We start from the raw sequence: 72,089 nt of genomic DNA on the forward strand, positions 1-72,089 counted from the left end.
GCTGTAATTATCGAAACCTGCTGATAGCCATAGGACTGAAATTGGAACAATTATTATTCTGAATTACTGAGTCAAAATCATAATTCCTATTATGGCATGTGTCTCAACAGAAGGAAGCCAAATACTTTTCAGGGATTGATACATAGACACAAGAAGAAAAGAACAGTTCTTTGTGAAATTATAAACCCTGTTTTGCCAGGGTTCACCTTGCCTATTCTGTGGAGAGTGGCAACCTCAAGAGGGAAGCCAGTCAATGTAGGAAGAGCAGGGAGATGGAGAAAAGGATAAAAAGCTCCTAGCACCCTGTTGTGGTTTTGATATGATATGTTTCCTAAAAAGATTATGTGTGTGACAATGGAAGAAAGTTTAGAGGCGAAATGATTGTGTTAAGAGAGTCTAACTTAAACAGTGTATTAATCCACTGATGGGGATTCACTGTAAGAAGGGAGGGTATGGCTGGGGGAGGTAGGTCTTTGGGGGCATGCCATTGATGTTTATATTTTGTCTGAGGCAAAGCAAGGTCTCTCTCTCTTTGCCTCCATGGTGCCATGTTCCCAGGTACTTGCCTTCACCACACCATTCCTCCATTATATTCTGTCTTACTCAAGCCCTGAGGAATGGAGTCAGCCATCTACAGACTGAGACCTCTGAAACCATGAGCCCCCAAATAAACTTTTCCTCCTTTAATTGTTCTTGTCATATCTTTCTGCCATAGCAAAAAAAAAAAAAAAAAAAAACTGACTAAAACAAAGCCACACTGGAGCTCTTTGTTCTAAAAGTACTGAAGGCAGTACTTCCTACTTAGTTGAAACAAGAGATTCTCTTGAAAGTTTCTCTAAGTTTAGGCCAAGTGTCACTTATCCCCATCAGAATCTTGCTTGGTGCAGTGCTGAACCACCAGTGAGGGGATGACAAGTTCAACAGCAGCTCAATACTGATCATGGCACCCAGCTCCTGTCACTGCTTTTATTTTTATTCTTGCATTATTAATATTCAACAATAAGAATATAGGTGCTAACTTGTTTAACATTGCCAATTTCATGTCACTTGGAATGCCTTGAATATGATGCAGTAAAAAATAAAGGAAATGAACTAAATGCCAGTAAGGTAGAATCTCTCCTGTTAAACAATCTATAAGGTGAGTACAAGAGCTAGAGTTATATTTATATTTAGTCTTCCTGATGTTTGCTAAGTAGACTAGATATTTTGGTTAGGCTTTAGGTTTTAGACAAAGAAAATACAAGCTTTCAAGAAATGAAGACATGACCAATAAGACTGCCATCAGCCATGCAAGTTATTATGTTAAATCCAATTCTTCCTCTTTTTTTGGCACTATTTTCGACACACCACGTAATTTCAATGAGGCCACAGTGTGGGTGAAAGCTCCTTGGCATGAAATAAACAAAACAACTGGTGATGGAAGAAACGTTTCCCTAGTGGTTGTGTCACTAGCTTAATAGCTAAATGAAGGTGGAACAATTTCCAATGACAGAAAAACATGTATGTAAAGCTCCTCATTGGCAGGTTGGAGCTCTTTGGAATGCTGTTTTGACTTAAAGAAAGCTGAGCTTCAGGTGCTTTGCGCATAGTGTGAATGTTAAATTTTGAACTCTCTACTTACTGGTGTATGATCATGCACTAGGTTGTTTAAGGAACATTTAAATACAAGCTGAAAAAAGAGCCTTCTCCTTGCTATTATACAATTAAACTACTCAGTCCCGGTATTGTAATTACAATGCAATTTGATACCAAGTGTGGAAAGATCAACTTTGGTGGGTGGGGGCTGGGGAGCTGTCAGGGGACTGGCTCCTTTGGCAGTGATTAACAGTTTGGTAATGAGGGTCTGTTGTGTGGGGGTGAGAATCCAAACACTATGTCAAATGGTTAACTGCTCTTTTAGTGACCCCAAAGTACATAGCAGCCCTAGAAGTGAGAGGGAGAGAAAGAGAGAACATAATAAAAGATTTGAAAACCCTTTTCTTTATCTAAAGATAAAAAAGGTAGTTCTCTATTGTGATTTGCCCACCAGTCCTCCACATCCTATCCCTCCAAAACAAAATTCTTGTACTATTAACCATCTGAGAGTAAGAACAAAATCTCTAAAAATCAAAACAAAAAAAGTGAAAAATCTTTGAGCATAGGTTCAGGAGTCGTTGAATCTGTTAACAAAAAAAATTTTAAGCTGAAAAATTGCAACTTGAGAAATAGATTTTCCTTGTTTAAATATAGTTTAAAAAATAGTTTCACAGCAGATTCAATCACCATGTGCATGTTTTCATTTATTAGTCAGTTTTATTCCTTAAAGAACAGCATTTTCTTTGGGGAGGGTGGGGGAGGCGAGGTAGAAAAAGAGACAAACTCCTTGTGAAAAACTAAAGGGAAAAAAAAATTCCGTGTAGCAGTGTGTTTATTTTATTGGCTGGAGACCAACCTGTTATGTCTTAGAAACTGTATACATACTGACTGTTTTGTTTTTGTTTTTGTTTTAAGCTGCACATCCAGAGCAGTGTCATTCATATGAGGCAGAAATGCGTGTGATTGAATAGTATGACTATGAGAAAAAGTCACTGAATCTTGGTTTCCAGTAATAATATTATAATAATACTTTCATCTTACAGTTATTGTAAAGATTAAAGGAGATAATGTATACATAATATCTGATGCATAAGAAATCACTAATATTCATCAGGATCATTTTAGTCTCCACTTTTCTCTATTCACCTTACTATAGCCTTATGATTATTATCTATTTGGTCAATTTTAAGGCAAAATATACACTTGTCAAAAGGCATTATCTATCAATATGATATTTGTAGTTTATTTATGATAACATTTTGATGTATTTTTAAGTTTTAAGAATGAACACAAAATAATTTCAGCCTCAACAACAACAAAATGTTTAGTCCCTAAGCTTTATTAAAACATCTGAATGTAAATTTTAACTTAACCTAAAATACTCATGATTAATCTATAAGACTCACACATGGATCCCTAAACCCCACAAAATGGCCAAAGTGGATTTTGGCTAAAATCACATGGACAATTGCCTTGGTAGTACAAAGCCAAAACAAAGAACTGGCTGAGCCAAAAGAATCCCAAGTCCATAAACTTGGAACTATTGAATTCGGAGGAATTAAGTGGACATGTCAAATATCAGCATAGGCTCTCAGCCTGTTCTGGGGATGGGATGGGGTGGAGTGGGGGGAGGGGTGTTCTTCCCCAATCAGGCTTCTGCTTTTCATGTTTTACAAAAAAAGATGAAAGGTGTCAAGGAATTAAGGCAAGACTGTGCATACTCAAACACTGGCTTCTTTTCCTCTTGCGAAAATTCTTCACCAAATTAACTAGCTCCTGTGGAGAAATACTTTACATTAAAAAAAAGTTTAAATTTCTTTATGTAACATACAGAGGTGTTTTTTTCTTCAATCTCTAACCAAATACTATGAATAACAGGTCTATACATCCTCTTGGTCAGTGCATAAAATTCAGGAAATCTATAATGAGAAAGAACTGCATTTTTGTTTTCACTATTCTTTAGCTAAAATTTAGTGTTTTCTTGAATTATAAATATGATATATCACAGATATTTTACAGCATATTCTGATTGTTATAAGTATCTTAAAATATCACTATGGTCATCACTATTATGAAGTTATCATGGCAGTTATTATAATACTAGTCTTATCCTGGACAAAAATAAGGATGAGGGCAGCAGCAATAAAATTTGCATCTGCTTCAACTCATGAAATATGCGTATGTTTAGTGGATGCATCAGGCTGGTATAACAAGGGAGTTTCAGTTCCTTCCCCAACACATTGCATAATCTAAGCAAGATTTATGTTGTTCTCCACATGACAAAATAAAGATCATGAGGATAGCAGCTGTTTCTTCCTCTACATCCTTAGCAGCACTTTGAACAGCCTTAACTCAAGTTTTATATATTGAGTAATGGCCATAATTTCCCTGGACACACCTGAAAATTAGCTGTTTATTTAATCCCCCACTTTTTGTTTATTGGCTTGTTTTGCTTGCAGGGCCCTTTAGTTTTCCAGTCAAAATTTGTAAAAGGATTGCAGAAACATAGGCTATTATGTCATTCATCAGTAGTCTTCCTGACACAGCAGGATCAATGAGAAACTTTGTATTAGGTTAGTTTTGTCAGGGGAATAAAATTGGGAAAGTGAGATTATCTTCAGAAAAATATATAATGAACATAGTGTTAACCCCTAAAAATCAAGGTGGTCACCTCTAACATTGAAAGAAAAAGTGTGTTCTCTCCATCCTTCACTAACTACTGAGTTAATATATTCTAACGTTAGTTAGGAAAATGTTATATTTTATGTTAATCTTGTAGTGCCAACAAATGTATTTTTTAATTCAACTTCTAACTCAAATGAATTCAAATGCCCAATATCTATCATATTGCAGATAATGTGCTTTTGGAACTTCAGCCTTAGAAATAAACATCATTTTCCACAGAGGAATTCTTAGTTGAGCTTGTGTTCTGGTAGGAGAGCTGGGTGCTGTGGAATAAAGAGAACAGAGACTCTCAACACTGACTTTATTTCCAAATAAGTGGCACATCACTGAACCACTCATTGGTAGTGAAGGGCTGATTCCACAGAGGCCTATTAAACCCTCAAGACTGTTATTTCCATGTTATGCAAAATAGAGACACTAAAAAGTCTTTGTTAGAAAGTTCCATTCCCACAAAGTATTTTTTATTTTTTTAAAAAAAGATCAAAATCAAATAAGATGGAAATCTATTTCTCAATTGTAAGTAGAATATTTATTCTTACTTAGTGTTATATGACCTTTTTTTACGTCTTGGTGTGTGTGTGTGGGGGGGGATATTTTCCCTGTGGAGGAGAGCTTTTCTTCATAAAGGGCTGTGGTCAAACCGACGCTTTTGCTGATCCTTCTTCCAAGACACTTTTAGTCACAGGAACCTTTGTGATTGATCCCGGAAGCATTGTCATTTTCTCTATTAAATGTGGAAAGGAAAATGTGGTGGAAAACATGATAGAATTTGTGTTTCTATTTCAACTCACCTAATAATGTAACCTTGTATAAACAATTTTTCACTATTTGTTCCCAGTCAGTTCTCTATAAAATGGATACATATTACCAGTTTGCTAGTTCTGGGAATAAAAGAGATAAACTAAAAACCACTATTTGTTTCAGCACATTTATGTCATTAAAGTATTATGATGCTGCCTTTTAGAGAATAATTTGTCTGAGTTCCCAATTAGGAAGATATTGAGTGCCACAAATCAGATTTTTGGTACTATTTAGCAAGTTAAGAAACCAAAGAAATGTCACAGCTTTTTGCTTGTGCTCAACATATTTTGGGAGGATATCACATCCATGAAAAACAGACTTAGTTATGATGAAAACTACTCATAAGGTGCAGTGTGCTGGACTGAATTTTTAAAAGCAGCAATTTTATGATGTCTTGAAAAAATCAAGTATCATCATAGAAATAGAGTATTGTGGAATATCATGAGCTTTTAATAACTTCCTATTGCTATAAAGTCAGGCAACAATTCATTTATTCTCCCATTCACAAAAGCTTGCCATGGGCTTTAAGCACTGGGATACAGAGATGAAAAGATAGACTAAAATCTTGTCTTTCATCCACCATACATTATAGTAGGACAATTAGTGACAAGCATTAATTTATAAATATTCAATATAATGGCAGGTAGTGAGAAGTGCAGTGAAAAAGATAAATCATCCTGGGCCAGAGAGGTGGGCATGGATGGATGGATGGCGGGGAAATTTGGAATAGAAAGGAAGAGGAGGAGAATACTTGAGTAGAGGGGGGAACAAAATGAGGGAAGGTACCATGGGGAAATCAGTAAATTAGGGAATGTAAGTGCCAGTAAGAGACATGAGAACATGCAAAGGCTCTGTGGCCCATTCAAAGAGGAGGGGGATGGATCTAGAGAAAGAGCAGGCAGAGCAAATAGAGCTGGTGAGAGACAGGTCTGAGGAAAAGAAGGGTCATATGGTCATTGAGAGCCATCTTAGGGTGTTTGTGTCTATTCTCAAGGCAATACCAATGAAAAACCAATGGAAGGTTTTAAAGGGAAGTTAACATTATCTGATTCATATTTTAATAAGAACATTCTAGCTGCAGGGTTTGAAATGTAGCCTCCTTCTATAGTTTCTATTTTCAAAATGAAGTTATAGATTTGTAATTTATACTGTTTTTAGAAAGCGATGTAATGTTACCAGCAGCATTTTTTTTTACTTTATCAATATCAATTATTAAAATATTTTATAATTATAATGAAAACCTAGGGCATGCCAATGGATTGAGACCTTTTTTTATCATCCATCCCTGTTATCTGTTCTTTTCATTTCTTTTGAGTTACATGCTACTTTTATAAAAGAGCATGACAGTATATTACTCCTCTATTTTGCAAATTATAGTAAAATTATGGTAGTGTCTACCAGTATTATGAAAGATGGAGTTGAAAACAGCTTTATTGCAAAAATTCCAAACTTTGCCTGGCTTAAATACTATTGGAAATATAATTATATAGTTTGAAAAGGAATGAAGGTAGGATATCAAATAGTATGATTAGCTGAGAGATGGTTAGCTTATCTAATCTCTTCTGACTACCTAATATATGCCAGGCAGGGTGCTAAATTTTGAAGGTTTAAATCAATTAAGATCTGTCCTTTGCATTAAGGATTTACTGGTCTAACAAAAAAAAAAAATTACAGTTGGACAAACTGAATTTTGATCCTAGAAAGTGGGACAAGTATATGTTTCATAAAAATAGGTGAAAAATAATAAAGTTATCTTCCTATTCAGGTCCTGAGTAACTTAATCTTGCCCAACAGAACAAAGCAGAGAGAGGTTCCAGTCTTGCCAAGTAGCAGAAAGCAATGATGAGGATGTCAAAGATGTGTCAGAAGAGCTCTCTGGTTTTCAATACAGGACAATGGTGTAATCAGTGTTATAGTATAGTATCATAGAAACACAATTTTTAGACACAGACTTATAGACTTACAAGGTGACATACAACTTTCCCTCCATGAAGCAATTGTATTTTTACATATTAGGGTCTTTAACCCTTGTGTAAGGTGGAGATACTAAATTCCTTGCAGGCTGTTATAAAGCACAAAGAAGTTAGTGCAGTTCAGATGCCTAACACAGTACTTACCTTAGCTGAACAATAAAAATAAACTTCCTTCTGTGGCACAAAATTAGTCAACAGTAGATAGCTCTGTAGATGTCCCCAAGGTTTCAATACTGCAGTGAGTATTATATTTCAGTTATATAATTTACCTACCTCATAAAGTTGTTGGGAGGATTAATAAAATCATATTTGTAAGTTGCTTCCAATTGATAGGTCAAGGACACCGGTGAGTGCAAATTCATAAGTCAAGGGGATAAATTAGTGCAAAGTCCCCTTAGGAAGTTTTGTCACCTGCAACTTCTACTATATCCCCTCAGAAACATTGCCAGAGAGAAGAGATGCCTTTAAGGAAAGCGAATCTCATGGTGGCTTCCTTCTGCAACCACTGGAAGAAAAATGCAGTGTTTCAATGAGAAATATTACCACATTTCTTGTTCTTGAGGGCTTTCCAGAAGAAACACCACAAAAATGCTTTTTCAAAAGGGTATTCAGACTAAAGTTCTTACAGATTGAATATATATCAACAGAGCTCATATGGTAGTATATTGTTGTTCTTGTTCTGAAAAGTATGAAGTGGAAATTCAAGGAATTTTTTTATTTGGTAGAGATAGAGGGTGATCAGCCAACTCACATGAAAAGTAAATTCTTCTGAATAATTCTGAGCAATATAGACTCTCATTTACCCACTTGCAAGTGAGAAAAAAGTCACTCAAAAGATTCAATAAAGTAATACCAATTTAATAAAGAGAATATAATCATAAATTTTCCCAAAGGAAATCTCTACTTTTAAAATGCAGATGGTGGTGACTAACTTTTTTTTAAAAGAGAGAGAGAGAGAATTTTTTAATATTTATTTTTCAGTTTTTGGTGGACACAACATCTTTATTTTATTTTATGTGGTGCTGAGGAGTGAACCCAGCGTCCCGCGCATGCCAGGCGAGCGCGTTACCGCTTGATCCACATCCCCAGCCTAGTGGTGATTAACTTTATACCTTCCCTCTAGAAGGCCTCTTTCCAATAAAGAATGGCCTTAGTGCCTTGGTAATTTCACAAGAAATTAAATATCGCCCATTCATCTTTCTATGAATAGAAAAATAATTAATTTGAACATAGATAACAAGAAACTGTTGAATTAACAAGGATTATATTGAGTAGTGGTATTCTACAATAATGGACTCCATCAGTTTGGTTGATTACCCCCACTTTGCTTGTTAATGAGAACTACCAATAGACAGAAGGGTGAGAGTAAGTGAAAGAATATTGCCTCTAAACACTAGAATTCACACCCTAGCACTACTCTTTAACTGTCATATGCAGTAGTGGCATACTTTTCTAACATTGGCGTCTCAGCATAAAAATGGAGAAAACAATACTACCCACTATGGTTTGACTGTGAATAGTGCCACCTAAAGTTTGATATGTAAAGGTTTGGTTTCCAGAGTGGTGGTGTTGGGGAGTGATAAGGGGTAGGACTTAGTGGGAGGTACTTTAGTCACTGAGCCTGTGCCTTTGAGGGGATTATGGGACCCTAGGCTATGCTTCCTGACTGGAGATGTGATCACTCCTTTGAACATGTGCTCCTGCCATGATGTGCCACCCTTACAAGATATTCAACCTTAGGGAGCTGTCCAATCTTGGATTTGAACTTGAGAGCCAAACTAAACCTGTTCACTTTACGCATAGCTTATGTCAGTCATTTCATTATAGTGATTTGAGCTAATACACCACCCTTCCATTTGTTAGAAGGCATAGTACAAAGTTAATTTCATAGACAGTGCTCAAAAGCTGGTAGTAATCTGCTAGGTTTTTTTTATTATAGTTGTAGATGGACAGCATGCTTTTATTTTATTTGTTTAATTTTTTATGTGGTGCTAAGAATCAAAACCAGTGTCTCACACATGCTAAGCAAGAGCTCTGTCACTGAGCTATGTAGCCCCAGCCCAATGCTGCTGCTTTAGATGATAAAATAATATGGTTATTCAGGAGCTTACAGTCAATATAAGGACACAAAACAAACCCAAAATCAGATTTTAAAAATTGAAAATTATGTAACAGAACATATTGTAAAGTACTAAGTAAATTTCATGGCTAGGATCTAGCTTGTTAATTTTGTGATTAGTAAGAATTAAATTTTACAAACTCAAATTCTCACTATGCTCATTTTTTATACTGTTTGGGATGCCAACAGATAATATTTATTAAATTTATGATAAAATCTGGGTATTAATTTTGTATTGATTAGCTAGATTTTGTTTTTTGTTATCTTCATTGCTTTTTCTATAATTTCTTAATTGCAACATAATAATAATGATAACATATGAAATTATGCTAACTTCATTAAAAAATTGGTGTTTGAGATTTTAATTCCAGCCACTAACTTTGACATGACTGACTTGAGTACTCATGAAAGTAAAGGACTGGGTTAAATTTCTCTTCTATGGGATTTATCAATGAGACGTAAACATCAAGTAAACAGATCATGTCCATTCTCCTACAAAGGGAGAACATGAAACATGAAAGGTGCTCATCCTTGAACTGCTTTCTTCAAGTGAGATGACTATGTGTGTTTGTGTGTGTGTGTGTGTGTGTGTGTGTTCACTTGAGTAACAGGTTGCTCCTCGAAAGGCTTTCAGCATCTATAGTCAATTAAAATGGCAAAACATAAGCTTTCATTTCATTCTACATTTATGTTAACTACAAATTCCTCTAATCAAAATCTCTCTTTTCTGACCCCAGCCTTGTTAGTGCTGCCACCTACAGGAAGATACAGTGGCAAATGGAGGAGGCATTTAGGTGCTACCCTATAACTAAAGTACCTCCTTCCTTCCACTTTTGCACTGATCTCTGTCGAAGCCACTCAGAACACACACAAATAGGTGCACACATGTGTACACAAGCACACACCCTCTTCGGAGTTTTCCCACCAGCTGTTTCATGTCCTGATAGTTTACAGTGACTTAACTCTACTACAAGCATCCTAAGTTGTAATTGTCTATTTTCTTCTTTTCCTAGTCTTTGCCTTTGTGAAAGTAAACACTGATAGCCCACTGTATGTCCTATGTCTGGGTTGTATTTTTACATCTACTTTTACTCAGACTGAAATGTCAAGCTTGGGACTTCTAATAATATAGCATAAAGGAGAAGGTGGAGTGACATAGTGAATAAAGCATTAACTTTTTGCCAGAAAGATATGGGTTTCAATCTGGCCTATCGTTCTCTACTAAAATGAATAATCTTAGTCCTGTCCCTAGGGGATGGTGGTCTATGCCAGAAAAACCTCAGTATAGAATTCCGCACAGTAGGCAGCTCTGCTAAAATGAGAGCTGGAACTGTATTTGCAAAGAGGATTAAATACTTTCCCACTTAGAAAGGGATAGCGAAGTGAGAAAATTTCTTGCTAAAGGTTCAGTTCATTGGAAACATCCACACCTAAATTTTTTATATCTATTCCAGAGAAGCAATGGTGCCTGTTTTCAAAGCCAAGTTAAAAATGTCTGTTTGTGTTTTTACTTCATCTGATCTGGCTACACCTCTGGGAAAGAAGATCAATTTCCCACTAAATCTTAGGTCAATATCATCATCAAGAATGTTTAATTTCCCCAACTGTGACAAAGGATGGTCTAGGGTAGTGAATGTGTCAATTTAAGAGCTTGTTCAGTCAAATTGGTTGAAGCTTCCTGGAGAGCTCTATTGAGAAAAAGAGAGAGAAGGTTGAGAAAAAGTCACAAATCCCCAGGAAATTGTGCTGTGCCCTGACAACAATAATTACATTATTATAATAATGGTATCAGAGGAGAGATACACAGAATTATATATATATTATTATTTTCCATGTTTAGTCTAGATGTTATTAAAAAAAAGTAGCCTAGGAAGAGTTCTTTTAAAAATATTTCTCCCACTAGAGAAAAGTCTATAGGAAATATAGAAATATGGAAAATGGTGACATAAACTTAAATACATAACACATTTTCATCATTTATAGACAAGAATACAACTGTTCATGGCTGGGTGTTGATTGAAAACAATTGTGGGTTTTATCCATCTAGATGAGTTGGGGAAACTTGTAAGTAGGGGAGTGTTGAGCAAGGGCACAGAAACACATTTCTATTTTAAGTCTTATTATAAACAAATTTTCTAGCTCTCTCACATGGATCATTTATTCACTTTGGAAGATCTTATAGGATTATAGTCTGGGATCAGTTTATACTCTACAAGAATACCTGTCTGAGGTGATAAGTTTTAGAGTTTCCATGCCACTTTGGTCCTGACATCTTGTGGCTTTTGATACAACCTACCTGGTACTGAACTTTAGACTGGCGTTTATTTAGCCCTTTGATACTTCTGAACCTTCTGTTCTGAACTTCTCATTGGTTTTCTCATCTCATCTTGGTCTTGGTGAAGTGAGAGATATTCCAAACTTGGGGCAGCCAGGTGGTGCTCATACTTGAGTTTCATGTCAGAATCTTTATCCTGTCTCTTTGGAGAGTCATGCTCTCCCCCCCCCCCCAATAGTGTCAGTACAGCAAGTGACACATCAGGAAGCAAGTCTCTTCAGAAAGAAATAGAGGCAAAAAAGCAGGAAAAGATACAGGGTAAGTCAGATTAGCAGATTGCCTTGGAGAATGTGGGGAGGACACACTAGAGGGAAGATCTCAGGGGAAATGTTCTGTGTGGTCCCATAAAACATTCAAGTGGTTGTTTAAGAAAGGACTTTGTTCAGGTCTACTGTGGGAAACAGAATTTTTTAAATCATTTTTTCTCAAGGAACTTGGAAGCTTGGTGCATTAATAAACTGTCAAAGGAAATACTTGAGGACATAGTGGCATAGTGTCAAGGTACAGTGAGGTAAGGGGAAAGAAAGTGTGATCTGGGAATGAAGATTGAAACATGGTCACATTTGTTAAAGCACCATGCTAATTCTTTGCTGCAATTCCTTGGGGGTCTGGTGACCCTTAATACCACCCACTCCTGAGTCTCCAGACGATTATTTTAGTGGCAATTAAACCAGGGGTGTGTGTGTGTGTGTGTGTGTGTGTGTGTGTGTGTGTGTGTGTGTGTTTTAATAAAGTAGGCTTATGTGAAATTGTTTCAGGGGAAAATACCATCCCCAGAGCAACGTGGATTTCATTCCCAGGCCCCTTCTTTTCTCTCCCTAAAAAAAAAATAAAATAAAAGACTTTGACTCAAAGATTTAGTTTGAGAATGCCTGGTTTAATCCCTGCTGGTAGGACCTCACACTTGTAGAAATTAATTGGGTCAATCAAGATGCCAGGACATAGCAGAACAAAGCAAGGATAGCTTTAGTTAAATCCTAAGTGGGAAGGTGCTTCTTAAATTCACTGTTTCTTGCTTCCACATAAAAGTACCAGTATCTTACTCATTTCTCTAACCATTAATTTCTGAAGATTCAGAGACAATGATATATTTTCCTAAAACATATAAACATTGTATGTACATGTTGATGGATGAAATAACCAGCAAATAGGAGATGCTCCTGAAAGAGTTCTAAAGAGTTCTAAGGAGACTAATTTGTTTTCTTTTTAAAAAAAGAAAAAAGAAAACAGAAATAGAGCAAAAAAAAAGCATCTATCAATTCAAATGTCTCATAATTGAAGGATGCATTGTAGATAGTTTTTGTAACAAATCAACTTCTAAGAAATCCTCTACTTATGTTGTTATTGTAGATTGGCATTTAGGTTTGAAACGTCTTTTAAAAATGATATGAAAAAAGTTATGGACACGATTATCTCCTAACAACTCACAGATCTCAACAGACTTATTATCTTCAACCAGCGGAACAGAGAGTGCAAAAAATTACACTAATTACAGAAAAAAAAATCTTCAAAGTTGTTTACACATATTTTCAGCTAATCTAAAACTTCCTAGGATGAGATACAGAAAAAATGCTTGGAATAAAATCTGAGGCCATCCACAGTGTGACAGAGAAGAAAGTTCAAAAATTAGTGTATTATTGTTCATCAAATTTCATGGTCCCCAGATCAACAACAGAGCAACCTCCAGATCACTGGAAATCAAGAGAGTCTTGAAGACTCACTTGATACTTGCCTCCTGTCACACACATGTCAGAATTTAAATACCTTAACACTTTACTCTCCAAGAAAGAAATGCAATACCACGGATTAAGTCCCATTCTTTTCAAAGAGAATGAACTGGCAGAGAGGATAAAGTCCTGCAAGAGTTCTTTAAAATAAAGAAGGACCATGTAGTGTTAATTTGAAATCACAGTAGAACCATTTTTTACTAAATCCTATAGTTTACAAATGTCATCTAATGTAATAAGTTAGACACTTCTGCCATCCTGGAGATCAACCACATCAAGGTAAAATCTTTGCAAAAACCAAAGAGATTATACAGTAGGCAGCTGGTTAGAATTTTAATTGTGGCTAAACAGGAAGTTTGGCTAAGGGGTGGCAGGGGAGCCTCTAAATCCCAGTAAATTCCTATCTTATTGCTAAGACCAAAGCAGAGTAAAGCCAAAATTAATTTAAAGATTTCAAAATATTTTTTTTTCTTCATAGTACCACAGAAAAGAAACTGTTTGCAACCAACTGGATCAGTGAAAATTGATATAATTGTTACTTTGGATGGGAATAGTTGAGCTTCCTTTTACACTCCTAGTGAATTAGTGCTGTGAAGACCATTGGATATTTAGGCCATTGGCTAAATCAGCTTTTGGTAAAATCAATAACCCAATTAATTGTTTTAAACTTCTGCTATTTTCTATTGAGATTGCTTGGCCTAAATGCAGGGAAAGGGCAATATGATCCCCAGTGGAGTTTTCAAAGAGACATGGCACCTATACTGTCTTATGAACTAGAACAGGTTTTGAGTTTTTTGGTTTTTGTTTTTTTAAAATCACCATGATATACATTAGATTCCCAGAACGTATTCACCTAATAAACAAGTTAGTAGCCCTTACCAACATCTCCCCATTTCCCCATTCTGATCCCCTAGCAACCACTATGCTACTCTGTGTTTTTGAGTTCAACTTCTTTAGAGTCCACATACTGTTGAGATCATTTGTATTTGTCCCTCTGTGTCTGGTTTACCTCTTCATAAAATCTAACTTTATTTGCTTCGGATATATATCCACAAGTGGAATTGCTGGATAATAGTATAATTCTATTTTTAATTTAAAAAAACCTCTATACTATTTTCCATGATTGTACTAATTTACATTGCCTCTTTTATCCATTCCTTTGCCAACATATGTTACCCAAATTCTATTCTTTTAATCCTAGTGAACTTAATAAATATAAAATGATATTTTATAAAGATTTGATTTGCATTTTCTTGATGAGTAGTGATGTTGAGTACCTTTTTATATACCTGATGGCCATTTTTATGCTTTATTTGGACAAGTGTTTCTTCAGGTACTCTGTGTATTTTTAAATCAGGTCACTTTTTTATTGTTATGTGAGTTCCTTATATATTTTGGATATTACTCCCTATCAGGTATATGGTTTGCAAATGTATTATTTCATTCCATGAGTTGTTTTTCATGTTGTTGATTGCTTACCTTGTTAAGCATAAGCCTTTTCATTTAACATAGTTCCTCTTGTGTATTTTTCCTTTTTTTTTTGCCATTATTGGATTCCTCTTATTTCTGTCCACATCAAAGTTAATATCATGTCCCATATTTTACTACTGACTTTTTTACTTTTACCATCTACAATTTCTCTGCCCTTACTGTCTTCTATGCTTTTCTGTATTGACTTTCTATTATGTAATTTCTGCAATGGATTTGCCATGCCTACTTTCTGACCAAGTAACCTCAATGACCCTGGCCAGGAATTTAGCCAACCTCTTAGAATTCTTGGGTCCATAGAATGGCCTTTAGAAGCAAAACTGCTCAAGTTATTGGCCCTCGATTTCATGCCTCTCAATTTCAGGAGTGGACACTGAAATCACTAAATTGATTATAATGTTTTCAGAAGTTTCCTCTTAAAACAGTTATGTTAGATTTTTCTGTCCTAGAAATTTTTGCATTCCTAACATAGGCATGTTACAGAGCAAAGAGGAAACATCCTAACACAGCCAGCCTATTTACTCATTGTTGGAACTCATTATAAAGACAGCCCAAATTCGAAAACAACACTCATAACAATAAGAAAACATTCTTAGTCATTTATAATGGGAGAAATTGGGATATATTATTGGTTTATACTTTTATTGAATACACAAATACAATGGGAACTTGCTTAAGAAATTTTAATGCACATCTTACGGTAGCTGAAGATTGTTTAATCATCTAAAAAGAGAAAAGTCCAGACCAATAAATGTTAAGCTTATGGTGCATATATTTATTATATAGTTAAGCTTTTCATGCAAAGTTTCAATAGTCTTATCATAAAATTACTCCTTTTATAAAATAACTATTAAATGGAAAAGAAATAACCATAATTTTTAAAAAAATCTATTGTTTGTCTACTAACTAAAATGTAGCTTTATATGAAGCAACTATAGTTTGCATTTTCCATGATTAGTTTCTGACTCTTTCTGATGAGTAATTAATCCCTCAATATAATTTCTCACTTTAGTTTCAGAGATTCCTGTAACTATAAATCACCTTCCTCTTTAAAACTATAAAAGATTAAAAAACAATCCTTTGAATTTGCTGGTAAATTAGAATAGAATAAGTATGTTCTTATCTGCTTGCATGTTCTGAATGTATTTTAATCCACTTGCATTTCTACTTTTTCAGATAATATTATCTTTTCATACTATGACCACTATCACCTATCTCTGCCATTTCAGAACACATCCCAACATAGTCCATCTTTTTTCTACATCCAATAATACCCATTATTACCAGTATTTCTTAAAGATTTGTTGGAATGACTTCTAGTGGCTTAACCAATCAAACACAAATCCTTAACACAATCAAAAAGCCTGCAACCTGCCTCATTACATCTGTCCAGTCTCATCATGAGCCTTTCTTTCCTTATTCCTTTCATACCAGATTCTCATGTCTTTTTTTCAGTTCATTTTTATCACATATTGTCCTGTTTATTTCCCTTAATTCTGTTCTCCTTCTTTGTTCTTCATAATATCCCTCTTATTCTTCTTTTTTTTTATTTTTTATTTTTTATTTATTTTTTATTGATTGTTCAAAACATTACAGAGCTCAAGACATATCATCTTTCATACATTCGACTCAATTGGGTTTTGAACTCCCCAAATACATAATACAGACTTCCCTCTTATTCTTCTAAGAACAGAGTTAGATAGGATGCATTCAGGGTGGTATGGCCATAAATTCTTATTCTTGATTATTTTCCACTAGTAATAAGTCAGACTCATCTGATATATAAATTATTTTCTTTAGGCAGTATGCTAATTAAAATTATTCTAATAACATCTAGGTTCCTCTTCTGTAATATATGCTCCATAAGGGCAGAGACCATGTTGGTCCTGTACCGTTGTCTATACTCCTTGAGCATAGTGGCTCATACATAGTAAGGAATCCTCAAATATTTGTTTAATATAGAAATAACTAATGGAAGAATTGAAATTCATCATCTTTCTTTTAATAGAGCTATGCTTTCCCGCAGAGTTTTTATCTTTTTATTTTGAAGTGAAGTGAGGAATGCATGCATCCATTTTGAAATGCAGCAGTGTTTCTGAAAAACTAAGTCCTAGTGTATGAGAACTGGCCATTAAAGGCACAATTTGCTGTGGGAACAAAGAAACAGATTACAAGACTACACAAAATGCAATTTAATAGGACTGAAAGAAGCACGTCTTAGGTGACAACAAGGCAGGAGGAACCCTAAACCTGAAGGCAGAAAGTAGGGTTAATGTGCTAAGCTAGACAGAGATGGGTCATGACCTACCAGAATGTATCTAGCCTTTCTTGAAAACTATTCATATGTCCAACATAGGTTATAAACTGTCCAACTATCAGGGGCTGACACTATAGGCTTGACGAATTACCTTAACGATTTTGCCCTATAATGCCTAGGATAGGTGTCACATCACCTGATGGGCAAAATAGTGGTGACAAACAAAATGACTAGAGTTATATCAAGCAGAATCCCTTCTGGTGATGACAGATGCTTGTAGAAAATAGAACAGAGAATAGCAAGCCTGTAGCTCCAGCCTTCTTGAACTATTAAGTCCTAGAGAGAAATACACATTTAGATTATAAGACTAAAAAAGGGTTTTGACTCCAGATTTTAGTGAAAACTTTCAAAAGCCAGGTGTAAGCAAGGAAAACTCCCATTAGCAAGATTAAATTAGTCTGGATGGCTTAGCAGTAAGGCAGACCAAAAGTCTTGATTTCTGTTCCTACACCAATGCCTTTAAACTTTATATTATCATTCCAGTAATAGAAAAAAAGAAAAAGAAAGAAAGAAACAATAAAGTGTCCTCAGGCATCAAGAAGAAAGCAGATGAGCAAAATATTCCAAGCAGTGCAAGATTCTGAGAGCATTTGCCATAAAGCCTAGCTGTGGAACCAATACAGCTGATTGAGAACTGAACTTTGAAAGAAAGCTCTATTCTAGTGTATAGATGAGACCTCAGGAAACTTTAAAGAATAAAGATCTAACTAATTTTTGTTTTTCATGGGTTTTTTCTAAAAGTATATGTGATTGCTTTGGAATCATTCATAAAAACAAAAGAACAAAAATATTTGTAGTGGGCTGGGGATATAGCTCAGTCGGTAGAGTGCTTGCCTTGCATACACAAGGCCCTGGGCCTGGGTTCAATCCCCAGCACCACCAAAAAAAAAAAAAAAATGTTTATAGTATTTAAAAATTCTATGAAACTCTATATTTTTCCATAGAATTTTTGTAGAATTTTCAAACTTCCACTAAGTGGACAGAGTTTTATATGAGTGGGATTGTGAATATGTTTGCTGGCTCAATTAAATGGCTATCTGTGATGACTTGGCAGCAGGGTTTTGAGTTAAGGACTCTCTTAATTTGTTCCCATCATCTGATGACTATTTACTGATTTTCTTTCATGTCCTAAACAATGCTGAAGGTACTGTTCATGCCAGTTGTACCTAAAACAGTGTCCTTCTTTGATAGCCTCATATAACTATACAACCTACCTTCAGTGATGAAAACAGAAAATAGATAATCATATATCAATCATATATATATATATGTATACACACACACACACACAGTATGGACATAGATTTCTGTATATACCCAAAAGTAATGAGTATGAAGCAAAAATAAAGGCATGAAAAAAGTTGGGTAAAACAGTATGTTGTGAAATTTTAGTGAAGATATTAAGAAGATGATATGGAGCAAACACATGAATAAAGTGAGGGAGGAAACCAGCTGAAAATCTGTGTGAAAACATTCCAGATAGAGGGAACCACAAATACAAAGGGACGGAGGCAAGGACATACAAGACATGTTGAGTGAACTGCAAGAAGGCCAGTATAGTTCAAGTGTGGTAAGGGTGTGTACAGATAAAAGGTTGAAAAGAGAGTCAGAGGTCAGATTTTAAGCCAACTTGTAGGTCTACCAATTATATCTGAATGTGTTAGGAAGTCATGGAGTGGTTTATAGCAGGAAAGTAACATGATTGGAACTATATTTTAGGAGTTTTTCCTGGCTCCATGGAGGAGAGTAGGAAGAGCAATCTGTTTTGAAGTTATTACAAAAAGTAATCAAGACTATCCCCTAGGTTTTTGGCTTAAACACCTGGTGAATAATGGAACTTTTTAGAAACTTTGGAAAATTTGACATTAGTTAGAGTAAAAATCCAAGGGCTCTATTTTGAAAGTGCATGTATTTGAGAGCCAAGAAGACACACAAAGTAGATAGTTGATTATATAAGATATGGGTTTGGGAAGAAGCCAAAATAGAAGATCTAGATTTAGGAACCAGCAGCATTTAGATGTATTTAAAACCACATGTCTGGATGTGATCACCTAGAGAGTCACTGTAAAGAAAACTCAGTTATTTGAGGAGTGAACCATGGATACGCTAACATCAAGCCCACAACATCTATAAACAAATGCCCAGAGGTTAAGAGAAAAAAAATGTCAAAAGCAGACAGAAAGACCATGTGGATTCACTGTGTCAAATATTATTAAGAATTCAATGAAAAAAAAAGATTGAAAATTAAGCATTAGATTTGGTAACTTGAAGGTTAGTGACCTCGACAAGATCGATTTCAGTATAGTGGTGGAAATAAAAAACAGAAGACAGAAGATGTACTCAAGAGAAAATGAGAGGTGAGGGAGGGTGACCAGAAAGTACAAATAGATCTATAGAGGAGCTTTACTATAAAGAACTGTTTTATTATCCAGGTTGGAAATATGAGAGCAGGTTTGTATGGAAGGAAATGAGAGGAAAAGACAGAGAGCTCTCAGGATTGGGGGCTCAATGAACTGGGGACATAGTCTCACCAAGCACTGCTGAGACACACAGTTTGGGATAGGTGTTGTGCCATGCCCCATACCCACCAAGCACACTTTTTACACCAGATTTACTAAGTTTTTAGTGGCACAAGGGTATGTTCTGAGTACCTGCCTCAGCAGCACCATTTCTCTTTGACCTCTATCCTTGGGGCTCCTCTGGAGCTTCTGTGTAGCTTGCTGTACCCCTCAACTAAAAGCTTAAGGCCATTAAAATCCCATGACACAAACCTTGACCTTGGGGAACAGAAGTGATGAATAAATATTCCCTCTTCCACTCCAAAGGCAATTTTGGGGTGCCTTGTATAAGGCTCTTCAGAAGAGAAAATCAGGACTCCAGGGGCAGTCAGCTTATGAACAGGCCACAGATTTTTCTTTCTTTCCTTCCCTCTTTCACTTTCCTCAGTTCCCTATTCCTATTCTTTAGGTAATTTGCCAAAATAAGCCTGTTTTAGATTTTGTTTACTAGGGAACTCCAAGTAAGTCACCTGCCATCAGAAAGATACACACTAAATTGCTTTCTCCATAAAGGACAGTCAGTGGCTTGGGCTAAACCTTTCACCATCTTTTTCTTGGTTATGCTTCTAACCAACCATATGGCACCGGGGAAAGTTGGCCACGTTTGGGGATATAGATTCCAGCTACAAGATACAAATATCTTCTCTGAAGAATGCTGACAGATCCTTCTAGGGACTAGTCATTTACCCTCTTTACTAAACCACATACTTCAACAAAGCAAGTCAATCAAGCCAGGAAATGAAAGAAAATTTCTAAGAATTAAAATTAGAAGAAAAGCCCCAATGACTTTATATTTAGTTGTTTTTTTTTTAAACTAACATGATAAATAACTGTATAAACTCCAAGCAAAGAGAGAAATCTGTTGTAGGATGCCTGAATTCTTTCAGCTCCCTCCCCAGAGCCTATCTCTCCCTCTCCATGGGATGGCCTTCTGCTGTTCTTGGCCTTCCCCTCTCAACCAGCTCCAGGGAGCAGGTCACCAGAGAGTGGGAGAAGTGCTTGTTGGCTAACCACCTTTTCAGGTGGTTGGCCTCCAACCTGGACTATTGGGAAGGGCTCCTAGGAATGATTTTCCTGATTATTTTCCCAAGCAGCTGTTCCCTTCCCTCTACCCATCTGGGGGGAGTTGAGAGGAAGCAGTCAGAACAAAGAGGAGCACCACAGAACACTGTCAGGTGGAGAATCAGCAGATCCTACTGCCAAGCAAGGATAATTCCTCTCTAGGGCTCAACAGACTCCTTCCCTCCCTTGGATCTGCCTACTAAGGGCCAAACTGTCTCCTTGGCCAGCCGGCTTGCTTCATGATTCTTGGAAACGCATCTGTATCTTTCATAAAACATTATAGGGAACATCCAGAACATTCATAACATGTTCATAAGTATAAATCTTTAAATGAAATGATTTTTCCCCTTGGATGAAATGAACTTGTTGAAAAAAAGAAGCATTTGGCATTCCTCAAACAGCTTTGGATCACGTGCTGTTTAAGTAACTGTCAGTTCTCTGCTGGGTTCATTGACACTTGGTTCTCTAATGGTGCTTATAGTGAATAATGCTGTCTGCACAGAAAGGGTAAAGAAAACAGTCATACGAAATTCACACTGTGGTCTGGTGGATGGTGAGAACGAATATGTCTGATATGCTTATTAAATTTGAAGCCTAAATTCTCTATGTGCAATCAACAAGAAGTCAAAATAATTATTATATCCAAATGCTGTGTGTACAGGTTCAGTCTATTTTCATAAAAGAAAAAAAAATCAACAGATGGCTAGAAAGAGTAGTTGAAGACATCAAAAACAGCTGAATAAACTTTCAATAGTCGGGGGGAGGGGAAAGAGAAAGAAAGAAAAAAGCTCACATTTTAACATTCTAGCTCATTATATACTTACATATATTGGGGACTCATTGACATGTTAAAAATGTATTTTAAAGTGTATTCACTAATTTTTAAATAACAAAATAATTCAAATAGACAGCATTAAATTACATAGTTATAATCATATATAATTATATATAGTACACAATATTAATCATAATTATAATAAAATCATTATTGTATTTTTAAAGTCATTATTTATAAACAATAAATTTAACTTTGTGCTAAACAAATGCTATTGTTTTATTGAACCTTATCATAGGGTAATACAAACAATATCCAAGGAGGATATTTCTGTGTTAAAACTTATAAGTATATCTTCATTGACTGTTACCAGAAATCCGGATTGATCAAAAATTGTACGGAGACTCTAAGGATGATAATTTCCTGCAAATTATGACCTTGAAAAATACAGAATAGCACAAATGTCCTCTATAGCATACCAGAAAGAGTTCTAGGAGGATAGGTCTCATCCCTGTTCAATAATTAGCTTACATTTGTGACCCCAAACAAACTGCTTAACTGTCTAGGCCCGGGTTTCATCAACTCTAAAATGAATAAATAGGCTGAAGCACATAATCCCTCAGTTTCCTTCAGCTCTAACATTTAATGATTCCAGCAGAGTCAGGTTTATGTATATCTTATCCATTTGTGTGCTGAAGCTCAAGGGAAACCATAACCAGTCCTCTCCCCCATCTTTTACTTTCCGTTTCTCTTCCTCTGTCCCTAAATATCTTCTCTCCCACATGATTGTCATAAGAAATGATATTGGAAAGAGAAGCCATTATGGAGTCTTGATACTTTGAAATTGTTTCAACTACAAGTTGAACAAAGAAAATGTAAATGTAGTAAGATGTCTATGTCTCTAGTATGCTCTATCTCATGAATGGCTGCCAGAAATACTCGAGGCAGAGCAAGGGGCCATCTAATATTCCTGGAATATCTAATCCACAGGGGGATGAAGAAGCAAACTGAATTGGTGTGTCTCCATTTTATTGTTTAGCAACCACCATCACCATTATTAGATTTTCCAACCAAATGGGATACATTTTGCAGGAACCTCTAACACCCTGCCTCCCTTTTATTCTTTTACCCCTCTTATCAAGCACTTTGTCCATTGTTAGTCACAAAGACAATAAAAAAAAATCTTAATTGGGGTTAAGTTTTCAGGCTCCTATTGCTGTTCACAGAAGACTTGGGAAATCTACTGGAAGTTGTGTAGTTAAATTTGCTATTAGTATTAAAATTAATTCATTTATTTTATGTAGCCTACAACCCAAAACTGTTTGTATTTGAAAAAAAAAATTCCAAGCATTCCAATTGCTCATTTAACATCACTAAGATGCAAATGTTTTTTTTCCTTTTAGTTGTAGATGGAAACAATATCTTTATTTTATTTATTTTTATATGGTACTGAGGATCAAACCTAGTGCCCCACACATGCTAAGCACTGTACCACTGAGCCATGATTCCAGCCCCAAATATCTTTTATTCTTAATTATTATAGTTATTGAGTGGCTTAATCTGATCCTGATCCTTCTTCCAACATTAATGTTTATTTTCTAATGTCCTATTCTCTTCCACAGGTTCACAAATTGATTTTTGTTGATGTGTGATAAAGTCCAGATATATAAATTCTTACATATTCTTATTCAAACATAATATTATTTTGTAGTTTTAAGCATTGCTTTAGGCCTAATTTCTTAAATAAATGTTCTTTTCTTTTTTGTTATAACAAAAAATTATAGTCTTTTGTGAGAAAATAATGTCTATATTTTACTCTCATTTCAAGTTTGTCTCTGTCTAATAAATCCAATGCATAAAAATTCATGTTCAACAAAAGAAGAGAAAAATTAAGAAGTGATTAGTATGTCAAAAAGGTAATTGGTTTGTATAGAATTTCTGAAAAGTTTCTTTTAAGTAGCAATTTCTTGTTCAATTTACAGTAAGCTCAGTTAATACCTTTCCAAAATCCACCTACTATATAAAATAAGGGTGTTTGTTTTTTGTATTTTGAGATACCATTGTTTGTAATCACAAATACTACATAATGACACATACAGTGGCGTGCCACATAATACATCAAAAATCATAGTAAAACCATTTTATTGACTAATTTAACCTTTGGGGACCAGGGAATCAGAAGATTTTCCAAAGCTTAGGAATAAAGAAATGTCTGAATTCCAACTGAGTTCCTTTCTAATTTTAGCATATTTATCCCTCCCCTTTATCCCACCAAATCTGTTTAATTAGCACATTACTTGGCAGTTTGTTATCTTGTATGAACACTTGTTAATTTTTACTAGATTCCATATGTAAAATTCCAAATGATAGATCAAATGTGTTAATTGTATGGAAATGTATCTGAAAATCCAGCTTCCTCAACTTTCTTCCTCCCTCATCTTCCTTTAGAAATACATTAGGGAAAAAAGATTTCTACTGATTGTGTTTGAAATAGAATTTATGTTGTTCCTTGTCACTGTGCCATGTTCTAGTCCCATAATAGCTGTGTTCTTGTCTACCTGTCATTGTTCTGAATGGTCAAGAAATAGTAAATTGAGAGCCACATACAAACATGGCTTTAGATTCCTCATGAAGGTGGTAAGATATTAACAATCTTCCTATGCCTCAAATATGCCTAAAGCCTGAAAACAAGCTTGCCTTACTACTTCCCTCCTCTTTCTACAGCCCACACTACCCAGCCTGTCAGGAGGCTTATCCAAGATCACATAAAGGATCCTGAAAGGCATATGCAGAACGGTTGAAGGTTCTTCTCCATCTTCCCCATGCTCCTTTCCCCCCGCCCCTTCTAAGCCTCCCAGACAGAGATCCAGGGCAGGCATCCTTGTTGACCCGGTGGCACAGCTAGCCGTGGCCATGTGCAATGAAAAATCTGCTAATTTAAAAGATAACTAGCTATTCTGGGTCTTCACACTGGCACCTCTCTTTTCCTGTTTTTCCAGACAAACCGGGAAAGATATATACAATAATACCAAGCCAAACTATTATGGAGGTTGCAAAATTTTATTTCCTGTGAAAAACTAAGGTTTAATTAGCTAAAAAGGAAGTGAACACAAAAATGATAAGTAAAAGTTGGTCTCTGTCTCTCTAGTGAGATTATTCTCAGTACTTCTGAACTTTATTATCCAAACAATGAGGGGATGGCGTGACTTGGCGCCTCCAATAATCTCATACTCATTATTGCTCATGTAAAGTTGGGAAGAGGCTGTCAGCTGCTGCAGTGGCTTTGGGCTAAGGAGAAGCAAACCTCAAAAGGTTTGTGATTTGGAGAAAGTTCAGATATGCTTCCAGAATTTGGCTGCTTGTCCAAAGCTTATCCGAACTATCTGAACCTTTTAAGTCTTCAGAATTGGCCTAGAAATATCTGGCTCTTTCTTACTAGACCTGGCTTGGAACTATACAGGGATGGCCTTTTACAGAGATTTTTGGCACCTCAAGTTCTGATGCTGCTTACAAACGGCAAACAAGAAAATTAAGAAAGAAAAAAAAATGCACTTTAATATTCTGAAACACCAGTAAGCCTTATTTTTTGTGTGTGTGAAAAAAGAATTAACACTGAGATGCTTTTCCGATCCTACTATAATAATTTGATGAAATATGAACTAGGGAAAACAGTCATTTCAGTTTGTCAAGAACTGAGTGATTTCCTTAACATGTGCATCTTTCAGTACCAAAATGGGGAACTTACTATTCAAACCAGGATGAATTAGTAGTTATTCTACTGTGAACATATCATAGCAGTTCAAATTCTGGCTGAAACTTACACCAGAATGTAATGAATGAAATAAATGACATATCTACTCCTTGTCTTCTAATTTATAAGTTTATCTGTATTAATTACACATTTAGAGCTTTGATCTTAACCAAAGACTTTAAAAGATAACCTTCTTTTGTACTGATCCCATGGTATGAGATATGACCACACTTGATTCACAAGTGACTGTAATAAAGAGATCATCTTACACAAAAACAAGTAATGATATGTGAGAAAAAAAGTATAAAAAATATATTAAATTTTATCATAAATAATTATTACACTGTGTATTTTAAGATTGCTTTCTGGGCTAAAATACAATCTAGTAAAGAATAATGATTAATAATTATGAACTAGATAATCATCAATTAACTCTTAATTTTCCCCAAAGTGATCTTTTTAATAATTTCTTAGAACAGGCAATTTTTTAGAATTCATACTTTATTATTTTAGTTCTTACCAAACAGAGCCATGAAATTTCTTTTAAACTGTCTTCAGTGGAACCACCTTACTTTCTCTACTCCAACCTTCTAGCCCATTCCTTCCAAAGATACTTCCACTTTCTTGGCTGGGATCACTGGTTTCTATTTGCTCATCCTTCCTCCTTCTCTCCCTCCTTCTCTCTTTCCTTTCTTGTTTTCTATGTGTTCTATTTTGAAACTCCAAAATTTGATTATGGCAATGGTATAATGGAGGGATTGTCTTTCCATAATGGTTATGTTTTGCCCTTTAGTAAACTTTAGTTTATCTGGTCTTTAAATACTCCACTACTTTTCCCAATACCTTATAAATTACTAGCCCTCCCTCATCATTTCATGTTCAGTGTCTTCTGTGAGAAAATTCAAACAAATTCTCATTTTGGAGCAGCTTTCTCTTATCCTTTTTGTGTGAGAATTATAACCCTGGAGACCTGTGGGTCCAAAGTAGCCTTGGGTCGTTTCTTCCAGGGAGCCCTATAACACATAACTGCAACCCGTAGTAGGCTGCCCAGTTTCTGGTTTTCCTTCAGTGAGCACCTAAATTAGGCTTCTTGCAAGGGCTCCTTAAACTAGAAAAAAGAACTGCTTCTAAATCAAGCCATAATGAAAGAAAAAAAAATTGTGTTCATCCCCAAACTTGTTTTTCAACTAATTGTTTGAATAAGAATTGAAGAATTTCTTTTTAATTTCCATACAGTTGACTCACATGAGATATGTTACAATTAGTGTTTTATTAACATCTAATGTATTATTAAGCTTCTCTCTCTCTCTCTCTCTCTCTCTCTCTCTCTCTCTCTCACACACACACACACACACACACACACACACAGTATATCTAACCACATAATAAATAAGACACAGCATTGTGATCCAGATTTCTATACTCTTATTCAACTTCTCCCTTTAAAGTATTCATCAATTTGATTTTTTTCAATGTGTAAATTGCCCATGGAAATGACAGTAGGGCTGTCTTCTTTCATGTATCCCCGGTACAGTCTCCACTCCAGGGGGTGCCTGATACCACCAATCCCTCAGCTTCAGGAAATTCTGAGATATAAATCCAGTTGCTTCTCTGCATTCCTCACTACTGATTTATAATATGGTTTCCCGAATCTGCTGTTACCAGTTGGCCATCTGCTTTCTAGCTTCCTAAATGTTATAGCCCTGGTTTCTCCCATTCTTTGTCTTTGCATGTCCTTTCCTAATCTTTTGAGTTGATTTTCTGTTTTTAGTATAACTAAATACATGCATTCAGTTCACCACTTTAACTAAATTTTGATTTTCATCTCTCCACATCTCAATATTTTCCTCTCTAAATTGAGCAAGTTGGAAAGATTTTCTCTAAGGTAGATCACTTTTAAATATTCTAAGGGCATGAACTCTAAATAAAGTACTGCACAAGAAAACTTTTAAAAAGCAATTAAATTTACCTGAAAATTAATAGTGCATTCACCAGATCCTCCTCCACACTCTCTAAGGAACGAAGACTCAGTGCATCATCTAAAGCCTGTATCACTAGAGTCGATCTCAGGTTTTGTTGTTTAAAAAAAAGAAAAAAAATCAAGGAAGAAGAGAAGGGTGGGGGAAGTATTTACTTTTGAAGTATTCATAATGGCAGTCTCTCTAGCACAATGTCATTCAGTCGTTTTATAAAATTACTGTATCCCTAAGGTTTGCTGTATCCCAGTCCTAACCTATGTATTGAATGCAATAAGGAGAGAGAGGTCATTATTCAGTGTCACCAGTTTCACCAGATAGAGGACATAATCCTAAAGTGAATATTTTTTTTTCTCTTGAAGCAATTAGTGTACCTCCCAAAGAAATTATCTATTTACCAGGAGGGCCTAGAAATTAATTTCTTATATTAATAACTTAAAAAAATTTTGGTTTCTGTCTCTTCAAGCGGAGAGTAGAAGGGAAGAGAGGGGGAAACATGTTTGATATTGTCCCAGTTTTGTCTGCAGTCACTGTCCTTCCTTCAGTTCCACCTTGTCTCCTAGTCCCATAGAAGTCAGGAGACATGACAGGGTGCAAACTGTGCATTCTCCTCTTGACCTACCCCAGATTGTTCTCCCTCTGTATTCCAGTGGGGCCTGAAAAGTCAGAATTCAGAGAAAAAAATAAGACTTCCCATCAGATGGGACGCTGTCTGCACCCCAGTCCCACAAATCAGTGCATGCCACTTTGAGCAGGACTTTTCATCTCCAAATGGAATATTCTGTGTGGACTTCCCAGAGGGTGAGAAGCACTGGAAATCACTCCTTATAGATGCCATTTGACCTGAGGGAGAGATAATATTTGATAAATGACCAAATTGTGTGATGACTGGCACATCATGCAGAGCCTGGGCTTAGGGCCAATGACTGTTGTCAAGCAAATTTGACCCCTCTTATTGCATTTACAGCCATTCTTTGGTTAACTATGTTACATAGACCTTAAACATTCTCAAACCATGGAGAAATGCTGCCTTTCTGGCACTGGATAAAATGGCCAGGCATATCGACTGAGCTCTCTAACCCTTAATTGATAATGGCAACGAGTCGTGCCAATCATTCCGGAACTCCTCATCCCCATCTCAAGTAACCTCATGGATGAGGGCTGGCACAGCTCCCGCCTTTCAAACATTTCAGATACTGTTTCTCGCTTTTTGGCGAGGACTCTCAGTGATTCTGGAAGAAGACCAAGATATATCATGTTGTTGCTTTTCCAATACTGACTTTGCTTTGCTTTATACAAAATACCCTCTTTATTTGCTAAGTGTAGAAAAAAAATCTCCCCCTTCTTCTCATTTTTCCTTCTCATTGGGGGTTCAAGGTGATGTCAGGAATGCTATTAAGTGGCACCTTTTGAGATGGCATGCTAGACACATGGTAGTCAGATTCATTTCACTTGCACCTTAGTTAATGGGCTTTTTATGGTACACTTGCGTGCATAGAGCTTATGGCTCATTTCCTAAATTACCATTTGGAGGAGGGAAAAAACTCCCAGTACAGCATGACGTCCTGTTGTGTTTATTCAAGGATATTATTTAGAAAATTCGGCGTACTATTCATTTGATATCATTCATTAAGATATCAAAATCGAACCACCACATATTAATTTACAATTTCACACTGAGTAAAAACTCCACAGGAGAATTCATATAATAGGCAGCCCTCCCAGGTGTTTGCTTGTCACCCATAACAAGCGGTTATTACCCACTAATTCACATAGAAAACCTTAGAACCAAACTCAGCCCAGCCACAGTAACCTCTCCAATTATCCCACAAAGACAATCGATAAGTTTAGGTGGTTTCTTTTGCTTTTCTTGAACAAACTGAGGTTCAGTGGACTATAAGGCCCAAACAAAGTTATCATTCTTCTCACATGATCCCATTATGTCAAGGAAATAATGATCCTTCTCCTGTCTCCTCAGTCTCCCTCCCCCAGAAAAATGTTTTATTAATGGAACAGGGAAAGACAAATGAAAAGGGTGGAGCTTCCACACCCACTTTGTGAAAAAGATCAGAAACAGCTGCCTGTGTTCCCAAAGAATCGAGCTGAGGATAGTGTCAGGGCTTGTTCTGACACATGAATGGATTCAGATTTGCCTCTCCTTATCTCCCTAATTGCTTCAGAGGATGTTTTCCTTTTATTTTTGACACTTATCAATATATTAGGTATAGGAAGTAGTAAAAATCTCTCCTACTTTCCCTCCTTCTTTCTCTTTTTATGAGGGAAAGAAGTCATGGATTTTTAAGTGATAATGAGATAAACAAGGGCTATGGTTGTGGCTCAGTGGTAGAGTGCTTGCCTAGCATGTGTGAGGCACAGGGTTCGAACATTTACACCACTTTAAAAAAAATTATATATATATATATTAGAAAAATAAAAATATATATATGTGTGTGTGTGTGTATATATATATATATATATATTTAGAGAGAGAGAGAGAGAGAGAGAGAGAGAGAGAGAGAGAGAGAGGGAGAAAGAGAAGCAGCAAGATTGATAGAGAAAATCAAAGAAATGGAAAATCCCAAGAACTGAGAGAAAATAGTGTTAGATAAAGAGAAGAGAATGAGACTAAGGACTGAAGGTCTGTTCACTGCATTTCAAAATGACAAAAGCAATTTGCCTAGAAAACTCTTTGTACCCAATAAGAAATCCAAGTGTGCAACAGATGGGCTGACTGCCTAATATTTGGACACCACAGGCCTTTTTAATTATTAATATTAATAATTAAACATCGATATGAAAAGACTGCACATATTTTCAACCATTTTCTTAATACATTAAGGCTTAGGTCAATAGAACTGGAATAAAGATGAAAAAGTCTTATGTAAGTTTATTCATTCAGCTCCATCAGACAAGAATTTATATCAAAAAACAAAACGAAAGGAACCTGAGTTGAGATAGAAGTCTCTAAAAACTGTGCTTAGAGTCCTTGAATTTTAAAAGGAAACAACATAGTCATAAATACCACTGAGAGTTGGTTTGACCAGATGTTCTCCATCTCTCCAAAGGGAGTATAAAGAAAAAATAAGCTAATGCTCTAAGGAGATGATTTAAGTTACATTGAGGAGAGATTTATCTTATAACAAGGTCTATGAAAAACTAAAATACAGTAATTAAGCAAGCCTTAAATGCCCCTCTGATGAGCTCTGAAATTGAGGTTAACCTTGCTTGGTTTGCATTTGCCCAGGAGTGTTCAGGAGTGGCAGGAGATGCTCTATGTGACTTCTTGGGCTTTTTTGACAAGGGATTAAACACCTGATATTGTATACCAGGGGTCCACTCAGTGGGAAAATTGTTTTTCCCTCTTTCATATTGCATGGTGTAAGGCTATTTCTCTTCATTCTTTTGGGTTGTGTTTCAGGTCTGAAATGTCTCAAGTGGATAGGTTTTGAAGCAGAATTTTTCAACTGGTGTTCAGGGCAATCTCTGTAGCTCAAGAGTAAATTTGTACTGAACTTTTCCACCTTCAATCTAACTACAACTTATCTGGCCTCATCCCTCTGTCGTCTCTATCTGGTGAAATCAAATGGGTATATAAATAGGATAATCTAAAAGTTTTCTGAGTACTTTCCATTTTCCTATTGTTAGATACGCATCTTAAAACAATGAACATGACTGTCATCACAATCATGATATTTGCATTTTTATTGAGACACAACCTAAATTTTTTGTTTACTTGTGCAAGTTGAAGCTATTGTAATAACTTTCTTATTTACCAACTACCATAGACAATGCCCAATATTTTAAAGAATAAAGTCATCTTTCTATTTCCTGCATACACTTGCAAACCGTATGCAGAAAATAGAAGGATGCAAATCATCTACTATGCTTTCTTATAGTTTTCACATGCTTCTCAATCACTCTCATGTCCTAATGTCACTCAGATTATCTAATTGTTTCAATTTGTCCCAAGAGTGGAAATTATGACTTTAAAACAATTAACAAAATTGACTCATCTATAAAGCATATACTGGTTCTAAATGAAAAATCTAGAAAGAAAGTGCTATAGATTAATATTTGTGTGTCTCCCCCACCCAAAATATAGATGTTAAAATGTTAATCCCTAATGTAATGAGACCACACTCATTCCTCTTGAGTGGAATCAGTGCACTTATGAAAGAGATTTGAGAGTGTTCCCTATCCCTCACACCTTCTGCCACAAGAGAATGGAACAAGAACAGGACTGTTATGAATAAGGAGGTGGGCCCTCACCCAACATTGAATCTGCTAGCATCTAGATTTTGGACTTCTCAGATTTTCTGTCAAAATTATATTTCCGTTGTTTATAAGCATTTTGTTTATAATATATTGTTACAGTAGCCCAACACACTAAGATGCAAAGCTATTAATAAAAATATAAATTAATATCACTTTAACATTTCTGCACAGTGCAACAGGGTTTCCTTGCATAACTTATTCATACTATGTGAGAAACTTATCGAATACACAGACTCTAGGACACTGCCACTGGTAGATCTTCAATGCAGAGGTCTGGGAGGAAACCCATCATCATCCAGGCTTGGGAACTGTTAACACTTGATTAGTCCAACACACACTGCCAAGTTTTAAATTCTAAAAAATCAGCAACTAAAAATGATACAGACAATACCATTAAGATTAAAATTTTTAAAAAATTGTTCTTTTTTCCCCTTGAATATACTATCTCCTTGACTTATCTTCTATTTTGAATTAGATCCTTAAAAAGTGAAAGAGACCTTCCTTTTACTGTGGGCTTAGATAGCAGAACAATCAACAATCAATTGAAATGTTTTCCTTCTCTTCCTGTTTGAATTCTTGCATGTTCCTGTGATTATGTACAATTTGAACTCTGGCTAGGAAGCAAGGTGATGACAGGTCATGAGGAGAACTAAGTCACCTAACATAGAGCCTGGTATAGAACTCAGAGGTGCAGATATTTACTTACTAGTTTGAGCTCAAGGAAAGCATTAAACTTCTGATTTCTTCAAACATAAATGCAGACTAAACAAACTTTGATTATCATGTTAATTAATGTGGTACATAAATTCATATTTCATCAATTTTCTGTAAAAGAATTCCAGTTTTCTACATTTTAGGTAACTTTCTAGTTGTACTGACTCCTATACATTGGAGATTCAGTGGTTTCTAACAACAATGGGAAAATGCCAGAAAGAAAAGACACTTAAAGTTTGACAAAGAGGTTGCCCTGTAGGTAGATAGGGTTGGAGAATTCTCCCAGCTATAAAGATTGGCTATGAATACTTTATATACAACCAGAGATTTGGAAAATTGTGCTCTGTATGTGTAATAAGAATTGTAATGCATTCTGCTATAATTTATTAGAAGAAGGAGGAGGAGGAGGAGGAGAAACAAAAACCAAGAAAAAAAAAGATTGTCTATGGACATAGTGGGCTATCACTTAATAATAGGATTTGGGCAGGAATTACAAATAGGTGAAAATGACAGCCCCGATGCCTTTGTTCATAGACAACAAGATCTTGGTCGTTGGTATGGGGTTCTAATTTCAAGGTTGGCAAGAGGCAAGCGACAGGAAGAGGGCCCAGCCAGACCCTTGCTTGGTAGATGTTATTAGAGGCCCCTGATTCTGGGTATGGTTGGCAGATGAAGAGCCCAGTAGTCAACACTGAGACTCCTGAATACCAAACTTCATCAGAAGAGAGGAATGTGGGTAGGGAGATGTGTTTGATTTCAGGATATGCCAAGATTGAAAGGGAGGATTTCCTCTTGGTGGAAAAAATCAGTGAGCCAAACTGGGAAAGACAGAGGCTGTGGAAGAAGTTCAGTGCTTACAAGACAAGATGCCAAGTGTATCTAAACATTCTAGAGAATGCTCTGCCAAAGGTATTCCTATCCCTTTTGGGAACAGCAGTAATTTTAAATGTCAGGAAAGAATATTAAATTCAGTGTGAAATTGTAAGTGGAAGAAAAATGTCAGAGCAGACTGAACCTATGTCCAAAAAATTATCTACACTTCATCAATTAATGCTAACATGGCAGATTACTTTACTTTTCTGGATGATGAGCTCATATATAGTCCTAACAATCTCTTCTTAATGATAGTTAGACACACTTCTACCCAAAATAGCTTTCCAAGTTTATATAGGATCAAGTCCAGACACTTCAGATGGCATTCAGTTATCTCTAGTTGACAGTTCCAACTTTTGCTTATTTCATCTTTTCATGGATTCTGTGTTGCAGCTACCCAAGTCTATTCTTCATTTCCTGAAGGAATTAAGAATTTTCACAACTCCACAGCTTTGCTTTGCCTGTCCCATTAACCAGAAAGATCACATTTGTTGCCTGTTCAAAGATATTTTATGTAGCACGGCAACAGCCTTCCATGATCCCCCAGTCAATAATAACTGCTTTTTCTTCTGTGTACCTGGATTTGTCTACTAAATTCTGTCTTGCAGTTAATTTGTCTGTATCCATTTCTTAGTTTATTTGAATCTTTGTCCAAGTCAACTAGAAACTGAGTTTCTCTGGTGAAGAAATTATTTTTATTCATTGTTATAATTCCAGTGCCTAGTACAGAGTTTTGCACCTGGAAAATAATCAGTAGACATTTTTTGAATTAAATAGCCATCTATGTATTCTTTTACATGAATGTAAAAGTTATATTCATTTTATTTAGTGTTTTAGGAAAGGTATAGATCTCATTTGAACAATAGGAGAAGTACTTTATTTTCTAATGAAGTACTTCAGTTTATCCTGATATTTCCTACAAATTGATGCTAAATACATATTTTAATCATTACACACTAAATATAACTTTTAAATATGTTTAAGTAATATTGCACTTACCCAAATAAACAGTTCTCCACTCCTAATGTAGTAGGCCATACTAATTTTTAAATGTGTAGCAGGTAAATTATATAAACCTAAAATTAAACTGTTGAAAATTGAGAAATTCTTTGCCTCTTTTCTCATGAAAGCTTCATTCTCCACATTTATTTGTGGTTTAACCCAGATTAAAAAGAGAACATTTTCCTCTTCCATGCTTAAAGTCTACTTTGGAAGTTTTTGGCTTGATTATGTTTGATTTCTTTAGTTAGAAAGCATATTGGAAGCAGTAAGGTGAACATCTTAGGAAAAATTTAAGTTTAACTAAAGCTATGTCTCTAGTCAACAAAGGTTCCACATTTGTGAGCGATGAGGGGATCCAGGTCTACTGGACTGAGCCATGGGACCTGGAATAGGGCAGGGACAACAATCAAATGACAGAGTATCTTGGTGACAATACAATTGACTCACTCTAGGGATATAAAGGCACCATTAAGAGCAAATGGCATATAATTAAAATCTTCTCTTCATTCAGATTTCCTCTGAAGATAAATTTTCTTTCATTTCATAATAGATTATAGATCCATCATCTGAACTCATATTTCAATTGCATTGTAAAATTGAAATGAAATAGATAAGTATTCACTAAGTTTGATTATTTACTAAGGTCTGAACTAAAGAGTGATTTAGAGAAAATTTCAGAATATTTAAAATGGTCACATTTATTTTATGTATGTTTTAAAAATGTATTCTCTCTGGAGAATTCTGCACAACTTGGAGGCAACAGCTATTACTGGGAAGTTTTTCTTACTCATATCTTCCAGCTGGGTGGAACAAAGTCTTAGGAAGAAAAAATTACATTTCTCAAGTTGGTAGATCATGCCAGAATAGCTAAATGAAAGGAGGGTAAATAGAAATTTTTGTTTATTTGTCTATCCCAGACTTGAAACTGGGAAAAAAATAAACAATTGGTTTAAAATTTTAAATAATAAATCCATCAGCTACAAAAACTGTATATGTCCCTAAACAAATAGTTCATAATCAAGATAACCTGAATGATGCTAATATATATGCTTTTTCTCCAAAGTAAGTCATCATTTTGAATGTATTTAATGAGTTAGGGTTCAATAATAAATGTTTATGATATATTAGTCTCTTTATCTAATTTTTAAAATTTGCTCTCTGTATTAATTCCAGAGGTCAGGATTGATATCCCTGTGTTAAAGAGGATGAGAGTAAGACCCATGACCAAGGCTTTACCACTTAACATGTGTGTGGAACCTGAGTTCACTCCAAGGGTGCTCTTTATCTAGCCTATGTTCCTTATACTGTAACCTAATACCTTCCCAGGAAAATCAGTCTTCGGATTTATTTAGTTTTCATATTATCTTCTTTATGATACTTCAGACTTACAATGGAGTAAATTTTCCCAGATTCAGCCATTATTTGGAAAAGAATGAATGAAATTCTATAAACAGAGAACTATAAATAAATCCCATTACTCTTTCTTATAAGCAGATTTTTAAAATATATAATCATATTTAAATTATGTTCATCTTGAATCAGACTTTTAATATCTTGTTTGATTAAAAATAGGAAAGGAGGCAAATCCAATTAATTGCTTGGTTCTTAAAATTCTTTCTTCAGAGATAGCACACCCTTCCTTTCTCACCACCATTCCTTCTCAGTGCACTAGGTAACTCCTCTTTATCTCTAGTCTAACAAAGAAACTGAGTTCCCTGGATATTTATCCTCATTTCCTTGTCATGTTTCTAAGCCTGAACAATCTCAAATAATCCTTTCCATTTATAAACCTTCTGTAATCATGATAACCTCCTCAAGATCTCTATTTTTGTGTAAGAATCTCAAAATAAGATGTCAAAAACCAAAATTCTGATATTCATCTCTCATTTTATTTTCTATCTTTCCTTTTTTTTTTTTTTAACAGAAAGGAAAATATCAGTCTTCCAGCTTTTCAGGACAAAACTTCTAAGTATCCTTGATTGCTTTATTTCTCTGAGCCTCCACATCAAATCTTTGAATAGATCCTGTCATGTTGTCACCAAGATATGATTGGAACTTGATGATAACTAAGCCATCATCACTTACTGCATGAATTATTATCAATAGCCTCCGAACTAGTTTCCTTGATTCTTTTAATCTTGTCAACCAGGTCCCCGCCACCACCACCCTTTGTTCTCACAAAGCAGTCAAAGCAGATCTTCTGAAATAAATTTTTTTTTAATTTATTCCTCTGTTCGAACCCCTCCAGTGACCCCTCCATTGCTCTCAAAATGGCCCACAAGGACTGTGTGTTCTGGTTCTCTCTGACCTCATCTACACTCTCTCCACATTTTACTCTATCTTCAAAGTACCAAGCACAGTTCCTTCAACTAGCTGTGCCCTCTGATCTCTCCATGGCTTGCTCCTTCACATTCCCTAATGAAACATCCCTTCATCACAGAATCCTCCCCTGAGCACTTATGTATAAAATAGCAGCCCTTCTCCTCTTCACTCCCCACCCCATTCCCAGTTTCACTTTTATTCTTTATGGTTTTCATGCTTGACAGAAGCTTATTTGTTCAATGAAGAAATGAAAATATATTTTAATAACAATTTAACAAGTGAATTATAAACTTATTTGTTCAATATCTCTCCCAATTCTAAGCTAAGTGCAGGACAGGAACGTCTTCTGCTGTCAGTACTCCCTCCCCAGCTCCTGGAACACTGCCTGCCAGGCACAAGGTACTCAGTAAATGTTTAGTGAATGAATAAATGAAGGACAACCAGCGAGATAAACAGAGGATCAGAGTGTCTTGGAGTCTTCATCCAGAATGGCAAGGATCCTCACATGGCCAGAAAATGTAAACAATTTAGGAAGAGTATTTTCAAACAAAGGAATAATGTGAGGGGAATAAAAAGTGCAAAAACAGAAGTGGAGCTTTTTTTGTTGCTGCTGATGTTGTTTATTTTTATGACTTTATGTTAGAATGATACTTCAAGTCCAGGATCTCAAAAAGAGTTCTAAGCAAAATAACTTAGTTCATCCATTAGGGACTATTGTGTAAAATTAGCAACATAATGAAATTTTTCAGTCTTCTGGAAGTTATAATTTAACACAAACCACATTAGTTTCATAACTCTTCAAGAAATTGAACCAAGGTTCGTTCCAACTGACCCTTAATAGATAACACACAGATAAACTAAGAGTGCAAGAGCCTCTCAGTGGAAATGCATCTGGTAGTTCTTTCACTTGACTTTTAAAATTTTCAACAAGGCCTGGACACCACACCAAATTTTGTCCTTCATAAGCTTTGAGGTTCTAGTTGGAGTGTCAAATAACTACTTGGAGCCATGTCTCCAGTTTACAAAATGAGTATGGATCACACAGTTCCTATAGCACATAGATGTTATGAGGATGTAATAACATCTTTAAGACATGTGGTCAGAGAGTAAATCAGTATTCCTGGACATTATCCCTTGGTCTCCGTGCATGTATACATGACCGTAGAGAAGACAATCAGCAAGGGTTTCTACACCCTTGTCTGTAAAATCAAGTAGTCTGCCTACTTGATCTCCAAGATTTTCAAATTCTAAGAGGATATGCTACAAAGCCTTTGAAAACTGTAAAGTAACCTTGCAAATATAAAGTACTAGTATCTATGACAGCACTGTAAAAATGATATGATCTCCTACTTGTCTGTTTCAGGACAATTCTGCACTGGTGGCCTGATCCTGCTCACAACCTCCGCTCCAGAGTTAGCTAAAGGGATCAAGGGTGCCCATTCACTTATACTCCCACCAGCCCAAGATCAATAGTTTCTATGAATATCAAGATGGTGAACTCATAAATCCAGCTTACCATGGTCACTACACTAGTTTATTTGTGTAAGGAGAGCACTTTTCTGCAGGCCACTTCATTTTTATTCAGCAAATTATGTCAGTGATAAACAGCAGCTTCTTAAAAACCTTATAATTATCAACAGATTTAAATGCAGGAGATCAAAGCTTTTTACTTAACAGTGAATAATGCTGTTTATGACTCAGTTTCCTTATTTGAAAACAACTACAACAACAAAAGGAGATAATTTGCCAAGCCTTACAGAAGGGTTGTAAGGAAACAAATACTTCAAAGTCACCTTTGTGTTCTGAGGAACAAGAGTGTAAATGATGTTTTATCTCACAATCTATCAACCATAAATCTCTTTGAAATGTCTCCAATAACGTGATAATTGAAGCTCATTACTACTGGGAGTTATCTTATGATCTTAAAGCACATTCTAATCATGAAAAAAATTAACTTGTAAACAGCAGAGTTGGCAAGACAGGCAGTTATCCTACTCTGGCTGCTAAAATGGCTGTCTCATGCAAAACAAAGACCCTTTCAAATACACCTTCAACTTTTTATCTTTGAAAGGGCTTTCTTGATTTAAGTCCATCGTGAATCACAGAGGCAAATTCTTATGGTTTGCCTATTTATGTTGTTGAAATAATGCGGGGAGATGTTAACTTTGAAAATATAATAAATTCTGTGTTATACAATAAAGCCTCAGATGTTAATGTCTATTAAGACTGGCAGGGATTGCCATGGCTTGTGGCATCACCCACTGTGAACCTTTATAAAAGGCAGGGGCAATAGCAGATACTTCCCTGCTTATCTCTCCCTTATCTCTGAGGGTTCTTTTATGATTATTAAATAATAGAAAGTAATTAGTTCTACTAGATGACTACAGTCTTCAGTAAGCCAAATACTGTAGGCACATTCTAACAACAATGACCCCTGAAGTAGGACAACATTATTTTATTTTTGTTTTGTTTTAAGTTCATTTAAGTTATAAGGGTTATTCATTCCTTATGTAGTTACATATTAAAAAGAAACTTCTTTTTTGTTGTTGTTGTTTTGGGACAAATCTCCTTAAATGGAGACCATAACATCATAAACCTCTTGGAAACTTTTAGAATGGAAGCATGAGGGGTTTTGTTTCCTGTTCAAGAATTTAAATCTTTTTTTATTAACTGTCATGTTTATTAAGTGGCATTGTTTCTGGCCTTTCCAACCCAGCAGCCCCTGCCTTCCCTGCTCGCTCCATTCCCAACGCACCCCCAGGACTTTCACCACTTTCCTCCTGTGTTAATTTGCACACCTCACCTGCTCCCCTGTAATTGACCGTTGCTATGTGTGTGGTATTTGGAGGGGCAGGGAAAGAATAATGAGAGGAATGTCCGTGTCAGCTCCCTTTGACTGATACACAACCACTGGAGCTGGGTTTCTGCCCTCTCCTCAGAGTCAGTGAAACTACATAAGTAATCATCTTTCTGAACATTTTGAATCCCATCCAAAGAACCTGAAGTGCTTTATAAATATGATGCCCTTGACATTGGGTGCTACTCATTATTCACTTTCTGGAGAGGCAAAGTATTCTGTCTAAGGCCCCTCCTTTGAGGACATTCGGTGCTAGACCCTTTGACTTGCACATCTGGGAATGTGCACTGAGAAATCGCTACCACTCAGACTCTGGAAGTATCTTGGACTCACAAAGTCTGCGTGATTAAGCGGGTGAGCAGCAGACATCACCACCACCACCCTCCCCAGGCATTTCCCCTGATTAGCCTGAAATCCAGCCCATACTCTTAATGTGACTATTTTGGTCTGTGGGTTCATATTAGGTTCACAGATGAAAATAAGCAAAATTAAGATCCACAATTCCACTTGGAACCCAGAGAAAATTGAATTTCAACTCTAGAATAGTCTTTTGATCCTGCAATTACCAATATGGATTATCTGGGGATATAATTGAAATTGAACTATCTTAAGTGAATACAGTATGCAACTCATAAAATTATGATTATAGTCCACCAAATAATATGTTTTCCATTTTGTAAGTTTAAGAAAAGTATTTCAAAGTAAAGTGAAAGTTTATGACATGTATTCACCACTGAAATTCCCAAACTATTGTTTATGACAATCTTTATCCTGTATTAGAAATGGTCATCATATGTGCTGCAGGAAAGTTATTATCAAACATTATGTACTGGATATTTGCATTGATATCCAAAATGCATTTTCAGAGTCTACATCCTCAATCAATTATTCTTGGTATCATTTGCAATGTCTCAGGGATATTTGAAAGTCATGGAGCTAGAATATCTTTTCCAAAAACAGAGACAGACAACAAACAGTTATGAGTCAATGATGATTAACATTTTGACTAATCAAAGAGATTTCCGTTGATTTCCCCTCATTTACTTGTAGTGCCCATTCATTAATCTGGATGGAAAACAAAGAAAAATTTATTTATAAAGTAGAGTATAGCAACATGACATTATAGCTCCTCTTTATGGTGTGACAACCACTTTGGGTAAAGGGAAGGGAAAGAAATCTTTTTTTAATGTATTAGAGATTAATCAAACCTCATTGCCTTATTTCATGGTAAGTGGACCTTGTGACGATGAATGTGTTCATTAACCATCTGCTTTACTATAAAGTTAACTAAGTAAGTGTCTCTGAAAGGCCAAAACTGGCTTAAACTACTAACACTAGTTTATTGCTCCACTGGCACTAGCATGCCTCAACTCCAGGGAAGGCAGCACCGGACTGCTGCACTGCACAGTGAACACCTGGAATATATTCTCCAGAGTGAAAACAGCAGGGAACTGACCAGAAATAACCTCTCTCATATTATTGCTTCAATTAGACCAAAACAACTTTCCCTTTGAAAACTTAATAATAAACACTGCAGGTCATTCACTTGTTTTGAGCCCCTTTGGGAGAGAGGAGCAGATGTATCCCCTTAGCCAGCCCCCTTGCTGTCATAGAGACAAGAGGCACAAATCAGGACAGATATTGATTTTAATTGGAACCAACAGCACCTACATGCCATATTAATTTTCACATCTTCCTGCAAAAAAAAAAAAAAAAAAAAAAAGATTGGTTGCTGGTCCCGTCGGGTAGATTAGACAGAATGATATAATTAATGTATTCGTAGATTGAACAATACCTAAGCAAACTTAGTTATCTCTAAAATCCTTATTGTGTTCCAGAAGCATAGAAGAAAAATATACTTAAATATATCAAATTCTTGTTTGTAACCAGTGGATTTGCATTTTTCTTGATAACTTTCACTGGTCTGGGAATATAGCACAGACATAAAGAGAATTATAGGATTGAAAAGAAACTTCTGTAAACCTTGATTGACTCATCCTTCCCTCCATTCATTGATTAGAATTACACAATGAAATTGTTTCCATGCAAAACAAAATTGACCTTCAAACTTGACTTTTTTACCCTCACTCGGCCCTTACTGTCCTCTAACCGTGAAGGGAATGCCATTGTCTAAGAAAACACGGATCAAATTTCCCCTACCCCTCAGTTCTGTTCCCTGTAACACATTAATTCCACGCATGCTGGGAACTGCAGTGTGTTCTATAACTCTTCTATCATTTGCTATATAAAATTTCATTGGTTTCTGATGCCACTGACAAGTGCTCAGACTTTCCTGGGTTCTAAATACAAAGTCTGCTGAATTTATTAGAGTTCCCAAAATGCAGTACTGCAGATAATTCTCATCCATCTGACCTTTTTTTTTTTTTTTTCCAGAATACTGACCTGCCCATAGTTTATAATGAGGTTTAAGGAGTTAGGAAGTAAAAACAACTGATATCAACTCATAAATTTCCATAGTGACAAAAGAGTCAAGCTGGTAAAACTGCAATCATAGCTCTCACAGGGTGGTATCTGTGTGTGATTTAACTTCATTTGTTCACTTATTCAACCAATGTTTATTGAGAATTATTGTTTGAGTAGCAATGTGATAGGCATTGAGGAGGAAAAAAAGGGTAGAAACAAAGGTTTTTATTAGAGTTCTAGATTGCTGAGATGAGGTTGTGATTTGCATATAAACTTTTATTTAAAAGGTTTATCTGAAAGAAAAGAGAAAAAGTAATATGAGAACTTAAGGTGAGTTATTTTGTAAGAAAAAAAAAAATAAAAGTACTGATTTTTTTCTATCTACATCAAGAAAATCTATATTTTTAAATTTTGCTTAAATACAGAGACTTTTCCATTATATTTACTGACAAAGGACTATATTTAAAAGCAATGCATCCAGACAATGATATCTTTTAAATGATGCTTGTGGATTTAATGATAGGAAAATATATTTATGAAATTGAATAACACAGCTAAGGCTGAAGCCAATCCTAGACAAGATCTAGGACAAGTCCATTTCCACCACAACTGCAAGGAAGCACGCACAACCTTAGAAAACTCTGGGTGAAGTGAGTAATTCTGTGGAAGTGGTAACACTCATTGCTAACTTAACTATATTTGGAAATTGGGGCAATAAGTAGTTAGTCACATATGTGTGAGAAATTTTAGGGGAAAAATTTTTAAATAGTCTTAAATTATTTGCTTAAGTTATTAATTCTGTTGCATTTGTTATATAAATCAATTGGAGCTAAACAACAACCAAGAAAATAGGACTAAATGAATAGAACTAACAAAGTCAACAGGACTAAAATCTGAAAAACAGAACAGCAAGATAAAAAGCAGAGAGAGACGAGACTAAATTCAAGGGTTTCAATGCTATTTGATTGGTACAAAAAACAAAAAAGGAAAAAGTGATAATGATAACAGAAAAACAACAACCACAATTTACAGAACATCAACTAAGTGTTAGACATGGGGCTGGGTAGTTGACACACATTTGCTCCAAACTTGACACAACCCTGAAAGGTAGATGATAATAACCACATGAATAATGCCACATAGACATAGGAGGAAATAGAATTCAGAAAGATTAAGTGAATTTGTCAAAGACATTCTGTAGCATTGAAGTGTAGAACAACTCCACACTCTACCAAGCTCCTTCTAAAACATTTAGAAAACTACTATTTATTCATTGTTTTATTCAATCCATCAGTCATTGAACAAACTGGTGTGGAAGACAGACAAAAGTCCCTATCCTCAAGCATGGCTTTTCTAATTGGGAGAAGTAAAATTTGCGATATGTTATACAGTATAAGGTGGGGAAAAGCCCATGTTAATGGGTGTGGGGCACCTCCATGTTAATGGGTGTGGGGCCCTCATTCTTTTAAAATTTAGGTATTTTTAAAAAACATTTTTGAGAAGCATTGATGACACAGTACCCTGGTTATTCTCAAAACAAGCTATTCAGAAGCTGCCTTAGTGAGGGGGCAGGGGCTAAGGAAAGCTGTTTTGTAGTACAAAAATAGGCTACATGTGATTGGGTAGTTCTTTTTCATATTTGACGTTTAAACTATTAAAGAGGCTCCATAAAAGCAATTCATAGCCCTTTTTATCTCCCTCCATTTTTTTGTATTCCTTTTTTCTCTCACTCCACTGGTTTAAGTCGGTTTGGGGAGCTTGGCAAGATTTGTTTTTGCAATCGCTTCCTTGTTCACTAGGCAGGTTTTCCCAAGCTTGGATTTAAAAGACCCCCTGGAGAAGAACTACAAGACAAACACTAATTACCGTAACAATTTATTAAGGAAGATCTTTGATCTTTTCTCACCTACCCAGTTGTCTAGTTCTGCTTCTACTTCACAATTATAAAATGTGTTTACATAACTAATTAGCACAACAGATTGAGTTTTACTGGGTACATGATAATCAGCAGTCCAAATGGTTTGATCCCGTGATAAAAGAGGAAGTGTTCAGAATTAGCACTTCCTAAGAGATCCAAATGGGAGGAATATGGTAGAGTTCTCATAAAACAAAAGTTCTGAATGTTCCCAAATGGGACATTCTATTATAGTAAGCTTCAGCATTAAAACTTTTACTAAAGAATGTTTCATAAAAAAAATATGTAGATATCACAAATTCTGGGCTATTTTAAGAGAAAGAACATGCATTTAAAAAATGTGCTTTCTCCCTGTCAATTTGACATAAACTAATTTTATTTAAATATTTTAAAATTTATTTTTATTCGTGCATTATAATGACTCATAATAGTGGGATAAACTAATTTTACATAAAGAAAGAAAGCTGCCCTTTCACTTTGGTACGCTCACATTTGAGATGAAAAGTTGATACTTGCAAATAAATCTAATTGTGGGGATTAAAAAGTTTGAAATAAGTTTCTTTGTTATAACATAAAACACATATTATTAAGAATCATATTCACTTACAAAGAGATGGAATTTTCCTGCCTCACTGGCTATTTAGCACCTTCTACTATATATTTTGAACTCCAAAAATACTTTTCCTTGGAGAGAAGAGCCACATATTTTCAAGGGCAAGTGAATGTCTACATCAAAAGGTTTGAGTCAGAGTCAAAAACTCCAAATTTTTTCCTTTTCCAAGAGCAGGTGAGATATACACATTTTTGCCCATCCCCGATTTCTGAATATGAACTTCAGTTTATTCTTCTGAGAGGTTATTGTTCATGTACACTTGGAAAAACTCAGCTTTCTGTGACGAGAGAATGATAGAGACTGACGATTACAAAACGGTTTGACAACTTAAGTGCAAATGAATCAGAAACATGTGGATTAAATTTCCCTTGAAACACACATGATTTTTTAAAATTAGGAGGAAAGGGGCTTGGCAACAAACATTTCAGTTTTTGCCAAACCCAAAGCATTTGAAAAATAATCCAGATTGTGGTTGTGTGCTCTCCTCCATAGTCAATTCTCAATTTCCGTGTGTTGATATCTGAAGTTTCAGATTGCAAATTCAACATGAAGATACAGAAATACTTGAGCACATCTATTTTTACTACTTTCATTTTTTTTGTTATTTTATAAATTAAAATAATCATGCACAAATTGAATCAGGGAGGTGGAGAGGGATTCCTTGGTAGGGAACTGGCACATATTTCCAACATAAATGCAACAATCTTATTTTAATAAAAGGCAGAACATGGATATTTCACACATTTGGGGAAAGAAATGCATTCAGTAAAATGCTACTATATATGTTTGGACAATCAAGAATGTCAATGATTCTATATACCACTAGGAAACCTAGAAGAAGGCAGACTTGCAATAAGTAATTAATATTTATGCCATGGTCAATGTTACCTAGTGAAGAAAATGCTTTTAGGAATTCAAATTTTCATCTACAGTTTGTAGGATACAAATTATATTAATATTGGGCATTTTCCCTTAAATTTCCCTTCTTATGGTATAATCCAGTCAGTAAAAAAAATGTTCTATTTACACACAGTAAAACCTGCAATATTTTATTTTTAAATGTCCTAACTGCATAGACTTTTGGATTTGCATATGATAATATTTTAAAACCTTGACTATATAGACATGTAAAGAAAAGGAGAAGGGAGATGGAGGGACAGAGAGGGAAATTAAGGAAGAATGGAAGAAAGAGGAAAAAAGACTGAATTTCTAGATTTCTTTCAAAGGTAGTTTTGAGAGAGAGTAATTATAAAATAGTGCTAAATGTCCATGGAGTATTTAGGAACCTAATTATAATGTTAGCAAAGCTAACAATGACAACAGAAATAAATCTATGAGTGCTTATTTTGTTCCAAACACTATAATAAATGCTTTGCATGCATTACATGTTTTAATGTCAACATAGACTCCCAAGAAAAAGAATTATAGATTAATTAGCTCACTTAAGCTTATATGACCAGATTTGGGGTCTACTCCTCATTCTAGAGCCCAAACATTTCATCACTCTGTCTCCTGACATGTTTAGTAGTGATCCCACTTCAATCTAAGATTTGTTTATTCAAAAGCATCATTGCCAATTAGTGTATTAGTCCATTTCTATAGCCATAACAAAATACCCAAGGCTGGAAATTTTATAAGGAAAAGAAGTTTATGTAACTCACAATTTTGGATGCTGAAAGTGGAAGATTAGGTGATCCCATGTGTTCAGCCTCTCCAGAGGGTCCCCTTGGTTGCATAACAAAATGGTGGATGGCATCATGGTGGGAGCATGAGAGAGAGAGAGAGAGAGAGAGAGAGAGAGAGAGAGAGAGAGAGAGAGAGATTGATTACATGAGAAGACAGGAAGCCAGAGAGATTCAGGGACCAAGCTTACTGTTTTTACAACAACTCACTCTCAAGGCAACTAATCAGGCTCTTGTGAGAATTATAATAATCCTTTCCAAGTGTGGAACTCCCAATGACCTAACCATCTTACACTCATCCCCACCTCCTAAAGTTTCTACCACCTCAACATGAAGATGGATGAGGATGGAGATTCCAGCACACAAACTGATGAGGGATGTGCCCAAACCACATTCAAACCCAAACAACTAGGAAACCTCCATCTGAACCAGTTATGAGGTCAGCAACGTGTTCTCCTTGAGCATCCAGGAGGATCACTGAAGCAATTCTTATGCAGGTCAGTTGTCCTCTAATCTGAAAATAGAGACACTTTATTTAACAAACTTCTAATTGTCCAAAATCTGTTCTGTTTTTATAAATAGACACTTATCTATTAGGATACGCAAACTAAATTAATTGTCTTATATTGTGTCAGTAATAATAGAACCTCTTAACAGAAAACATTTTAAAAACAATATATATGTTAAAAATTAATTTACTCACACACTTTGAAAAAGTTGTTTTTAATAAATATTATGGGTGATATATGTTATTAATCTCCCATGAGAAGGAAATATGCATAGAATCTTTGAAGGTTCACATACAGGATCAGGTCAGTAAACTTCAAATGTATCCACAAATCAATAACATTTAAACTCATTGGTTTACTACTGAGCCACACCCACAGCCTTATTTATTTTATTTTATTTTTTTTAATTTTGAGATAGAGTCTTTCTAAGTTACCAATGTTGGCCAAGAGCTTGCCATCTTCCTACCTCAATCTCCAGAGAAGCTGGGATTACAGATGTGTGTCACTGTGCCCAGCTAAACTCTGTGTTTTAACATTAATTAAGCATTACTGTTTTCAAGTCATTGTACCAAGAACTAAAATAAGATTATGTTCCGCCCCTGGAAGTAGAGCCACTCATTTCTCCACATTGCACATGATGTAAGGATATGCTCCCAAGAATAAAAGAAATATTTCTTTACCCAAATTTCACCATGTTCTCACTAGAGTGTGAGACTTCGGTGCAACTCTTCACTACCTGAGTGTGGCCATTAACTACTTCCAAGTCAAATGGTCCATTTGCTGCTGCTTCTTACCTTAGCTCTCTCTTTATAACTCCAGACGTTTCAAATAACAGAAACAACCAGTTGGCAAAGTGCTAATAATATCAGGGAAAGAGTCAGAAAATGTATTTGCTAGGAAGTTGACAATCATTGTGAGACATTTCCTACAATTTTGACTTGTTTCATATACACCGCCGTCTTGGACATCTTGCTTTTATAGATAAGCAAGACCAACAAGTCATCACTCTCAGGGAGCCTACATTTCAGAGGCCTTAGCCAGCAGCCCTGCCCTCCACTCCATTTGCCTTGGCCATCACCAAAAAGACCCATAGGGTTAACTTTTAATGTTGTTAAAACTTTTAACGTTGCTTTGTTACATTACCAAGTATGACATTCGTATCATATTTTACTGAAAATAAAAACACTTGAACATAAACGTCAAGGTATCAAATCATCAACTGAGTTTTCTCTCAAGGACCCACAACAAGTAGAAGTAACTCACCAAGGGCACATTCTTCTTCCTTCTAGCAATATGAAAGAGAAGCCCCCTCAGAGCTGCCACCTGTGGGGTGTGGGATGGCCGGCCCCTTCTTCCACCCTCGGACGGACCGAAAGGCTCATTCCTGCCATAATGAAGAAGCTGATTGATGGATGTCACCTTTCCCACTGCTGACACTCTTATCTTTCTCAGCTTAGCAGTAACAGACATGACCTGCTCCCTACCAGCTGGTCTCTGTGTGAGGGGCCCCGTCCATCACTCCATCTCCCCACTCCATCTGTTCTCCCTCCTCCTCCCCCAAATTTCAACCCATATGCCTACTGGCAGCAACCAATATGTCTGTCTGTCAGTAGCTCTGTAATGAGACCAATTTATAAGGTCACATAATCCTGACTTCTCAGGAAGAAAAAAAAAACAAAAAAACTTCCCTGTCCCATTTTCTGAGAGAAAGTCACCTTCGCCTCTAGTTCTCATGACTGTGGGAGGTCATGTGCTAACCATCAAAAAGTAATTTAGAATTCATTTCGAATGGTCTCTTTCTACCATATTTCCTTTAAAAGGACCCCCTCCCTGTTTTTGCATGATTTGCCAATGTTCTTAGCTAAAAGTTGCAAAAATGGAAATATTGACCTTCAGAGAGGAAATTAGTGTCTAGAAACAATTTAGATTATTATATCAAATAGGAACCTTCTACTCCATTCCAGCAGTTTTATCAGTACCACTCCCCCTCACTAGTTTAGGAAGTTTATGCACAGGATTTCCAAGGACCTGCATGTTTGTGTAGCACAGCAGAATTTTCCCCAGGAACATTTTGTGCCTTCAGCGGACTAGTACAAATTAAATTCTGTGTTAGGCTAAGAGTACCTCATTATATTCTGTTGAATTCAAATAGCTGCAATCAAAATATTTGTAAGCAAAATGCGACTATTGAGTCTTATTTTATGATATCAGCTGTCATGAGCAGGGTATTACACTTATTTTCTACGAAACATGGTCCCTGATACCATTCCTTAGAGGCTGCACTCAGCAACTGTGAATTAATTATGATATACAGATGTTGTTCTGTGTTTAACAGGAGTAGCTGAAGACCAAACATCAAAGTGAGTTAAATCATTCCAGGACACCTAAACTTTGAGAATTATCCAATTTTGGTTTTCAGTCATTTAGAGAGGCCTACTGGCTGGTTAAAGAGCCCCTACAGGATAGAGACGATAGCTGCCTGGCTGTGAACTGTCCTCTTTCTCAATGGGAAAAAGTTCTTTCCTTTGGGATCTAGTCACAAACAGTGTCAGCCCATGAATCCTGAGCCTGTGCTTAGATTTAAGAGCTGGAAACATTGCTCTAATGCACCCTATACTGAGGGTTGATTTACTCTGTACTGAAAATTATGCTTGTGCCCGACAAAGATTATGTGCCAGCTGTCTTCCCAAATGTTATTGTATTTAATATTATAATTGGAATTTGAAGGATCACTTGAATCTTGAATCTTTTGTTGCTATCTGGCACTTAAAAAACATGATTAAGGGTTCCATTGAAGGTGTTCTGAGTCTGATGCCTACATGAACCTTCCTGTGTTCTGGGACTGATTGCTTAGGATTGCTGCTCAGTTCGGCGTTGATTTCCTGGCTGTGGTCACTTCCTCCAGCTCTCACCTCAACCTGCTGTCCTGCCATTAACAGTCTAACTCTGAACAAAAGGCAAGTTACTTGAAGAGGCAAGTGCCATTTGCCTTACCTAAATGTTTTACATTGTAAACGCAGCTCATTGCTCTTGTTTCTTTTTTTTTTATTATTATTATTTTATTCCTGACTCCTAGAGCTACAATTTTCTGCTGGTGAAATCATGGCTACTTCTTCAATTGATTCTAATATTAATTAAACTGTAGATCTGGTAGTCTAATATTTACTCTAGAATTTATACAAGGAAGCTTAATTCTAGTATTAAATATTGATTTGGGGGTTGAATATAACTTTCTCCTGCCACAGATAAAATATTCATCCTGCAGCAGATGAAGTAGAAAAATCGTGATGAAGTAGAAAAACCTTGGATCTTCCTTTTGCAATTAAGAAGCATTTGTTGATTTATGTACAATATAACAAAACCTAGAATTGGTGTCTTCAAACTCAAAGATGTTTTTAGTAACTAATATTCTTAATAAGAAAATGATTAAATGTACTTTGTTTAAAACTCAATATTTCAGTTTCTATGTTAAATTAAGTCCAGCATATATGTATTTTTTTTACAATATCATCAAGCTTTCAGAGTTTGTTTTAATAAAAATAATCTATTTTTCTTCACATATGTCATTTTTACCCGTCCATTAACAAAAAAAAGAGACTTGGGTTGATGGACCTATAGATCTATCAACATTATTTCACCTAATTTCTCTTTTGATTGACATTTGTAGAACAGCTGGCTAGGGCTTTTTTATGTAATAGTTGAGGAGCAAAATTGATCTATCTGAAACAGATTTGAAAGAAATTTAAACGACATATTCTAGTCAATAAAGTTTGGGTATAGTTAAATCTCATCATATTTTTAACGAAAATGGAATCTGCCTTCTTTATATTCTGAGACTATTTGTCATTGTGATAAAAAGAAATTTGGAGTAAAGGCTAGAGATAAAACTTTCCTTGCATCTCCTCTTTTATTTTAGTCGAGACAAGTGAACTGACAGGATTGTGAAGACCTGATGTGTACCCTTTTGAGTCTAACACTGAATAACTGAAGTATTCCGATTCACACAGGCCAAAACCATACATGAAAATGGTATCTCATAACCATAAAAGTAGTCAGTAAACTAGTTGGTTTCACCACAACTTCAGGGCACACAGCAGCTGCCTTGCTGTGCCATGGCACTAATGAGGCGCGTTGGGGAGGCAAAAGGGAACCTGTGAGAGTCCAGGGCCCAGAGCCCAGGCTGCATTTGTGAGGGTGAAGGTTGTTCCCTGCCTCTGGAATGCAGAGTGCTGGGATCCCAGGCTGAGAAACAAAGGCAAGAGAAAGGAGCAGAAGCCAGCTCAGGAGGTCCAGCTGAGCAGCTTGGAGTTTATCCTTGGAGCAACAGCAGCTCCTGAAAAGAGGATTAACAAGACAGTTTTACATCCTAGGAAGAAGCCTGTGGTTGAAATATGAATAACAGGAGAAGGTGCTGGGAAGAGAATGGAGGTGGGGGACAAGTGCAGCATAGTTTTGGTAAGAAATGTTAAGGGCCTGAAGCGGTGGGAATGGAGAGAGGAAGCAGATTTGAGAGCTATTATGGAGCCAGGATTATTAGCACTTGATGAGTGACAGGATTTGGGTATTTAGAAGAAGCAGGAGGCAAGGAAGAGTAAGAGGCCTCTGCTTTGGGAAATTACCTTACTCTATCAAGGCAAGCAGGCAGAGGAATAGATATTGAGGGAAATATGTTAAATCCTTTTGTGACACGTTGGTTTGAAGTGTCTTTAGGTCATGGGTGTAAAGATGTGTCTGTATGCAGTTGATGTTCTGGAAGAGGAGTCTAGGATAAAAATCTAGATTTGGAAATTGCAGAGGAAAAAAAAAATTTCAAGCCATAGAAGTTAGAGTGTTCAGAAATTCTTATTTACTTTCTCTAAGCTAAAGCAGGCCTTAAAACATACTTCCCTGAACGAGTCAGAAAACTCTTCTTCTCATATCACAGGTATTAATCATGATCCCTTTGATAAAGGGTTTTTCAGGTTTAGGTCATTTCCCCAGGAAGACATAAAGGACATCAGCTGGTGTCCCTATTGTTTCTAAAGATAAACGCTTATAAGGTTTCTTGTGCTGCTGACAAGCTAGAGAATGTCTTTTTAGTAGACTATGTGTCGTAGAACATACGGCAATGACAAGTTTCCCCAGCTGAGAAAACTCTACTGGGGCGCCATTGTCTGTAAAGCTTTCTATGGATGTTTCCCTTCCATGTGTTTATGCTAGAACATTTATAGACAATTTAGCTTCCGGTAGTTTTTTTTTTTTTTTTTCATGTATGCACTTTCCCTCTTTTCCCCAGCCCAGTAAACCATAAAACATTGGACACCAGAGACCATATCAGACTCAGCATTATCTCTGCCTCTTTTTTCTCTGGTTTCCCCACTCACTTTTAGACTCCTCACGTTTAATGGTTTAGTATCCCTTTATCTATGAAATATAGGTCTGAAGTACAAAGAATTTTAGAAACTGCAATTTCTACCTAGAGGTACCACTCGACATTCAACTCCATTGAAGGTTTCTTGAGGACACAGGGCTGGCCCTCTGCCTTAAAGCGTCTTCAAGATTCACACTTTTCTCATTGATGTTCTCATGTTAAAGACCTCATTCCTGCTGGTGAGAACCCAAATAACACTTCTTCCCATTGCCACAGTTTACAAAGCTAGAGATGTAATTTTGTCCATTTCCAAGTTTCTATCCCGTCCTTTAATTCCTTGTGTTTATTAGTCTCATCTATTGATATTGGAGTTCTGGATCTGTCCCCCAGCCCAGTTGCTTGTGAAGACTTAAAGCTTTGTTATTTACAGACAGACACTGTACTTTGAAGACACTGACCTTTCCCTATTCTTAAATATTCTTAAATATCAGTGCAGTCAACAAATATCTCCTCACCAATATCTATTCTTCCTTCCTCTTGAGAGACCGGGACTTTCCTGACTTCCATAATGACTTGTGATTTGTCCAGTGAAATGTAATTAAAAACAATAGTGATTGTTCAAATATTACAGCACGTTTATCTGGATTCCTAGGTAAGGATGACTTAGGTCAGAATTAACATATCCTAACTCCCACTACCTATCATAGAAATGCAGCACAAACGAGAAATAAACCCTTTATTGATGTAATTCATTGATAATTTAGGATTGTTGGTTACCATGGTATAAGTAAACCTGCTCTAAAGAATAAAATCATTTTCTTTCTTTCATGTTTTTTGGGTTCTCTCTTATTATATTAGTCAGCTTCATTGCTGACTGATACTAAAATGGAATACCTGAGGCAATTAACTCATGAAAAGAAAAGGGTAATTTCAGCTCATGGGTTCTGGAGGTTCTAATCCAAGTTTGGGTAGTCCCATGCTTTAGGTCTCTGGTAAAAACAGCACATCATGGCAGCAATGGCAGAACAAAGTGCTTACATTGTGAGCCAGAAAGTAGAAAGAGAGAGACTAAGACATCAGGGTCCCACAGTTCCATTCAAAGGCAATAACTTCCCAACCTCCTATTAGGCCCCATCTCCTAGAGGTCTGGACCTCCCAATAGCATCACCCTGAGACCTAAGCCTTTGATACCTGCACTTTTGGGGAACACTCATCCAAACCAGAGCACTTCTATTATGTCAACTGGCTATTTATCTTCTTGGCTGCCTGCTGATTACCAGTACCAGGTGGTAGTTGTGCACGGCGAACACCTTGCCTAGCTAGTTTGCTTGACTAAATCTCTGCATAGAGGATTTGACTTATAGTGAAGAAGAGTTTTTATGAAATAAGAGCTGCAGAGGCTGTAATTCTAAATGTTAGAAAAGAGGAGATGGAAATTTTGTTTTTTTGTGAATGCTTAAAAATAGGATATAGATTGAATCAATCTGGAATGACTTATAGCAATTTTGCCTGGGGGTGGGGTGGGGAAGGGAAATGGACTGAGGCTGATTACAAATTGAAATTCTGCATTTAACAAGAGTTTTGCTGAATAGTGAATTTCTACCACAATGGCTTGTCATTACAAAAACAGTAAACAAAAAAAGTTTGCTAGACTTATTCAGGAAAAAATGTGCTAGTGTGCTATTTTTGGTTAAAGAACTCATCGGGCAATATCTTTTTTAAGAAAATGAATCTTAAATTATATAACTAATTAAAATCAGTGTAACAAAGTCTGCGAGACTATGTTTTCAGGCATGTCTTAGGGAAATATGGAAAACACTCATAACCCCAAGAGGGAGTATTGTATATTGGAAAACTGATGCCCTCTATGTAAAAAACAAGATTTAGAAATTTTACGAAGAAAATTAGCATACCTAAATTCACAGAAAAAGAAGATGATATAGCCTCTAGTGCTAGTGAAACTGAATAACATGCAAAAAAAATGAAATTGAATTCATATCTTATACAATGCACAAAAACCAAGTCAATGGATTAAAGATTTATCTAAGATCTGTAAGTGTAAAATTCCCAGAAGAAAATACAGGGGAAAAGTTTTTTGACATTAACTTAAATGTGGTTCCTTGTAAAGCATAGGCAAACATAGATAAAATAGCAAAAATGTTGGTAAGTATAAGCAAAAATAGATAACTGGTATTAATAAAAAGACTTCTGCACAGCAAAAGAAACAATCGACAAAATGAAATACAATTTACAGAATGGTAGAAAATATTCGCAAACCATGTATCTGAAAAGGGTTAGCATCTAAAATATGTAAGGAATTCCCCTAAGTCAGTATCAACAAAACAATCCAATAAAAAACTGACAAAGGACTTAAACAGGTACTTCTCCAAACAAGTCATACAAATAGCCAACAAACAAAAAATATGCACCATATCATTAGTTATTAAAGAAATGCAAATCAAAACACAATGAAATACCATTTCAAACCCATTAAGATGGTTATTTATAAAAAAATAATAAGTATCTTCAAGGAACATTTGTGCTCTGCTTGTCAGAATGTAGAATGCTGCAGTCACTATGTAAAACACTGTGACTGTTTCACAATAAATTAAAAATAGAATAACCATAGGATCTAGGAATTCCACTTTAGTCTACATATCCAAAAGAATTGGAAGTAGGAACACAAACATATATTTGTACATCTGTGTTCATAGTAGCAGTATTTACAGAAGCTAAAAGAGAGGAGCAACCCAAGTGTCCATCAACAGATTGATGGCAAACAAAATCTGGTATATACATAAATGGAATATTATTCTATCTTAAAAAGGAAGACTATTCTTCCAGGTTCTATACTATACATTTACCATGGAAACACTGTGCTACATGAAATTAGCGAGTCATAAAAGGACAAGTGCTGTATTGTTTTATCTACATGAAGCATCCAAAATGGTGGTTGTCAATGGCCGAGGACAAGGAGGAGTGTAAAATTATCATTTACTATTTGGAGTTTCTGAGAAGATAAAAAAGTTTTGTACACGATTGGTGGATATGGACTCACAATAATGTGAATATTCTTTATTCTACTGAACTACATACTAAAAACTGGTTAAAATGATGAAGTTTATGTTATGTTTATTTTACCACAATACAAATGCTTGATAGGGGCTGGGATTGTGGCTCAGTGGTAGAGTGCTTGCCTAGCATGAGTGAGGCACTGGGTTCGATTTGCAACATTACATACAATTAAATAAATAAAACAAAAAATTTCATCAATAACTAATAAAAATAATTTTAAAAAAAGCTCACAGATTTTTTGCCAGTGAATTTAAGTTGGGAGATTTCTTAATGAGGAGACTTTTAATTTTGAATTCAATGACTTTAATAGATTTGAATGGTTCATTTTGATCTTCTATTTATTATGAACAGCTTTTATAAGTTCTTTTAAAATAATTGTCCATTTTTCTGAGTTATGTATTTTTTAGAATAATTTTGATCAAAATATCTTATATGCTTTTAATGTCTGTAGAACCTGTTGTGAAGTACATATTTTAACCTGATATTTACAACTTGTGCCCTTTCTTTTTTTCCTTAATCAATTAACTAGGATTTCTTTTTATTGTTATTTTCTTTTAATTTTTCTCATTTCAGTTTCCTAAAGTAGAAGCATAATTCACTAATTTAATTCTCACTTCTTACTTAATATAATCATTTAGTGTTATAATTTTCTTGTAAGGACTCTCTTAACTCCATCCCACAAATTTTGATATATGTTCTGTTTGGATTACCATTAAGTTCAAAATATTTTCTAATTTCTTTTGGATTTTTCTTTGATCCATGAATTATTTATAATTGTGCTATTTAATTTCCAATTATTTGAGTCTAATATTACTATTGATTGTCATTGAATTATCTTACTGTGGGTCAAGTTGCTTTATTTCGTTGTTCAAATCTATATCTATACCGATTTTTAATGTCCTCATTATTTTTTTAATGTCTTTATCAAAATCTCTATGTCTGTATTCCCATTTAGTTCAATTTTCTATGAAAATTTAAAAAGATATTATCTTTCTAATATATTTTATTATTAAAAATGAACATCTTTATGTCTTAAAATTATCTTGAGACTGTTTTGTCTGCTTTTAATATTTTAGTTTGCTTATTAAGACATATCCATGTCTAACCCTTTACTCTTTTGTCTTGGTTTTTCTTCTTTAACTAGTCTGACAACTTCAATCTTTTAATTGGAATATTTAATCCATTTACATTTAATGTGCAACAAAGCATCCTGTATTGCAATTTGTTTTCTGTTTGTGTCCTCTGTTGTTTGTGTCTTGTTTTTTTTCTTTTTTTCCTATCATACTTTGCACCATTTTCTAGTATTTAATTCTCTCTTCTGTTTCCTTTTAAGTTATGCTACCTGAACTCTGAAAACTCTAATATTCAATCCAGTTTCATCACCATTTAACCTAAATTAAAGCTATATCACTCTATTTAATGTAAGTATTTTATTACTCCATTTACTTGCTTTCTTGATCTTTTATTCTATTATCTCTTTATATATTATAAATTCCAGAATATATTATTATTTTGCTTTAAATAGTCAGTTGGCTTTTTAAAGTAAATAAATAAATATATGTATGTGTATATATTTATTCTTACATTACTTTTTCCAGGGGTCTTCATTGCTTCCTATACACCCTAATTTCCCTCTGATAGTGTTTCCTTTGATCTGAGAATTCTTCTAAATGGGCATAAATCTCTTGGTAACAAAGCCTCAAATCTTTTGTGGTTGTAAAATTGCTTTTTCTTTACTTTCTTTCTTTCTTTTTTTTTTTTTTTGGTGAGAGGGTTTACCGGAGGAGATCAAACTTAGGGGCACTTGACCACTGAGCCACCTCCCAGCCCTCTTTTTTGAATTACTTAGCTTCTAGCTTTTGCTGAGGCTGGCTTTGGACTCCCAATCCTCTTGCCTCAGCCTCCCAGGCTGCTGGAAATACAGGTGTGTGCCACTGCACCTGGCTACTTACTTTCATTTCTGAGAACTATTTTCACTAAAAATATAACTGGTAGTTCTCTTGTTTTGTCTCTTTTAATCCACTGTTTCATTTTTGTTTGGTATCTATTGTATCTGATGACAAGACTGTCATTATTCTTATCACAGTTCTCTTTTGTGTAATATGACTTTTTTTCTGACTGTGAGATTTTTATATCTAATTTATACCAGTTTTTGATTACTTTAATGTCTAGATGATTTGGAGATTCTTTCTATTGATTTATTTTTCCCTTAACCATAAATCACATTTTCTACCTACTAAACAAGTCTTATAATTTTATTCTATGTTGGATATCCTGTCTACATCTGCTACAGTAGGTATCACAGCAAATTTTTAAAAGATATTGTACACTGGGTATACATATTATATTATTAGATAATGTTTATCTTCTCAATAAGGAATACCATTTCCTTTATTAGGCAGGATGATTGGTTTGATCTAATCATGAGATTAGCTATTTTGTGGCTATAATCCCTAAATTCTAACCTTAGAATTCAAGCAGCACAATTGTAATCTGTTGTCTTTTTACTTTTTATTCCAGCTCCAATTTTCTGCACAGCTCCTGGACAGGATGATGTTGATCTTATCAGCTATTGAATCTGATGGGGCTCTGATTAATGATTCAGTAGGATTCCATTTTCCCTTCTAGCATTACATGCTTTGAAAGTGATTTCAGGCCTTCCTCTCCAGGACTGTACAGAGACCAGATTTTTGTTAGACCTCAAATCTGTCAGACCTTGAGATTTCTTGACTTCCTATCTCCAGGGCTGCTACACAACTATACCTAGAGACACAGATTTCAAGATTAATAAGTATAAAATGTGAAACATCATGAGTTTCCAAGACTATGAGACTGAAAGGCCTTGAGAGCATGACTCTCCAGAGTCATATTAGACTATGAAGCGGTGAGATGACAAAATTTCCAGATAATGAGACTGAAACTGTGGGTTCGAGACATTAAAAAATCACCCAAAGTGCAAGTTCCTTGGCAGAGTGATCTGTGGATAGGAGTTCTCCAGATTCAAAATCTAATATCCCAGTCCATGGATTTGGGTGAACCTGGTCTGATTTCTTATTTGTGAAGAACTTCTTGCTTCTCAAATGCTTCCCACCTGAGAAATTCTCTAATTTTTGTTCACCCCATCTTTCCAATGTTTTTACTAAACTTGAATAGTTTTAGATTTCTTTGTGTCTGGAGCTCCTCATTAGTAGGGATGTTTGATTTATTCCGTGATTTCTTATCGTATTGATTCCAATAAAGACATTTCCCATCCATCTACATCCTAAGTGAAAGCAGAATCCCTTTGAAACCATTGAAAGAAGTGAAAAATATTGAAAGGTGTGTCAGCTTTAACTTGCTCCCGCATACCCATTCTCAATATTTTCCTACTCTGCTTAGTCCTCTGGTCCTTTGGCTTCTGTTAGGTTCAGCTAATGGAACTACTAACTCAGTAGTTTCTGCTGCTTCTAATTCCAGCGTGCTATGCTGTCTTGCGGTTTCCAGTATTGTCCACACACTTTCATAAACAGTCCTGTTATTATTAAAGTCTCTTCACATTGTCCAATTTGAAAGTGCCCTTTGTGTCTTGTTGAGAGGACGACATGAGGAGTTTGAAATGGATGGTTAGATGAGAGGAGTTGAATGGATGGTTAGACGATGGGAGCAACTGAAAGACATATGTGTCTAGAACCTTTCAAATGGAAAGGAAAATCCAGAGTGGAATAACTGTAGATTGGCATGATTTCTGTGAGAAGACTGCTTGAAAACCTGGGGTAGAACAGTGGCACTCAGGTACTTTGCAAAAGAAAGTGGGTGAAGCTTGTGTGTGGAGGAAATTGAAGGTGTCAGATGGAGTTCGGTAGGGCAGTTAGGTGGGAAAGGAAAAGTCAGAAACCCTAGCGTTCTCACAGTCATGTCCCCTTGTCCACTATTACTTTGACAATTATCTTTGACATATCAATAGAGGCAGAAGCCATAGTTTTTTGTCTTTTACTCTTTCAAAAAAAAAAAGATATTATTTACTGTAGTTGAAGAGCCCTTTCTAGATAAAATCTAAAGAAGCAGCCCAGTATATATGGCATATAAAAAACAAAACTCTTTAGGTGGAAAATGGACTAATGGGGCAGAAGGTGTTGCCTGCTGACACTTACACTCATTTCCTTAGTAGTTTCTAAGGGGATACCTCAGAGTCTTTGACCAATATCATTTGGAGACAGAATTGGCGAATGTTGTGTATTTAATCTGAAACGTTTAACATGCCTGGTTAGGGAAAAAGAAAAACATTCTTCAAAGAGGATCATGAAGTTTGGCAACAGAAACGACTTTTGAACAAGGGTTACAGAACTACACACGTAAAAATTACATACAGGTAATGTTAGCAAAATTCAAAAATTTATTATTTAGTAAGAATACCTGGTCAGTGTAGTACCAAGCAATATTGCAAAACTATGTGCCTTTACCCAGAAAGCTCAAAATCAAAAAAAAAAAAAAAAAAAAGAAAGAGAGATGCCATTCAAGCAAATATCACATAAAGTGTACTATGTGTGCACGAACACAACCATGCATGCGCGCGCGCACACATACACACACACACACACACACACACACACATACACACACACAGAATCACATTAGAACCAATTACATGTGAGAATTGCCTAAGGGTCTTTTAAAGCACAGTCCACAATTAAGTTTTGAAAACTCCTGGACTCGATAACATTCCCTTCAGTCTTATTGTTTAATGATTAAAAAGTATGATGCAGGCCTGGATTTAAGTTCCTTTACTACTTGCAAATTAGATGCAATCTAAGAGGTAAAGCAGATGGGTGAATTCCCAACCATCATACTTCAAGTCAACCTTGAAAGTAAGTACAAACAGTTCAGCAGCACACATTCATTTTTTTTGACCAGCGCCTCCCTCCCAGGAGGTGCGCAGGTGGGAAAATGAGTGGGATCAGAACTCTTTTCTACTCACCCAACATAAATTATTACTTTCCATTGGAGAATGGTTATTTGCAAGGTAGCCGTAAATCTTACAAATGAATGTTTGTAAGGCAGCAGAGAGCAGGCTCTCTGATTGCCTAAAAAGAACTGGGGGAAGGGAGCTGAGGAAAATCATCTCTAACTTCCCAGATTAATAGGCAGAGGAACTTCATAGCTTCAGCTCCCAAAATAGCAGGAGAGAGAGGGGGGCATGGGGGGGGCGGAGAAAGAAGGAAAAAAAGAAAGAAAAAATAGGCATGCTGATTGCATTGTTACAACTTAAATTGTACTCAGATGCGAACTCTGACGTGCCAAAAACAGTGAAGGCTGAGCCTGAAAGATCAGAAAAGTGACATCTGGTATTGGATGCCCCAGCAGACATGACTAATACCATTGGTATTGTGTAGATTCTGCCTTCGCTAATTTAATATTCAAATATGAGGGTCAGCCCCACAATTCTCTGTCATAACTGAAGACACGGGCTTTCCAGAATCCACCTTCTTGCCCACAACAGGGCTATTTAAGGGGCTGGATGTCTACCTTGTGGGCTGACCAGGATGAGGTCTGTTATTTCCACATATTTGTTAAGACCTTTTTGTTTCATGGTTCTCACACATGGTTGAGCTATGAGGGAGCCCTGAGAACTCATCCATAACTTGTAATAAATAAATAACCTCCCCATAGTTTGCCCCTTGGATATTTGCTTTATGCCAGAACATTTTAGTTTTACCCATACACACGCATGCAAATGTATTTCTCCACTGAAAATAAAAACCTGATGTCCCCCCATAACTTTTACTGCTGACACTCAAGAATACCACATTGGCTGAGTGCTTGAGGGTGTTCTGACTAAATCAACAGTTATTCTGTACCCCACTTGGATATTTATAATTGTCAAAATTTATCAGCTTAGTGAATATTTGCTGAATATCAAAGTACAAAGCATCATGCTAAGTACAGCGGTAGCTACAAAGATGATTTTTTTAAATAGTATAGAATAACTGCATAAATTGTCATTTAATAATGCTTTAATGATTCAAAAGACAAACTAGAAATTTTGAGTATCTCAAGGCCCTCCTAGCAACTTCCCATTATTATTATTATAATGCAGTGTCTTGGGGAACATATGACAATAAGATCAACCATTATTGACTATTTGTTGTTGGTAAAATTTTTCATTAGGCTCTTCACATTCAGTATTTCAATACAGTTTGATATAGGTATGAAGTCATTCCTGTTTTACTGATAAGGGAAGAGATTCAGATAAATTGTCTATGAAAATCACCCAGTTTATTAAGAATTGAGTAAGAATTCTAGTTTAAGTCTATCTTCTCCCAAACTCATGAATTTCCCCCTGTTCTGGTATTTATCACAATCTCCATGTAATAACATAAGTAGTTCACATCCTCTCCTTCAAGATTTTGATGTACTCATGCCTCCTGCCCCTTGATGAGAATATAGAAATATCCAAGTTTTAGAGTCATTAAATCCCCAAGGAAAATTTTAGAACCTTATTTTCTGTGATAATACAAAAAGATAATACTTCTGCTTTTGAAATATAAAATCTTATTTTAAAATTTAACTATTACCCATAGTCTTTTTCCATAACATACTTTACCATTCCCAAATGCCCAGTATCAATCTTTTCTCTAGAGCCACATATATGTCTCACTCTTCGTCAATACTTTTTTTTTTTTTTTTTTTGGTGCGATATATTTCATCTTTCATCCTATAGTTTCTTTCATTCACTTTCCCTGAAGTCTTCTACATTTAGAACATGATATTTCATCTACATGATTCCTGAGGGAAAATGCAAATGCCCCTCAGACAGTGATCCTAAGCCAGTGGTTCTCAAGATGTTGATACAGTTTAGATTTTCTGAATAGCCAGTCACCTTAAGAAGAGCATGAGACTGGGGTAACAACCAAACATGAACATGAAGCAAATCCAGACATGACTAAGTCAGAAACAGTGAAGGCCACTTTAATAGGAAAGGCCCACTGGTCATCTCGGAAACACTGAGAGTTGTGGATACACAGGGGCTGATGTAAGAACGTTATGAAACAGGACCATACTAGTCAAATGGGAAGAAGAATGCAGAAGGAGAAAACACCAAGGTGAATTTGAAAAACAAGTGTATTTTTGGCTTAAAGATAATTTTACTCTCTTGCCTAATTTATAGAATATTTATTGCTTTTTTGGGGGGGGGTGGATGAGTATTGCTCTTTTTTTGATTCTTCCCCTGGTATGAATGGAGTATAGACTGTTCCAAGGAAGGCACAGATAGGTTCTCCTTGATAGGAGGCACCTGACTATCCCAGAGTGCATCTAGAGACAGTGATGCATTGGACACCTCTGGGAACTCAAAGTACTCTCCTGCTGAGGATCCCTGACAGCTCCAGACATGGCTGGGCCTTCTGGTAGGCCTGGCCTCCAGGCTGACCACAGTGACAGACCACACTATGCTGGGAGAATCTGCCTGGAAGAAGAATGAGTTCTCCCCTTAGAAATGAGGGTAAGAAGAGACTCTTTTTAAAGCTAGTTATAAGAGGGGGATGGATTGGTGGGGTGAGTGGTATTGAGGGTTAGCTTTTAATTTTGCATTGAAGAGTCAGTTAACAATGGTTACAAAAGGAAATTAAAAGCCTGGAAGCAGTTGAGGTTTTTGTTATTTCTGAAGTTACGAAACACATCAATATTGCACAGGCCTGTGTTTAATGTGGTGTAACAATGTGACAGCCTTTGTGGACAGGCTCTGGAACCCTTTGAATGGCTTCTATGAGCAAATGAACATTCTCTTTATGACTGTGACCCTTGGATTGTGTGCGCCCATTTTTCTGGCTCTTCAAGGGCATAGTCTCAGACTTGTCATGAAGTGAATTCAAGCAGTGTGCCTTTGGGGATTTGAGGGAAAGAAGAAAGGCCTGGCTGGAAATGTGGCTGTGAAGTTGAGGAAGAAAAGGGTTCAGAACAGAATCATCAAGTAGTAGTTCAAAGAATGAAGTGACTGCTGATGATTCTTGTGATGAAATTGCCACTCAAGTCTCAAATCATAGCAAAATATTTCCATGAATTCACACTTAAATGCACATAAACTGTGCTGTTAATGAAGGCACAGGGAAGAGAAATTCTTCACAAGCTTCATTGAGTTGAATATCCTAAAGAAATAACACATCTAAAACTCATTCAACATGCAGGTATCATAAAACTACTTAATGATGTAGGACAGAGCTTGTACTATTGTATTATGTGATAGGAATTTATTTAAATATTATGATGTCAATTATGCATACACTTGTGATTATGGTTCTGTTGGATAGATAATTATTATCACTCAACTGATAGGAAATGGAAGTGACATAGAAAAGAAACTTGTCCAAGTTCACATAGAAGATTCATTCCCTGGCAGACTGACCCCCATGCTCACATCCTGGACCATTACCTCTACTCATACTTATCTCATGTTCTATTATGTAAAACATGAGGGAAAAACAAGTGTACTTGCACATGCTTACACAGCCCATTTAGTTATGGGTAATAAACTTTACAATCAAAAACTTTCTAAATTTAATAATGATCATTAAATAAACTTGTATTCTGTTATGTCTATCTATTTGAAAAACCCCTGTCAGTCTAGAAGGCATAAGGAGCATGTTTCCCAGAAACCTTGCCTTAATCTAGGTTCATGCAGGCCCTAGCCCTGTGTTAGGACCATGAGTGTAACATACAATTTCATAGTTTGATAATACGCTAGGCCCCATCCTCCCATATATTCTGTTATTTAATACTTTTTAAACATCAGCATGGCATGTTTCCTTCATCTCCTGAACTTTGCTAGCAAACTTTTCATTTACTTCATAATCCAGCAGTTAAGCCTCTTTCAGAGCTTGGGATCCCATATTCTTAAGAGTAAAAACAAGGGATGAACCAAGAGGGTGTGGAATAATGAAAGAATTGTAGGCTCTGAACAAAGCATCACCAGACTGTGCCAGGTAGCCCCCATTCTCTATTGGATTTTGCTTAAAAGAAAAGGGAGAGGGGAACAGTAGAATTTTCTTAAAGAATAGCCCAAATTATATAATCAAAAATTATTATATGTTTTTTTAAGTGGAAAAATAATGTGTATGAGTGTGTGTGTTTTGAAGGTCAGAATGGATGAATTTTCTAAACCATAATCTGAAATTAAATAGAAGAGAAAAATTTAAATGCTCTTTATTCAATAGTCTAGCAACCATTTGCTGAATACCCAAAACATATTAGTAGAAGATAAAGAATAGGAAAAATTATAAAGCTTATTTATTTTCCCCATAATTACTTGCTAATATGAGATTTTAATGAGATCATATGTAAAAGTATATTCTTCATTATTTTTAAAACTGGTGACTATAATTTTTCTATTCACTATAAGATATAGTCTTTCCACAGAGACTATAAGCCTTACAGCCTATTATAAGTCCTTTAAATTTTATGTTCTTTTTCATAATCAACTCACTGTAGAAGAAATTTTGCAGCCACTTGTCTTCATATTTGAGTTCCTCTTTATAAAATAAACAGCTAATGGTTCTCATTAGTTAAAGATATATAAGTTAAAATTTTTGTTTTTAATCATTAAAAATGATAGCTCAAAGCAAGTTCAGTTTTGGTAGAAGGCAGAATCAGCTTTGAATATAGCAAATATTAGATCCATAAATTGACACAAGTTTTAAGAGAGAAAGCAGTCTAAGAATGAATGCCAAGAAAGTTCACAGTTTGGTAAGGGTAGGTAACAGTTAATAATATTGTCATCCAGGGTAAGAAAAAAGACAAAAAGATTTGTCAAAAATTTGACAAAGGAATTTCCTGCTGGTCAGATGCTTGAAGGTCCACAGCGTCCTATTGGGAGACCCAAAAGGATTGATGATGTTGAAGCAACTGGAGGTGAAAGCAAACATTTTTAAAGAGTGAGAAAAAAGGTAAGTGAAGTTACCCATCTTAAAAATTCAAGGCCTAATCTGCTTTGTCAAAGAGAACATTAATAAAATAGTAGTATCTTTGCTTATAAACAATGTAAATCACCTCTGAAGTATTTTGTCTTACCAGGCTTAAGAAATCATCACACCTTTACGAAAGCACACTCAGGTCAAATGGATTCCTCTATGACATTGTGGATATTGGTTGATAAAACCCACCCAAGTATTCCTGAAACTCCTACAGGCTAGATATGCAGCATGGTGTTCTTCATGGATCTGTGCTCCAAAAAGAATTTAAACCAACACTTAACAGAAAGTGGCTTAGCATATGTAAAGGTTGTGGAGCTTCAAAGCTGAACGCAGATCTAAGTTCTGTCTCCAATATTTATCGATTGTATATCTTTAGGCAAGTTACTTAAAGTCTCAGAGGTACAAATTTCTTATCTTTAAAAATGAGGAAAACGGTGTCTTCAAGTTTGAAGAACATACTGTCAAGAGCTAGGTCCATTATACAGTTCAGTGTATATGGGGATCATTGAATGACAGATGCTATTGCTTTTCTTGTTAAATTCATCCTGCTGCAGAAATAAAATTGATATCTGCAACATAACTAAAATTACTTCATTAGATCATATGCCTAAGCAGGACTGGCTAAATGAGTTATAGGGCCCAAGGCAAAATGAAAATGCAGGGTTTTCTTATCAAAAATTATTAAGACTTTTGAGTCCATAGTAGCAAAGCAATAAGTCAATCAAGGACTCCTTCTAGGCATAAGATTCTATATGACTTCATGAAGCCAGCCCTTATCTTAAGTGAGCCTTGGAAATGTCAGACCTTGCTTCAAGAACAGACATAAATCAATTCCTGTGGGTAGCTAATGCTGCCTGCTTCAGCAGATCTAAGAACAATATTATCAATAATAATAATCTGGATAAATATTACAAAATAAAATTGCAGCTGGTTTCTGTCTTCTAGTTCTCTTTAGTGCCGTGGGCCATACTTTCCCAAGGAAAATGCATTTAAGGCTCAAGTTTTGAAGGGAGGGGAAAAAAATGCCTCCATCAACTCTTCTTCATTTTGTAGTACAAACGACCCTAGGAAACAGAAAAGGAATTAGAAAAACAAAATAAACATTAGAAAACCAGAGGCATTCTGGACAAGGATCAGAGAGGAAAATGTGTTAACAAATGTAATTCTGTTTAGAACTGCAAAATGAGAATACAACTTTCATTAATATCCTGGGTTGAATCCAGGTTTTTGTCTGATTGATATGGAGAATCCCAACTGTGAGGTTGGGAAAGACACTGAGATTTATGTGAGTTAGTATTTTTTACAGTTATGTTCATGTCTCCAGACACTCAGGCAGATTTAATAAATCAAATAAATAAGTAAGTGAAAGAAGCATTCTATGCTTAGTTCTTCATTCAAAGTTTCCATTGTTATCCAAGAGATTTCCACATGCACGGCAATGACCAAAGATGGTTCTCTTGTTACCCATTATTTGAAGGAAAATATCTAGCTTTGATAATGATGTAATATGGTTTTCACCCCCTGAACTTCATAGAAGACCATTTAATCTTTGCCAGTGTCCCCTTATGGGCAAAAATGTATTTTCCACTTTTAATGTCGGTTGAATAGCTTGTGAATACTTTACAAGGGATATGTCACTTCTTGGTTTTGAGTTTTTATGTGGTAAATAATTTCAGCTGTGAGAGAATTTGAGAAATAACTGTACCACTTGGGAAATATATTTTTTTCTTTGAAAGAAAGAGGGAGAAAGAGATACAGAGACAAAGAAAGGTGGAGAAGACTCAGTACTCAGGCCCAGCAAAAGTCAACTTTTATCAACTGACAAAAACTTACAGTTTTTAAAAATTGGTCATTGAAATGCTGTTGTAATCTATAGAATAATAATATCTTTTTTTTTTTTTTTTTTACTGAGAAGGATAAAGAATCATAGCCCAAACCTTTGTTTTATACGTAAGAAAATAAAGACCATGAAAACTAACTTGCTAAACTCTGCTAGTTCTTTCTCCAGTTTTCTTGATACATCCTGTACTTTTTCTACATGACCTCGAGAAAGAGTTCATTTCAGGGAAAGTTTTGATCAGAACCTCCTCTCCCATAAAGTTATGCCCAACCAGGTTTATAAGCATTTTTCTATGTGATAATTTACTCCTTCACTCATTCATCTATTCATTAAATAGATTAAATACGTCTTTCAAAGAGTGTGTATTCCAATTCCATGTTACTTTGGGGACTGAACAGAGGCCCATCTCGTGACTGTAAGAGATGTAAAACAATGAGGAAAAAATAGTGCAGTCAAAGTTAAATACACCAAGCGGGAGCTAGGGAGGCCCAAGAATTCAGAAGGAAATAGGGTGCATATGGGCAATGCAAACAATCATACTGTTACCAGACAGAGAAAACTTTATGTAAATTGTGTCTTTAGGATTGTCACTTATCAAAGTAGTAAAGCAGTTTGGCATCGTAGTTCAGAGCTTGGATTCCAAAGCCAGATCACCTGTTTTCTAATCCTGCCCTGAAACTCTGTATGAACTCCTAGACAAGTTACTTAGCATTTCTTGACTTCAGTTTTCTTCTTGGTAAAATCCAGATTAATAGTAGCACCCAGATTCTATGTTATAAGGATTAAAATAATTGATCCAAGTGACAGCATTTAGACTAGCGGCCGGTACTGAATAAGCACTGGGTAAATGTTTGCTGTTATTATGAAATTATAGAGCTTTAATTTATCTGCTAAAATTATTCATATTTGCTTTGTAACTGACTGAATCACATTTTCCTAGCTTCAAAATATATATTCAATCTAGTGTCCCAATCTGAAGGATAAATAGTGAAAATTCAAAAACATAGAAGCTCCGACATGTCTTTATATTTCCGTATAATATAGTTATAATCCCTAGACTACAGGAGGCTATGTGATATTATTTTCTCAAAAAGAAAAGGTAACACATATGAAAATGTCCCATTAGTTGTCCAAGTGGTTATTTTTAGGATATAGAAGATGATACAAGAAATTTACTTGATGGTACACTAGTCAGTGAAGGACATCAAAAGCCACTGTGCAAGGTTCCTTTGTGTCTGGGGCCAGGTACGATAAACAGGAAGCAGCCCTGTGGAATGGAAAGAACTAAACTAAAATCCAATGTCTTGAGCTTCCCTGCTGTTCTGATTCCTTGCTTGTTCCATCTTAGCCAAGTTGCTTAACTTGTCTGAACTTTTGTTTCACGACCCTGAATTTTGGGATGGTATTGTGAGAGCATAAGTCAAGTTTCTACAAGATTAGATTTGTGAAGCTATAACTTTATGACAAAAATATAAAACAGTCTAATCACAATATATTCAGTTTAGTTTCTGATCAGTTTCTAGACTTTAAGGTAAAATTTGTAAGTTCACATAGGGCATCTTTATATATAAGAATATAAATATATGTAAATGTTATATTAAAAAGTATATATACATATATATCTAAAGATGTCCTTTATGAACCTAAAAATGTCTATATAAAATTTCCAATGTATACACACACACACACACACACACACACACACACACACACACACACAATCTTACATACCCTTGGCACCAGTTTTTCCTTTTCCATCTCATTTGCTTCTTAGTTATATCCCACACTTTTCTCCTAAAAAAGCAGGAGGTGTTTGGATATAAAAATTTGCATTTTAATTGAGTTTGATTCACACTGACTTGTTATCTCTTAGAAGTTTGCATTTTAACACTAATGTGTTACCTCCCTTAACTCTTTTGGCATTCAATCTGCATATAAAAATATGACTTCCTTTAATGTTAAGCTACAGATGCATCTGCTTCAGCATTTTGTAGTGTGTGAAAGGCTCAGTTCAGAAGGGAATTGAGATGTGGGTGGGGGAGGCGAAAGCAGCAGTGTTAACTCCTCAACCCCCTTTTCACACCTCTGTACTCCAGTCTTGATCTCCCTGAATCCTCTAACCAAACACTTTGAGTTTCTCATGATGCTCTCTTCCTTCCCCTGGGTTCATATTTCTGCTCCAGGCTCCCATTCCCTGTAGCTTGTTGCTGCTTTCTATGACCCAACATTTCTGCTGATGACAATCCCTAGCATTTAAGGAACCCAGCCTAGATGAAGACCAAGAAAGGGATAGTTCTATGATTTTGGAGGATGAAAACCAAAAATGGGATGTGGTTGAGTGAGTAGGAGATGACAGAGGAGTTTATTGGCAAGATGGAGTAGATGTCAGTCTCAGGCTTCAAACAGAGAGCAAGCAGGCACGGAAACGTGACAGAATATATTTACATGACACTGTGATAAGAAAAAAGCACCTAACATCTTGAAATTGCCTCTAAGACAGGCCACACATTGGTGTTGGGATTTAGTGTGGAATGTTCTGTACCCAATATCTTGTGGTTTGTTCTCATCAGCAAGTACATGAACTCAGGGGAAATATCTACATGGAATCACTTGTTCATGAAGAAGAGTTCCATCAAAATTTCAGGAATGTTGTGTCTTGAAGCTGACACTGTGCTGACTGAGATGAGGGAAGGGAATTATGTCCTACAGTGAAAGTTCCTCTGAGAGCACAGAAACTGACTGCTCCTCTACCCACCTGGAACAGCAGAAAGTAGTTAGTCATCCAGGTTCCTGATAGCCTGCTTCTCTCCCAGAATTCCACACACCATCAGGAATTTGCTGTTTGTTCATTTGTGATTCCTCAGCTGATTTGAGTGGATTTTCCCTCTACTCTTCTAAATGTTGTTGTTTTGATTGACAATTTGAGAGGTGTTGCCTAGTTGAAACTTCTGTGCTGTGACTGCTACTTCACTGTTTTCATTTTGTTGATCAGTTTGTTTAAAGTTTTTCGCAGGTTTACTTTATTTGATTGCATCTCACCTTTATATTCTACTTTAAGGGGTAAATAGAAAATCCGTAGTCAAGAGGGGACCACTCATTCTCCTGAGGTCAGAGAAAAGATACCTGATCTTCCTATATTGATACATGGCCTTCCCTAGCCACCTTGCACATCTCCCATGCTGGAGGACCCTGAAGAAAGCTTTTAATCTCAAAATCAGTAGACAAGAAAAAAAAAAAAAAACAGGATAGTGCTTGCTGAAGATCACTCATTTTATAATTCAAAACAAACCCAGCTCAAATTGCCAGTGAAGAAAAGCAGTAACATTATCCCCAGAAATAAATGTAATATAATTATTTTTTCCGATATAATTGGGATGTCTATGAAATACTTTAAGAATACAAGTACATGGTTGGATTGGGGCTGTGGCTCAGTGGCAGAGTGCTTACTTAGCTCATGGAAGGCCCTGGGTTTGATCCTCAGCACCACATAATAATATAACAATCTTAATATCAAGCAGATTAACTTGATGATGGAGAAATTAGCCAGGGAAAATATACCAACTGCCTTTCTACCATTGCTTTTTCTGTTAAACCATGATGTTACTGATCTTATAAATATCTTTAACTTTCAGTCTTAAGAAGAACAAGACCCATTTAAGGCAGATTGGAAGCTTTGCATCTGGGACTCTTATCACTAAGCAACTTTCCACCCATTGCCTGAGAGTCTACCCAACAAATGACTCCATTGCCTTGGTATACAATTCCTATTCAGTTGAGCTCCCTATCATTGAGATTATACATGCAGTATCAGAAGCCATTGTGTCCACTTTGATACCCTCAGTCTCCTCTCTGCCCAGTCACTCTGGCCACCATTACAGCACAGACTATTTATCAGCTTCCCCTGGGTCCTTCCATTCACTTACCCATACAGAACCCCTAATTTCTTGTTTTCTGTCCTTGGCTTATGACAAGACTTAAACTAACCATAGGGGCACATATTCTCTTTCTTGATGGAAAGGTCTATTTCTGTAGCTCAATGATTTAACCTTGTCAGTGGTATCCAAATTAGATTTGTATCAGTGTATCATAGTAATTCACCACAAATTATAAGCAATCCAAATAAAAAATATCAGGAACTAACCAGTAAGATAAAAACTTGAAAATGTCATATCATTTATTTAAATTACCTTGCTCTTCTGATTGCTTAGCTAGACGGACAAGGTATGTTGTTAAATGTGTGTCAGTTTATCTTTGTGGAAACTTGAAGGTTCAGCAACAGTTTCTGTAGTATTTATAATGTTCATGATTCATAGCTTTTGCTGAGAGGGTACCACCAGAGAATTGTTTAAATGAAGCAAAGAGCTGAAATACAGTTGTTTTAACTATAAAATTTATTAGACATTTCCAGTGTTCCAGTTATGATTGCTATGTAAAAACCTTAAAACATGGTATAAAGAACCATTATGCTACATGCATAGATCCTATGAGTGAGGAATTCACACTGAGAATAGGAGAAATAGTGCTGGTTTGTGCACCACAATGTCTGAGCTTTCACTTGAGAAGCCTAACACTGCAGTAGGGACTAAAATCATCTGGAGGCATCTTTGTTTACATGCCATCCTCACTCAGATGTTTGGTGGTTGGTGCTGGCTGTTGGTTGGATCCTCAACTTGGGTGTGGACCAGAAAACATATGTGTGGTCTCTTCCTGCAGTCTGCATAGGCTAGTGGGGGCTTCCTCACAGCATGGTGGCTGTGTCCCAAGAACAGGTGGCAGGTGCATGGTGTTTTTATGTTTTAGCCTCAAAGTCTAGTAGCATCACTTCCCCTGTGGTCATAAAAGCCTCTCTGGTATAAGAAGAGGGAACACAGACTTCATGACTCAATGGGAGGCAGATGGAGATTTTGCAGGCAATTAGAAATGTGGTCGAACTTTTATTTGACAGCAGAGACATACATTTTAAAAAGAGAGAATGTATTTTATCTTTTCAAAACACAGCATGTCACAGCCCACCCTCTGGCTATCAAAGCTCATATTCCTCCTACCTTCCCACATGCATGAAGCACTCATTTTCCCCCCAAGATTCCCAAGTCTCAATCCACCATGGCATCTGTTCTAGTTAATCCTTTATCTAAATTAATTGAAGTACAGATGAGGTTCCCAGGGTGCAGTTCCTCAAAGACAACTTCCTCAATGACACTCATTTTGACCTCAAGACATGAGAACCAGGCATAAGACTAATAAACATGAAGACATGAGATGAATTGTCTGCTCTCCAATATCCAATAGTCAATGAGAAATTAGGCAGAGGGTGGCCTCTTTACACACTCCTACTCAAAAAGGAGAAAACCGGGGGTGCAGAGCAGTCACAAGTTTATAGAAATTACTATTATTCACCTATTCCACTTGTTTCCTCTGTACAAATACTACAATAGGACCAATTTTGATAAAAGACTAGCATTATATGAACATTTTTAAATTTAAGTACTAGCATATTGCCGTACACGGTGATACAGGTCTGTAATCTCAGGGACTTGGGAGACTGGGGAAGGAAG

At 35.9% G+C, this 72,089-nt stretch overlaps 1 protein-coding gene across 11 annotated transcripts; it reads right to left on the minus strand.

The window, feature by feature from the left end:
• Nucleotides 1–26,568: 26,568 nt before the first annotated feature.
• LOC144366049 (uncharacterized) lies at nt 26,569–48,037 on the minus strand. 11 transcript variants are annotated; one of them, XM_078019228.1, is made up of 5 exons: nt 47,813–48,037; nt 47,592–47,712; nt 46,237–46,333; nt 45,799–45,862; nt 43,472–44,414 (listed from the first exon to the last, which is right to left on the minus strand). In XM_078019228.1, the coding sequence occupies exons 1-5, from the start codon at nt 47,863–47,865 to the stop codon at nt 44,387–44,389; spliced, it is 363 nt and encodes a 120-aa protein (XP_077875354.1). In that variant the 5' UTR covers nt 47,866–48,037; the 3' UTR covers nt 43,472–44,386. The 11 variants fall into 11 exon arrangements, 7 of the variants coding, with proteins under 7 accessions (XP_077875351.1, XP_077875349.1, XP_077875353.1 ...); XR_013424900.1 differs by lacking the exon at nt 43,472–44,414 and adding an exon at nt 26,569–27,985 and having other exon boundaries at nt 46,144–46,333; nt 47,592–48,035; XM_078019225.1 differs by lacking the exon at nt 43,472–44,414 and adding an exon at nt 26,569–27,985 and having other exon boundaries at nt 46,249–46,333; nt 47,592–48,033.
• Between the last annotated feature and the right edge of the window lie 24,052 nt (nt 48,038–72,089).

Source organism: Ictidomys tridecemlineatus, chromosome 8 (assembly GCF_052094955.1).
Source record: "Ictidomys tridecemlineatus isolate mIctTri1 chromosome 8, mIctTri1.hap1, whole genome shotgun sequence".
In the NCBI taxonomy this organism is placed as follows: Eukaryota; Metazoa; Chordata; class Mammalia; order Rodentia; family Sciuridae; genus Ictidomys; species Ictidomys tridecemlineatus.

Bases quoted from the DNA above. Each gene is read 5' to 3' on its own strand.
- LOC144366049 (XM_078019222.1), bottom strand. From the start codon at position 47,798: ATGTCTGTTACTGCTAAGCTGAGAAAGATAAGAGTGTCAGCAGTGGGA. The intron at 46,334-47,591 runs GTGAGTTACTTC...CTCTATTTTCAG, and splicing joins GGAAGAAGAATGTGCCCTTG to ATTAGAGGACAACTGACCTG. The intron at 45,863-46,236 runs GTTTCCTAGTTG...TATGCAACCAAG, and splicing joins CATAACTGGTTCAGATGGAG to GGGACCCTCTGGAGAGGCTG.